Genomic DNA, 54790 nt, shown 5'->3' with positions numbered 1-54790 from the left:
CAAAATTTGGATTGTGGGATGGAAGTGTTTTGAGGCAGGTTGGCTGGGAATGGGCAGAGCAGACCTTATGATAGGTGAAAAGGGAGCTGCTGAAGGGTCTTAAGCAGGAAAAAGATATGATGAGAGTCGTTTTACAGGGATTATTTTGCAGATAACACGGAAAATGTATTTAAATTGAATGTGACTACTAAGGTATTGACAATAAGAAAATCAGGTGATGATGGCAGAAACAGAGAAAAGGCAAAAGATAGGACAGAAACTAAGAAAATAAAATAGATAGGATTTGTATTAAATATAGTAGTAGTGCCTCTAGTAAGAGTGCCCCACTTCCCGTAGGCCACCTCTTTCCCACTCCCAGCCTAAGCGCTGTGAGAGGAACACACTGTAACCAGGGGTGAGCCTGTGCCCCAGGCCAGGACGACCAGAGCCTGGCATCTCGCTTGCCAGCTTTGGCTGGAGGATGGGGTCATGTCTCAGAATTAGTGAGACCCCATTTCCCAGACTTTGGTTGGAAAGACAATACTCATAGAGTTGTTGAAATGATAAGATAAAAACCTGGAGTTTGGCCAGGGATTTAGCTCAGTGGTTCCAACCACCTGCCTCTCAAGCAAAAGGTCCGGAGTTCCATCCCCGGTACAAAAAAAAACCTGGAGTTTGGAATCAGCCCAAAACAGCAGGACAAAACCTGCTAGAAAATAGTCTCAACACAGAATAAGCTTGGGAGCTGGAAAGAGTGAAGCTATGTCAATTACACAGACTGGATCCCCCATGTATTGCTGTACCTAGAACTGGCTAGCCCTGGATTTTTTTGCTAATGGCTCATAAATTCCCTTTTTCCTTAAAAAAAATGGTAGTAGTACAGTATAATATAGGACTTAACCATGTAAGCCATGGATTAAGGCCACCTGGGTTTAAATCCCAACTTCCTAGCTGTATAACCTTCAGCAAGTTATACAGTTTTCCTCAATCATAAAATTTAAATGCTATGACTAAAAGCTACCTCTGGGACTACTGGGAGAATTGGATAAAATATTATATGTGCAAACAGTAAGTGTTCAATAACCGTTAGCTATTGTTACTATTTAGGGGTTGGTGGAGAACTGAAAATGACCCTTGTGTTATTCACTTATATAACTAGGTACCATCAGTCAAAATTGGAATAAAAGAGAGAGCAGCAAGTTTGGGAAGAAACACAATGAGTTCAGTTTAGGTAAATGAGGTCATTTGTAGGACATCCAGGTGGAGAGGTCCAAATGGCAGCTGGAAATACCTGCCTGGAGCTCAAGGGATTGCTCAGGGTTAGAGATAAAGACTTGGGAGTCATCAACATATAGTGTAGAAAGAAAACTGTGAAGACTAGAACTGAAGACTTAAATTGGTGAGGTTATGCAGTTTTGTTGGGAATGTGAATCCCTTTTGGGGAAACAAACTGGCATGTGTTTAAAAGAAAAACTCTGACTTCAAGAAAACTTGTAATACAGTACTAGCTGTCACTGGAAAGCAGAACTGGTAAACAGGAGTCTCGAACAGCAGGCAGAGTTGTTTTTCATTTATTACAGTATGTTTAAGTACTTTTGTATTTTTAAAAAATTTTAGCAGGGCATGGTGGCACATGCCTATAATCCCAGCACTTGTTAGGCTGAGGCAGGAAGATCACTGAGAGTTCAAGGCCAACTTGGGCTACATCATGAGTTCAAGGCCAGTCTGAACTACATAGTGAGAACCTTCTCAAAAAACCAAAACAAAATTTAAATGTTATTTACTGAAACTTTTGACTCAAAAAAGTTATTTCCAGGGCTGGGGATTTAGCTCAGTGGTTTCACTGCCTTCTGCGCAAGCACAAGGACCCGAGTTCAATCCCGAGTACAAAAAAAAAAAATTATTTCCAATAATTTATCCTGAGAAAATACTCAGCTAATCACATAAAGACACTAGTACAGGATCTTGTTTTTTAAAGTAATTACTCATTTCATGCAATATTTTCCTAGCCATTTTCTTCCAATTTGAGAATTTGGTTGTAGTTTTGTTTTTGTTTTCTGTTTTGAAACAGGATCTCATTATTTGCCAGGCTGGTCTTGAACTCTTGGGCTGAAGCGATCCTCCCACCCCAGCCTCCCTAGTAGCTGGGACTTCAGGCACATGCCACCATGCCAGGCTTGTGAATCTATTTGACAAGTCCTCTAAAGGGGTAGTGTAGGGCTGGGGGTGTAGCTCAGTGGTAAAGTGCTCACCAGCATGCATAAGATCCTGGGTTTGATCCCCAGCACTGCAATAATTAATTAATTGAGGTAGTAGATTTTCTTTTTGATTTTTTGTTTTGTTTTGTTTGGTACCAGGGATCGAACTCGGGACCTTGCACTTGCAAGGCAGGCGGTGGAACCACTGAGCTGAATCCCCGGCCCTGAGGTAGTAGATTTTCTATTTTCTATTTTAGAGGACGTTGTATCTCAGTCACTTCTACTATAAAACTCGGTCTCTTATATAAGTAGCCAAATTCAGGATTCTCCTATACAGTATATCCACTTAAAGTAATGGTCTGCGGGGCTGGGGATGTAGCTCAATGGTGCCACGCCTGCCTGGCAAGTACAAGATCCTTAGTTCAATCCCTTGTAACGAAAAAATAAATAAGTAGAATAAATAATGATCTGGACTAGAGGTGTAACTCAGTGGTTGTGCATGTGCTTAGCATGTGCTGGGTTCGATGTCCATCACCAAAAAAATAAAATAATGTTCTATGCTTGTTAATATGGAATGATACCCATGAAAAGGTGAAAAGGGTGGTTAAAAAATACTGTAGTATGATACCATTTCTATCAATGTATATAATATATACAACCCAGGGGCCTAGTGCAGGTAAGGCAAGCACTCTACCACTGAGTTACATCCCCAACCTATATAATAATTTTTAAAGTCTGGAAGATATACACCGAAAAATTAGAAGTGATTACCTCTGGGGGATTTCAGTTAGATTTTATGTTTTTATTTATAATTCTCCAGAGGATCTGATTGTGTGCATGTGTGTGATCAAGGATCAAACATAGGGTTATAGTCTTTTTTAATCAGAAAAAATAAAACTACTTCCATTTGGGAAAAATATAAAAGGGCAGGCACAGGAAGACACACTTGTGAAGGAGAACAGGAAGCAGTAGTTAGCAAGGTAGAAAGAGAACCAAAGCCAATAGTTATCTGGAAGCAAGGGATGAAAGTTTCCAGAAGGAGCAAGTAGGTGGTTAACAGTGTTTACTACAGTAGAAAGGTCAAGTAAGATAAGCCCTGAGAAATGTCTACAGGGTTTGACAATTACCTAAATGAGAGCAGCTTCAGTAGAGTACTGGGAGTAGAACCCAAATACAATGGATTGAGAATAGAATCAGAGGAGGAGAAGGGGAAACATTTATTTAAAAAATATTTTGGGGGCTGGGGATTTAGCTCAGTGGCACCATGCCTGCCTTGCAAGTGCAAGGTCCTGAGTTCAATCCCTGGTACCAAAAAAAAAAAAGAAATATTTTTGGGAAGTTTGCGTAAAATGAGAATGTAGTAGCTAGAGGGGAATACATTGTCGAAGAAAGATTTGTTTGTTAAGAATAGAAAAGATTGAAATGTATTTAGCAGCTGAAGGGAATAATCTCATAGAAAGTGAAAATTTGAATATATGGGCCAAGTAAAGAGATAAGGCTTAGAATCAAGTAGTCCTAGGAGAAGTCTGTAAGTTAAATTCACAATGAGGTTTAAATAGCTGGGGCTGGGGATTTAGCTCAGTGGTTCTAGCGCCTTCCTTGCAAGTGCAAGGTCCCAAGTTCAATCCCCGGTACCAAAAACAAAACAAAAAATAAATAAATAAATAGCTGATATATGGTCTTTAAGAGAAAGATTTGATAGGGTGGAAAGAGGAGAAGAGTAGAAGGTATTAGGCTAATTAGATCCTCTGCAGTAATAAGGTGATACTAGCTGTTAACAGCTGGCTCCCATACATTCACAGACACATACCCTTTTTGTTTATCATGGGAGGCATACAGTTCCCAGTTGCCAAGTGATGTTGGGCCAAGCACAGTTATCCTTTGGACCTCGTTTATCAAACACACACACACACACACACACACACACACACACACACGCGCGCGCGCGCGCCAGTCAAATCCTTTCGCAAACAGGTGACATCAGAATTTTGATGTCCATTGTTCTCTATTGAGTTTTCTTGACCATGTTAATTCTTTCTGGAAAGGAGTCAAGAATGGGAAAACTGAGTAATAGAGATTCATGATCCTTACATTGGAAGGAATCTCATTAGTTCATCATCCTGCCCACAGGCAATAATGTACCTTGATCAGACAGACACCTGTCCATCTTCCTGCCCTTAAATTTTTCCCTGAAGATTTCATAATGTCCAAGTTAGTGTTACACAATTATTCTGTTTTGTTTTGTTTTTTGGTACCGGGGATCAAACTCAGGACCTTGCGGTTGCGAGGCAGACAGCAGAACCACTGAGCTAAACCCCCGGCCCTACACAGCTACTCTGACAAGAACTTCTTTCTATATTCAGACTGTACCAAGAAAATGGCAAATCAAAGTGGAATCTGGGTGTTTGTGTTCTTTAAGATCAGGGGCCTGGGAGTTCGATCCCTGGTACCAAAAAAAAAAAAAAAAAAAAAAAAAAAGATCAGGGGCCTGGAACCGTGCCTGCCTTGCAAGTGTAAGATCTTGAGTTCTATCCCTGGTACCACCAAAAAAAAAAAAGATCAGAAGCCTGGAACTGCAGGGACAGAGTAAAAACAGAGAGTCTGCATATAAAAAGAGGTAATGCAGGGATGAAAACAAAACAAACAAAGTACTCTAATGTATATATAATCTGTACTACAATGGATCTAGATTCAGAGTTTAGCTGCTTTCTACAGAAACACCCCTCTTAACACACACACACACACACACACACACACACACACACACACACACACACACACACACACACACACACCCCTATCCATTAGTGACTGCTCTCCTTGAAATTCAATTAACCCTGATTTCACCTGGTGCCTCCCTGGGGATAGTCTCTACTTTCAACTAAATCCCTTCTGAAAACTGTCAGTTCCCTCCCTCTGTTGATGAAGTGCTCTTTAAATACTCAACTTGTCTACTCAAATTGGCCATTGTATTTATTTTACCAGAGTATCTCTGGATTGCCTTGGGGTGAGGACAATCTGAGAAAAAATGGTATGACCTAAGTGTGTGGCTATCTATGCATGTTTGTGGGGGTTGCTAAAGACCTAAGCCATCAGCTGACAAAGGTTTGCCCTCCAGCTTCCAGAGAGGTGTTTGTTAATTATATAATTAGTTATCTAGTGCCAGTAAGACCTGGAAATATAATAATGCTGCAATTGGCCTTCTTCCCTTAATAAAAAGCTAACACTTATTGAACACTTACTATGTGCCAGGCACTATTTTAAGTACTTCACATATTTTAACTCAGTCAATCCTCAAAACAATCCTATGACATAGTTACTATTTTTATATCTGCAGTGTACTGATGAGGCACAGACACATTAAGCAACGTGCCCCAAATTACACAGCTAATAAGTGACAAAGTCAGGATTTGAATCCAAATATAGTAGCCTGGTTTTTAAGCCCATGCTTTAATATGTCTCTCAAAGAACATCAACTCTGCCTGTCATCTACAGAGGGGAAGAGGGAAAAAATATCTGAAAAGAAAAACAGAAGAGAAACAAAGACCAAAAAGTGCTTGCAGTGGGAAAGGGTAGAATGACACTAACAACTGCTCAATAACATTCTGGCTACAGCCTACTCCTGCCTAGATATTGTTCTGTTTGGTCTTTAGCCTGAAACTTTTTGTGTTAAATTTCCATCTTCTTAATAACTATGAGAACTTCAAGCTTATTTAATTTCTGCCCATCCTTCAAAGCCCAGTGCAGTTTCCCCCTCCTCCATAAAGCCGCCATATCCATCAAGTCTATAGTAATCTGTACTTTAAATTTTTTACACTTATTTTCTGTAATGTTCATTTGGCTCTGACTCACATTCTTAGCCTCACATGCATATATGTCTCATTTTATCAACCATATTTGTAAACTCTTCAAGGAAAGGGGCTAACACATTTCTCTTGCATCTTCCATAATTCTGAGCATGAAATATAGCAAATAATAAGCACTCAATAAATATTTATTGGTTGACTGGCTGAAAAGGTCAGAGACTGCATCTAATCTTGGTTAACTCCCACATCATTTAGTGGAGAACTATGCATTTCATGTGTACCCAATAAAAATTAATATTACAAAATCATCCAAAAAGGCTTTATGGAGTTTCTACAGAGTGCAGACAATAGTGCTATGGGAATAGAAATGAAATAAAAGACAACTTCTAACTCAGAAGAGCTCAGCTTGATTCTTCAGGAAGTCTTCTCTTACTACTTCAATTCATACTATTTCCTTTCTCTGAATTTCTGCTGCATTTGAAGTCAGGACCAGTTATCACTCAATTGTTTTGTCTCCCTCAATTTGATTATGAACTTCTTGAAGGAAATAGATGGCACTGTGGTGGAAACATAATAGAATCTCAGTATTGGAATGGCCTTTGGAGTCTTCCCTATAGTCAAGCTTCCTATTCAATGCAAGAATCCCTTTTGCAACAGCCCTGATGTAGCTCTGACTTAACTCTGTTTCCAGTAACCAGAATTAAGTAAAATAGGAAACACAAGAGAAAGATTAAGTTCAGAGGCAAGATAATGAGTTGAATTTTTACTGCATTCAGTTTAATATGATTGTTAGACAACCAGGACAAACAGCTGAAATGCAAGCCTCAACCTGAAGGGGAAGGTTAGGTCTGCAGGTAGAGACTTGGCATGGAACTGAAATACTAAGATTAGGAGTACCAAGGATGGGCTAGATATACAGAGCACTTGCCTAGCATGAGGTGGAGCACTTGCCTAGCATGAGTGAGGTCCTGGATTTAATCCCCAGCACAAGAAAGGAAAGGAGAGGCCAAGTGTGGTGGCACATGCCTGTAATTCCAGCACTCAAGAGGCTAAGGCAGAAAGCCACAAGTTTGAGGCCATCCTGGACTACATAGTGAATTCAGGGTCAGCCTGAACTACAAAGCGAAACCCTGTCTCAAAAAAACAAACAAAAAATAAAGGAAAAGAAAGGAAAGACTGCCGAGGAGAAAGGAGACAAGGACCAAGTCTCTGAGAATTCCTCCACTTGGAAGATGAAAAGAGAAATCAATGAGGTGGAAAAACAGGAAGGCAAAAGAGAGGTTGGTCACTAGAGTCAATGGAGGACAAAGCACTGACGTTACAGAAGATGAGAATGAAAAACTTACTTTGTCTGGTGATGAAGATGCCAGATCTTTGACATTTTTTTGAGGTGCTGGAAATCAAACCCAGAGCCTCAAGTATGTTAGGCAAAAGCTCTACCACTGAGCTACACCCTACAGACTTTTGATGACCTAGGAGAGAACAGTCTCAGTGAAGTAGGGTCTATTTTTGCTCATTCTTATTAGCCCCAACACCTAGCACAGTGCCTAGCTCAATGTGTATTTGTTGAATGAATGAATGAATGAATGAGGTAAATTGCAGGTCCTGCTACAAACAAGAGGTTATGGGAAAAAAGAAAATAATTAGAACACTTAGTCTTTTTTCTTTAAAGCAAGAGGAGAATGTAAGTGATGGTAGAAATGTTAAGATGAGAAAGAGCAGTTGAGGGCTATGTTCCTTCCCCCAAATTATGAGGTTCATCTAAGATTCTCACAGAATGACAGCAAAAACTCTCAATAAATAACACCTATAAACTCTGGACAAAACACTTACCTGTGCTTGCACACACATACATGAGCACATGCGCACACACACACACATCCTACCAGAAGGCTCCAGAGAGTGAACAAATGCAAGCAGATTTCTAGAGGGCAGTTGGAACATGAAATAAGAGATCAGAATAGGGTGAGTTTCTTTTTTTATGGCTTTACAGCTTTAGCCTGAATGCAGGTTACAATCACTGGGCAAACCACTAAAATTCCATTAGGAAATCATCTTTCTAGCCTGATGAACCAGAGGACAGAGCTTGGGACAATTCCGGTCTCTGGAAAAAAAGGAGAAACCTGAGAGAGGAGAGATTCTGAGAAAAGGAGCCCTAAGTTATCTGTATAAATTCTTTTCAAGGTGCATCCTAAACCATAAATGGATAGGATAGATGCAAAGCAGTTCCAAAGACTAAAAGAAAGGCATTAAGATTTGAGCTGTTTCTGTTGCCTGCCTTGCAAGTGCAGGGTCCCGAGTTCAATCCCTGGTACAAAAAAAAAAAAAAAAGATTTGAGCTGTCATCCAGCACAGCCAAAGTTAAGTGCAGTTTGAAGCTAATCAAGTTGTCTGCCTGCAGAAACAAGTATATCTGCACTCTTCATGGAATATAACAGAATCCAGATTTCCACAACGTAGCATTCCAATGTCCAAGAATCCCTTTAAATTTAATCTATGAAGAATCAAGAGGGCCGGGGATTTAGCTCAGTCGTTCCACTGCCTGACCCACAAGCACAAGGACCTGAGTTTGATCCTTGCTACCAAAAAAAAAGAAAAAAGAAAATGTGACCCATTCTCAAGGGAAAAGAAAGCCAACCTTGAGATGATGATGATACTTAAATAAGAGAGAAAAAAATACCATAATAATAAATTTAAAGGAAAGAAATCTCAAGAAATAGAAAATATGGAAAAGAACTAAATGGAGATTGTAGAACTGAAAAATATAATATCTAAAATGAGAAATTAACTGGATGGACTTAATAGAATGAAATAACAAGGGAGTCAAGGAAATTGAAGATATACAGTGGTACCTCGGTCCATGAACTTAATTCTTTCCGTGATTCTGGTCACAAACCAAATTGGATGAGAACAGAATCAAATTTCCCCATAAGATCAACATTGAATCTACAAAGAATTTGGTTTGGTTCTCTTCCAATTCAGACAAGTGGTAATAAAAGTGTCAAATCTAAAGAGAGAAAGGATTGAAAAACTGAACAAACATCTCAGACCTTTAGTACAATATCAGAGGTTAAGCATTTGGTGCAGGGAGTGGGGTGCAACAGGAGTCTCGCTATGTTGCCCAAGCTTACCTGGAACTCATGATCCTTTTGTCTCAGCTCCCAAGTCAGAGGTCTAAAATCTATGTGATTGTAGTTCCAGAAGGACAATAAATGGTCAGAAACATTATTTGAAGAAACAATAGTTGAATAATGATCAAATCTGGCAAAAGCCTTTTGTTTTGTTTTGTTTGTTTGCTTGTTTTGAGATAGAGTCTCATTATAGGCTGGCCTGAAACTCGAAAGCCTCCCAAATGCTGGGATTACAGGTGTGCACTGCCATGCCTGGCAAGAGACATGCATCGACACATTCAAACTGCAAAGCTCAAACGGAATAAACATGAAGAAAACTGCACCTATTCTTAGCATAGTCCAACTGCTGAGAACCAAGAGAAAATTCTAAAAGCATCCAGAAAAGAACCACATTGGATATAAACCTTCAAAATACTATCAGCTTTAGGAATTATGGAAACTAGAAGACAGTGAGGAAAAGTCTTAAAATTGCTTGGAAGAAAACTATCATCAACCTGGAATTTTTTTTTCAGGGCTGGGGAAGGAATCCAGGGCCTTGCACATACCAAGCAAGTGCTTACCACTGAGCTATATCTCCAACCCATCAACCTGGAATTCTAGATTCAGTTAAAACTTTTATCCTTTCATCCTTTAAGAATGAAGGCAAAGGGCCAGGGATGTAGCTCAGCGGCACAGTGCCTGCCTGGCAAGCGTGAGGTCCTGAGTTCAATCCTACAAAAAAAAAAAGAAAGAAAGAAAAGAAAAAGGATGAAGGCAAAATAAAGACAACTTCAGATTTAAAAATCGGGGGGAGTCTCTCCCTGAACCTGGTAGTGTACCTGTACTCCCTGCTGCTCGGGAGGATGAAGCAGGAGGATTATTTGAACCTCAGAGTTTAAGGCCAGCCTGGGCAAAACAGCAAGACCAGTAAACACACACACACAATGCGTATAAGTCTTTATACTTGCTGTTCCCTCTGTCTGGAATACAAAGACTCTCTTCTAGTCTCTTTCCTATCTTCAGCTTCCTAACTCTTATGCATCCTTTTACATCTAATTTTCAATGCCTCTTCTTCCAGGAAGCTTTTCTGATCCCCCAAGTTCAAGTGAGATAACTTTATTCTATACACCTATAACCCACTTGCATTTTCCCCATCTTAACACTTACCATACTGTACATAAATGCTTGTCTGTGAACTCCACTAAATTATATGCTCCATGAGGGCAAGCACTTTGTTTTTCCTATTAGTGTATTTATAGTCCCTGGTATATAATAGGCACTTGATTATTAATTTACTGAGTAAAGAACAGAATATAATTCCAAAGTATTTTTTCCTTTCTATTACATCAGGTTTACATCATGGAGAGAGAAGTCTTTTTTTTTTTTTTTTTTTTTTTGTACCAGGGATCAAACTCGGGACTTCCCGCTTGCAAGGCAGGTGGCAGAACCACTGAGCTAAATCCCCGGCCCAAGAAGTCTTGACATTACTATAAGACTCACCACTATTATACTGTCTTAATTTTTTTTTCTTTTTTCTAGTACTAGGGATCAAACTCAGGACCTTTCATTTGCAAGGCAGGCGCATTGCCACTGAGCTAAATCCCCAGCCCCATACTGTCTTAAATTTTATGGGGAAGAGTACTACTCTGCCATAAAAAGATAAACTTGAATCATTTGTAGGAAAATGGATGCACCTTTAGACCATAATATTAAGTGAAATAAATCAGAAACACAAGCTTATATATCACATGGTTTCTCTTATATGAGAGAAATAAATAGTAAAAATAAAGAGTAAAACAAAAGATAGGTAATTAGAAAGTATGGAGATAGATCTTTCTCAAAGGGGAAGAGGATCGAGAGATGGAGGAAGTTAGCTCAGTGGCGCTGTGCCTGCTTCACAAGTGCAAGGTCCTAAGGTCCTGAGTTTGATCCCTGGTACCCCCTCACCAAAAAAAAAGAGATAGAGGGAGGGTGAGTAAGGGGAAGGAAAGGGCATGAAAAAAGGAATTGGTATGTGTTATGTACATGTAGCAACTCAACACAAGAAATGTAAACATTATGTGCTGCAGACATATACAAAACAAAAACAAACACAAAAAAACCCCAAAAGGATCAAGAGCTGGGTGGTCAGAGGAGGGAGGGAAGGGACAAGGGTAAAAAAAAAGGAATTAAGAGTGTTATGTGCACGTACCAACTCCACACAAAGCATGTAAACATTATGTACTACAAACACGTACCAATAAAATAAAATTTTTAAAAAATTTATGGGGAAATCTATCATTCATGGAACAAATTGCAGCTTTCATTGTACTATCATTTCCTCTGATTACTTAAGCAATTACTTTTTTGGGATGACTATATGTGCTTTACATAGACTTTTGTTATTTAATGCTTGTGCAAATACCATTTCAAGATAGATGACTAACAATACAGAAATGATTAAACTATGGTACATCCCACTGATAGACTATTACACAAGCACTAAAATTATATTTATGAACCTCTGTTATTATTTGAAAATATACTTATATGTTAAATGAGGAAAAGACCAAGAATACAAAAGTATATGTACAACTGATTGCAACAGTTTTTTGTAATTCATGCAGATAGGTCAGGCGTGGTGGCACACACCTGGAATCCCAGCACTTGGGAGGGTGAGGCAGGAGGTTCACTGTGAGTTCAAGGCCAGCCTGGAGTACATAGCAAAAAACCTGTCTCAAAAAAACAAAATAAAAAAATTAATTTTTTTAATACTGGTAAAGTATATCAAAATATTAACTCTGGTTTTCATTGGGTAGTAAGGAGTATTTTTAATTTTTTCTGTATTCACAAGTTTTCTTTAATAAACACGTATAACTCCTATAGTGGGATAAGGGACTTTATTTTTTTTAAGTTTAAAATGGAAAGACTCAGGGTAGATAGAAGGTCCCTGGTACACCACATTGTAATCACAAGAAAAACAGAACTGAGGGCCAGGGATTTAGCTCAGTGGTGCTGCCGCCTGCCTCGAAAGCGCGAGGTCCTGAGTTCAATCCCCAGTACCAAAGAAAGAAAGAAAAGCAGAACTGTGTCTAAGCCTCCTTTCTCTTTAATTTATATCTTAATGGCCTGATACCACTTACAGATTAGTACACTTTTTTTTCCTATACTGGGGATCCATCTCAGGACCTTGCGCTTTTGAGGCAGGCACAGTGCCACTGAGCTAAATCCCTGGAGGCCCCAACCACTTACAGATTAACGGAGGACATGATCTGTGTGTGTGTGTGTGTGTGTGTGTGTGGGTGTGGGTGTGGGTGTGGTACTGGGATCAAACTCAGGACCTCAAGCTTGGGAGGCAGGCATGGTGCCACTGAGCTAAATCCCCAGCCCTGCACATAATCTTCTTGAAAGATGCTATAAGACTGGCCCAAAGAAAAGAAGAAAGAGGATCAGGAGAAACTGCCAGAGACAGATGGAATAAGGGACTAAGCAGAGATCTGAGAAAGTAAACATAAAAGAACAGGAAATTCAAGGGTGTGGGAGGGAAAGAAAAGAAGCCAGGTATATACTTTAATATATCAGGGCCTTTATGGAAAAGAGAAGCTGGCAATGGATTTTTAGAACAGGCATACTTTATGCTAGTTTATTATTGTCTGTATTAAGAGTGTACATATTTGTGCCTTTGAGCCTCTCCTTATTCCTCCTTGGGGCATGCTATGTATTTTTTTACCCCACATATGTTGTCATATCTGCCTGATATGCCAGGAAAGATTGACTAGACACTAGATCTGGGCATTCTGGAGCCTGCTCTGGGAGCAAATTGTGTAACCAGGTGCCTATCTATGTGTGCTATAGATTTCACAGGCTATGTGGGACAGTGAGAAAACTTCTGGTGATAAAGGAGATCTGGATGAGGATTCATGGAGCCTACAGGCATTTATGGATAACAAGAAAGTATATCAGTTCTCTCTGAGTCTAAACCCCATTTATGACACACAACCTGAACTGAACTGAACTGAACAATTCTCTTTCAGCCAAGACCTTTTTTTTTTTTTTTTTTTTTTTCCGAGACAGGATCTCACTATGCAGTTTAGGCTGGGCTTGAACTCACTATGTAGCCCAGGCTGGCCTCAAACCCACAGCAATCATCCTGCCTCAGCTTACCAACTGCTGGGATTACAGGCATGTGCCACCATGTCTAACATAGAGACTTGTGCTATTCTCTTCTGTTGAATTTATGTACTACTCTGTTATATTCAAAGCTTTTAGTGGGATAGTGGTATGATTAATGGGGGATTTTAGTTCATTATATGTCAAATGAGGGTGTTGGGATGAATTTTTTTTTCTCCCAGTACCAGGGACTGAAATCAGAACCTTCACTTTTGAGGCTGGCATGGAGCCACTGAGCTAAATCCCCAGCCCCAGGATGAATTTCTACATGGTTTGAATATAGTTATTTCTCAGAAAGACAAGCTTTCTAGCAACCTTGTATTTTCAGTATGATAATGCATCTTTAAACTCATCTAAAGGAGTTATAGGTTGGACTTCTGGGAGGATGGTGGAGTGGTGAACAGCAGAGAAACAGTCTTTCTGAGATTTGGTGTCCAGATGCTGGAATATAGCAATGTGAGGAAGAGAAGGTGGGAAGTGGGTCCCCAGGACCCAGAAAGGATCTGAAGCAAGAATTGAAGACCATGGGGAGAGTAAAGAGAAAGACTTCCATGAAGAAGGAGGTGGCAAGAAACACTTTCTCCCTGAGCCCTAACTCATTGCCTGGGAAGGGCAGCTCAAACCTGCAGACTCACGGTGACTACTGGCAACCCCAGAGGCCTCCACGGAGAAACTCACCAGTGGAATGGAGCAGTGGATGCAGCAGACTGTAGTGACTGGTGAGTTATTGGGGTTCAGACATCCCCCAGGACAGGGTGATTGGCCGATAGCCATCTTGGAGAGGGGCCAACTGAGCTCCAAACTAGACCAGCTTTGGGCTGGCTCCATCAGGGTGAAGCAGAACCAAGGTCAAGTTGACAGGAGATCAAGGAGCCAAGTTGAAGACAGCAGGAGGCACATGGAGTGCTTTGGGCTGAACAAAATGGGTTCCAGCCTCACAGCCAGAAACCAGCCTGAGCTTCAGAACTAAAGGTACAGGCTGGTTGGGATCATCCACTGCCTCATTGTAAATCTACAGCTGGCTTGTTGGGATTAACCAGCATGGATCTGGACTCTGTCTGCCCACTCTGTCTACCAGTGACAGCAGAGACACTCCTTGAAATGGATTTTATTTTTTTTCTTCTTTTCTTGTTTTTGTTTTGTTTTAACCCATCTAAAGGCAAAAATAAGGAGACAACCTTAAAAGAATGGCATGTGAGAGGACAAAGACAAGATCTTAATATCATCCATTGACCTTCAAAGGGTAGATGCAATTGTCTTAGAGCTCCAATTATGTAACTTGTAACAGAAAATATTGTAGCTTTCACTGTCACATGCTAGTGTCTTGCACCATCCAATATAGTAACTACTAGCCACAAGTGACCAAGTTTAAATTAAATTAAATCTCCAGCTCCTCAGTTATACTGGCCACATATTAAATGTTCAGTGATCACGTGTGACTACTGGCTATCTTCTTGAACAGTACAAATATAGAACATTTCCATGCAAATATAGAACGTTCCACTGAACAGCACTGCAAATCTAGACTCTCAGGATGGTGATCTGGAGACTAGGCATCTCTGCATCTGCATGTAAAGGAACTTATTTTTTCTGACTTCAGGTTGTCACTGTGCACTGATATGCTCAGAGTAGCACTGGGGAAAGTAAAGCAGTTTAACAGACCTATTAGCCCTCCTGCTACAATTTTTAAAATAAGATAAGAATTCTTTAGAGAAGAGATAAATAAAATGTGGCAAATTCACTAAATGCAATACACAACTAGTGCAACTACAGCAATTAAAGAGAATGAACTAGGTGTATCAGTAAGGATAGACTTCAGGGCTGAGGGTGTAGCTCATTGGTGAAACATTCACCTAGTATGTGCAAGGCCGAATTCCCAGCATCACAAAAAACAATAAAAAGGAAACATTTCAAAAACATTTCTGTACAAAAAAGAGCAAGTTGCCAAATACAACCATTTATGCACAGAAAAACACAAAAAAATTGTTCTAGTTTGAATATGCTCACCATAGTTCATGTGTGGGAAATGTGATCCCCAGTCCAACAGTGTTAAGAAATGAGACCTTTGAGAGGGGATCAGGTCCTGTGGCTCTGCCTTCATGAATGGACGAAGGCTGTCATCACAGGTGGGTTTGATATGATGGGAGTAAAGGATGAGTTTGGGCCTCTATCCTCTCCCTTTTGAATGCTCTCTTGCCATGTGAGCCCTTCTGTCAAGTTATGATGCAATAAAAAGGCCTTCACTAGATGCAGCACCTCAATCTTGGACTTCCAACCCCAGAATTGTGAGCCAAATAAACTTCTATTACTTATAAATTGCCCAGTCTGTAGTATTCTATTATAGCAGCAGAAAATGGACTAAGACAATACTACATTTTTCCTATATAAAAGCATTTTTTAAAGGTCTAGAAAGTACATCTCAAACTCATGATGGTGGTTACTTCTGGGAGAAGGAAAGGTCTGTGGAATAAAGGTCCAAAGAGACTTCTAGATTTTTCTGTAATATTCTAAATTTTTAAATGAAAATATGCTCATATATTACTTGTTATAATTATTAAAATAGGACACAAATTGATATATGAATATAAATATGTAAAGACATGATGATGGCAAAAATAAGGGAGGAAAGCACAAAAAATCTTAATGACAGTTGTGTTGAGATGGTGGGATTAGTATACAGGGCCTTTGGTTTCTCCCAGGTGCTGGATCTCACTGTGGTGTGCCTAGCATTGAGCTGCAGGACAAAAACTTATTTTTTTGCCAGATGTAGTGGTGCATGCCTGTAATCCCAGCACTCAGGAGGCTGAGCCAGGAGGATCACCAGGAGTTCAAGGCCAGCCCGGTCTACATGTGAGAACCTGTATCCAAAAAAAAAAAGGCAGTTGGCTCTGATACATAATTCGTGCCAGAAATAACAGCTTGACATCATTTATATAAAAATTCTTAATTATCCTTGGTGATAGTCTCCAAAATTCAATCAGTCAATATAAAACCCTATTCTGTGGCAAATTCATGCTGGCAGACACAGTGGGACCCTATAGTTCCTAAAACCAGAGGTTCCATTAGAATATTTTGAGACTTCCCTTCTTATGCTCAGGCTACATGACTGGTTATGGGCTTTGAAAACTTTGAGATCAAAAATCTCTCCTCTGTGGTGTGGAACTCAGATCCAAAAGCCAGTTCCTAAGTAAAATCTGGTTTCACCTGCACCCTACCTACACGTGGTTTATGAAGTAATCCAGGCAAGGAACAATCAGGCTTCTCAGCTTTCAGGCCAGAATGGTAACCCTGTTGCCCAACCACCTGTTCATCTGGCTTCTAAACCATATGGATCCAGCCTCAGTCAACAACAGAGCATACCAATACTTCTGCCCTTCATCAGAGAATAAATGTACTGTAGTAGGCCTCTGTGGTCCTATCAAAAGCCTGGCTATGAGAAGAGATATTTATGGGATATATCGTAAGAGACATTCTATCCATCCACTCCTTTAGGTGGCATTTTAAGTTGTGTACTCAGATCAAGCTAGAGCACCAGAAGGTTACATGCCTGAACCATCTGAGCTCAGCCCCTGAGAAGTGTTTTAATGTTACACTCATGGCTTTTAGCCAGGATAGTTACAAGAAAGTTATATGGAAATCTCTTGTGTGTGTGTTATGAAACTGTTACTGAGGACATTTTCCCTTATGTTAATGCTACATGAGATATTTCTTATGGAATTTAGTGCCAGTAAAGGACCATTATGTAGCTGTTAAAAATCATAATTATGGCAAGGTCCCAAGTTCGATCCCCAGTACAAAAAAAAATCATAATTATGGGAGACAAAATATGAAAACATGGGGCCAGGGATTTAGCTCAGTGGTTCTGCCGCCTGCCTTGCAAGCACAAGGTCCCGAGTTCAATCCCTGGTACCAAAAAAAACCCAAAAAAAACAAAACAAAATATGAAAACGTGTTTATGATACATTTTTGGAAGAAAGCAAAACACAAAATGGTATATATACTCTAATTGCAACCATGTAAAATTATATGTGTCTGTGGACAAGGACTGAACACTGATAAAGATGAAAATGGTATGAGGGCAACAGGATTACAAATAATTTCTTAAAAGATTTTACTTGCTTTAATCCTTTTTTTCAATTGAGGGAAAGAAGAATTTAGTGGCAGGAAAATCTCTATCTCTCTTTTTGATTTAAATGTGTTTTATGTATGCAGTATATTGTTGGATCTTCCTTTTTGATCCATTTTGCCAGTCTGTTTCTTTTGATTGGTGAATTGGTAAATTGAGACATTAATGTAAACCCAGGGTCCTCAAACTTGCTAGCCAAGTGCTCTACCACTGAGCCATATCTCCCAGATCCCTTTTTTTTTTCTGTTTTTTTCTGGGGGGAGGGGGCTGTTTGAAAATGTCTCTGGCAAAAACTCTTCAGTAAAGAAGTATGAGGGCTGGGGATGTGACTCAGTGGTAGAGCGCTTGGCCAGCATACATGAGGCCCTGGGTTTGATCCTCAGCATTGGAAAAAGAAGTCTGGTAAATATCAAGCCACTAGGACTTCAAAAGTTAGAAATAAAGAGGTACACAGGGAAGATTAAACAGGAAGCTCAAAAGTTCCTCAAAACTCGAGGCATAGGGCCAGGGAATAAGCTCAGTGGTGCCTTGCCTGCCTCACAAGCACAAAGTCCTGAGTTTGATCCTGCGTATCAACAAAAAAACAAAAAAACAACAAAAAAAACCCTCGAGGCATGAAGTATTATGGAAGTTGTTTGCAGAGGGCCAAGACTGAATTTGTGGGGATGTGAGGTATAAGCTTAGCCTAAGGCCAAAGGGGCAATGTGGAGTATTATATCCAGCTTGGAAGTAGCATTTTAGAGCAAGAAACTGGAGATCATCTAATACAACATTTTCATTTTACAAATAAGGAAACCAAAACCAGAAAGGGAGAATTGACTTGTATAGGCTCAGGAATCAGATTGCCTAGGTTTGTAGCCCTGCCCTACCACTTTGTGACTCTGGATCCCTTTACCCTAAGTCTCATTTTCCTCTGTGAAGTGAAAATAGGAATAGCATTTAGGTTATACACTTGTTGGGTAGATTAAATCTGAGAATTTGTATAAAGTGCTTAGCATGACATCTAACACATAATAAAACCCAGTAAATGTTGCTTATTAGTCTGTGCAATTACAACAAAAAATTAACAAGAGCAAAAAAATTAGTGTAATTCATATCATTGTTCAACTAGTTAGTGACAGGTAGTGACAAGGATTCAGATGTTCTGACTCAATCTAGTGCTCTTTTCATTGCACCAGACTGACCTTCAGAGTTCAGAAAGGACTGAAAATTGCTTCAAACTTAGTAGTGATGCCCACTTAAATCTACAGGGAACTAAAATCTGAGTCTTTTGGTCTTTTGGTCTGCACTTTTGGGAAAGCAACTCACTAGTCTGGTGCCTGGAAAATAGCAGGCTTTAAGGAAATGTTCATAAAGTAAAAAAAAAAAAATTTTTTTTTCATGGTACTAGGGATTGAATCCAGGGCCTTCACACTGAGCTGCATCCCCAGCCCATATTTTGTTTGTTTGTTTGTGGGGGTTTTTTTGGTACCGATGATCGAACTCAGGACCTTGTTCTTTCAAGGCAGGCGGCGGTGAAACCACTGAGCTAAATCCCCAGCCCCCCAGCCCATTTTTAATTTTTTTTTTCAATTTTGAGATAAGGTTTCACTGAGTCACTAATTTGCCTAAGCTGGGTTCTAACTTATGATCATCTTACCTCAGCCTCCCAGAGCGCTGAGATTACGGATGCCACAGGCCCAGCAAGGGAAGATATTTTTAAAAATAACAGACAGTTAAGCAGGCTTCTAAAACAGGGACCAAGCCAGGCATGGTGGCACATGCCTGTAATCTCAGCACTCAGTTGGCTGAGGTAGGACAATCACCTCAAGTTCGAGGCCAGCCTGGGCTACACAGTGAGTTCAAGGACAGCCTAAGCTACATTGCAAGACCCTGTCTCAAAAAACACAAACAACAACAACAACAAAACTAAGAAAGGGACCAGAAATGTTTCACAGAAACACATGAGAAATGACTTAAGGAATGAGACAAGAGGATCACAAGTTCAGGGCCAACCTAGGCTACACAAGACTTGCCTCAAAAAAAAGAAGAAGAAAAAGAGAAGGGGGGAGGAGGAGGAGGAAGAGGAAGAGGAAGGAAAAGGAGAAAGAGAAAGAAAGGGAAGGAGAAGAAAGGGAAGAAAGGAAGGAGGGAGAATAAATGACTTTCAGGAAAAAGTGCAACCGAAATATGTATGTTCTATACACCTCTGTAAAGATCAGGGATGGGTAGAGGTCGTGCTTTCTGAGAGTCCCGGAAGTTTCTCATTGGTATTTATGTTCACCACTACATCTTTCCCTGTGGTTACTAGGAAAAATCTTATAAAACCTCTAGATGTGGGTTGTGTTTTTTCAGAGCTGGGCAGGGTAACAAAGAAGTGGAGAAGCCAGGTGTGGTGGTGCAGACCTATAGTCCCAGTGTCTGGGAGACTGAGGCAGGAGGATTGCCTTGAGTTCAAGGCCAGCCTGGGCTACATAGTGAATTCAAGGACAGCCTGAACTACATAGCGAGATCCAAAACAAACAAACAAATAAAAAATAAATAAAAGAAGTGGAGAAATGCCTATGTCAATTCAAATTAATAGAGCCAGGGCCGGGGATTTAGCTCAGTGGTGCCTCTGCCTGTCTCGAAAGAGCAAGGTCCCGAGTTCGATCCCCTGTACCCCCCCAAAAAAAAAAAGAAATAGGGCCGGGGATTTAGCTCAGTGGCACCTCGCCTGCCTCACAAGCGCAAGGTCCTGAGTTAGATCCCCAGTACAAAAATAAAAAATAGAGCCAGTTTGCGGGGGCAGCACCCAGGTAGAAGAGTGGGTAGTGGCAGTGAAAGAGGCAAGAGAGCCAAACCCCTGTGATCCTCAAGAGAAAAAAGTGGTGAATCAGGAGCCATTTGAGAACATAAACTCTGGGGTTTCAACTAGGAGAAAAGCCTGTGCCTCCTAAATCCTGCCATATCTGTTCATAGCATATGACAAGGGGGCCTCCTGTTAGCCCTCTTTCCCGGCCAGTGTCTCCTTCTATTTTCCAAGGCTACCTTGCTGACACTGTTACTTGACTGAGGTGTATTCTAACAGTCTCACAGTAATGAGGTGAGTTACCCTGAATTCATGAGCTTTAAAGTCATAGTGTTGGGCCAGGGATTTAGCTCAGTGGTTTCGCCACTGCTACGCAAGGACAAGGACCCAAGTTCGATCCCCGGTACCAAAAATAAATAAATAAAGTCATAGTGTTTTTGTCACCCAACTGATCCTCTTGTCCCCCCCTTCTAAAACATCTGATCCTATGGCATATGATCATTTTCATCTGTTCATGGTTTCAAGATATACTTTCATCTTGTGAAGGCTCAACAAACATTTGTTTGATGACAAAGTCTGTATCTAGTGGGGAAGACAATATACTCTCATGAAATGAAAAGCCATGTAACCACAAGCACAAAATTAAAGAATACAAATTGATTTCATAGAGGATCAGGAGGTGTCAAGTAGATAAGTGATCTGTCAGGCTGGGCTAGTTGGGGAAAGTTTCAAAGAGCACACAACTTTCAGAAATTTACGGAAATTGGAAACTTGAGGTGGTGCACATGAGTTTGTGGACACGTGGACTTTTTCAAACAAATGCACAAAGGGGAAACAATGCAAGATATAACTCAAGCCAGGACAGGTGCTTACCCCACCCTGCCATTTCCCCATCTCAGCAACTCTACATGAGATGCCATCACACCTATTTCAGTGAGAAGAAAGCTCCTTGTCATTTAGTGACCACAGGCTCTCTTCTCTACCAAATGAATTCACCACCCATACAGTCCTTACCAGATTCTCTAGACTGGACTGCAGGAGGAAGAGTATTCAGGAAATGCTTGCAGGTGTTGTGAGCAACTATGTCCCATCTCTCTAGTCTAGAGCTCAGGTAGGAATATATGGCCTTCTATATACGATCTAGGTGACAGGCAGAGGACAAATGCATGTTGGAGTAGAAGAACAAAGGACTATGGTTAATATCACTTTGAAAGGTCAATATGCTGACAGTGTTGAAAAACCCTGGTTGCATGAATATCCTTCACAGGGGGAGGGCCTCAACATCACAGAACATGTATCAAGGAACACTACAAAGGGTAAACAAATTAAATTACAGTCCCTGTCCCTAGAAGATTGTGGTCTAGCAGAAAACATGAAACATGTCAAGGGAGATAATGCACAATTTATTTAAAAGTTGTTAAATGTCCAAGTGTAATATCATTTAATTCCTGATCCCATTCATTCATTCAACTAACATTCATTTCTACTAGTGACCCAGAGCTGAAGTCACAGAGATACATAAAACTTTCTGTCCTCCAGGAGCTCAGTTTATTGGGAGAGATAGACAAGTAAACAAACACAGTTTGGGCCATATACCATGACCCTGCCCAAGGTGCTTGGGAATGCCGAAAACAAAGACCTTGGGTGCACTTAAGAGCAGACAGGGAAAGCTGTATAGGAGTTTTCTAAAATAAGAGGCTTAAAAAATAACAATAAAATAAGAGGCTTGAGGAGGGGATAACAAGTGATGAAATCCCAGGATGTAGACAGAAAGGTGTAAAGGGGGTTGGTTATTTCCAGAAAATAATGGAGAACTCCAGCTGCTTGGAATTTAGCCTGCCTAGCAAAAGATGAGGCAGGGAAGGTGTGAAGTGACCTGAATCTAAAGAGTCCTGCCAAGGAGTTTGAACTTTACCACGCAGGCAATGGGGAAAATCAGAGAAAGTCTTAAGCAGGGAAATTAAGTGATCACATATAAGTCACAGGATGTCAGGTCTTCTGTCTCCTAATTATTCTCCTGTTTTCTTCAGCAAGCCACTTACCTCTGAGTATTATTAGTGTCTTTATCTATAAAATAGGGATAGATAATAGTGGGCCTGGGATTTAGCTCAGTGGCGCTGCGCCTGCCTTGCAAGCGCAAGGTCCTGAGTTCAATCCCCAGTACCGCAAAAAAAAAAAAGAAAATAATGGGATAATAGTGGTACCTACCTCACAGAGTTGATATGAAGAGTAAATGAGCAAACCAATTAGCACAGTGACTGGCACATAATAAGCACTCCATAATTTTAGCTGGAATTACCAGGCATGTTTCTTAGAATGGTTAAGTGTTGGCAGCACGGAACACAAACTGTAGTGGAGAAAGACTGATGGAAAGAGATCGAATTAAGACATTGCAATTTAAATCCTAAATAAGATCTCCAGCTAGGATTTGGATGGAGCAACTTAGGGAGATGAAAAGGTCTAGCTTGGGAGATTGGTTTGCCAAATTCAGAGATCAAGGGTAGCCGGAGGGTAGGGGTGTGGGTGCAGGAAAAGATAAGGTCAGTTTAGGACCTGTTAAATAAAAAGCAAAGCCGTTTAAAATGGGAACCAGAAGAATATCAATATTTAAGAAGGAGAGTCCAGGAGAAGCGGCGGAGGAAACTAGTGAGAAAGATTTCACCGTCAGCGTCAACTGTTTGTAGTGTATAGTGGGGGACAGAGACGGATGAAGGAGCCCACCACCATTGGCTGTTTATGTTATACAAGCCTCCCACCGAACTCTCCAAAGTGCATACATCTTATTTTTTAGTCAGTTCCTTGCTTCTTGCTTCACAGTTTTCTGCTTCATGGGGACAAAGTGTTTTTCCTCTTGGTCGCTCTTAACTCAAGGAGGAAAAAGGTCTAGCATCTCCCAATACGATAACGTGGGCGACCTCGAATTAGGGAGCAGGTAGAAGGGAGAGGGGGAGGAAAATTATTTTTACGAAAAGGAAGAGTCCGCGACGACCTCTAATAATTAAAGTTCCACCTCCCCATATCCTGCCACGCTGTTCTCCCGCCGCTGGTCTCGGGCTCCTGGTCGCAAAGTAGGACGGGAGATGTAGTCCTTAAAACTGCCCAGGGTGGCACGACTGAAGAACTCGGTTTCCCAACTGGCTCTCCAGGCGCGTGCGCAGATGGCTGTCCCTGCGAGTGGTAAACAGAGACGTCAGGCTGGGGCTGCTGCTTGGAGCAAAACAAAAGGGAAACCCGGGGGGCGGGGGGTGGGGGGTTTGATAGGGGAATTGGTGCAGGAATAAGGGAGGCTGGGGTACGCGAGAACCCTCACCCTAGTAAGAGTGGCAAGAAGGGAAGAGGCGGGGAAGGGGGAGTCTAGGGGAGGGGCAAGTGACGCTGGGGAGCGGGATTTGGGGGAGGGCAGTGATCCGGGAGGAGGAAATTTGGGAGGAGTGTCCGGGGGGCAGCAACTTAAAAGGGGGAGGGACCTGCGGCTAAGAAGACGTTCGATGGTGGAGCGCAATGTATGAGGGGATCCTGTGCCTCAGGTTTAAAAGAGCAGGAAGCTAAGTGAGAGCTTGGAGAAAAAGTGTCTTCGCTAGGCAGCGGTTACAGGTGGTGTCTCGAAAAAGAGCTCTCAGGCTGCAGACTGTAGTTGGCGAGGGGATCAGAGAACTGCGTGGAAGGGACAGTTTGGGGTCTAGCGTCCTGAGGCGAGGGAGGAAGTTCATGACTTTCTGGGGACTGGCAGGAATGTGCCTCCTGGCCCTCGGTGCTTCCCCCCTTGGGGGAAGCATGGTGAGGGACTCTGGCAGGCTCCACTGAACGCTGAGCCACGGAGGTCCAACTCCACGTATGGATCCAGGGAATAAGAATTCAGCCACAGAGGCTGCCGCGATTGTAGACCTCGATCCCGACTTCGAACCCCACAGCCGTCCCCGTTCCTGCACCTGGCCCCTTCCTAGACCAGAGCTTGCTACTGAGCCGTCGGAGCCGCCCGAGGTGGAGCCAGGTCTGGGACAGAAGGTACACCCGGAGGGGCGCTCCGAGCCGATCCTGTTGCCCTCCCAGCTCCCAGAGCCGGCAGGGGGCCCCCAGCCGGGGATCCTGGGGGCTGTAACAGGTCCTCGGAAGGGAGGCTCCCGCCGGAATGCCTGGGGAAATCAGTCCTATGCAGAACTCATCAGCCAGGCCATTGAAAGCGCCCCGGAGAAGCGACTGACACTCTCTCAGATCTATGAGTGGATGGTTCGCACTGTGCCCTACTTCAAGGACAAGGGTGACAGCAACAGCTCAGCGGGATGGAAGGTAATTATGACCCCCTTACCTACATCCCAACACCACCTATTCCTGGGCTCCTCAGCCCCCTTACTCTTACTCTGGGACCCTTTTTAAACCTCCCCCCCCCCATACCTTTGGGAAGCCTAGAGATCCAACTTCAGTTTTAAGGTAGACAAACATTTCCTTGGTATATTGTATATGCCACATTCAGCTTGATGCTAGAGCGTCACAGATGAATTAAAACACTGTCCTTGCCATGGAGAAAATCAGATTCTCTGCTCCCTGTTCAACACTCCCAGCACTTTGGCTTGGGCAGCCCCAAACACTTATCCCACAGAGAAGTCTTTATCCTATGTACAGCAGGAACTGTGTGGATTCCCCACATGAACCCAGCCTCCCCCACCCCATCTCCTACCCCAACACCTTTTCTCCCATTCCTGTGGGATTACTTGAATTCCCTGCTTGCTTCCCAATATCTCAGCGTAAAGGTACTATTCTAGGATTGCTCTACCCAGAGGAGGGAGAGTGGGTGGCAAAGGATAAAAAGAGTGGTATTCATGTGGAAAAGTAGTTGATCTTGTGCACTAAGTAGAAAAAGGACTGAACTGCTATCTGACTCAGTTTACCCTATAATGCCAAGAAATTCTCCTTTGTAAGGGGCTCTCCAGGCTTTTAGGGGAAAGACATGATTTACTGTAGAGGACTATTACTCATGAGAAAAGATGTAGGACTCTGACTTTAGAGCACAAGGTTGGGAGTTTCCTTGGCCTTTCACAAAGAAACTGGGGAAAGAACTCCTAAGATACTCTTTTTAAAAAACTTACCCTGGGGCTGGAGATTTAGCTCAGTGGTTTCACTGCCTGCTGTGCAAGCGCAAGGACCCAAGTTCGATCCCCGGTACCAAAAAAAAAAAACTTACCAGGGATGTAGCTCAGCAGCACAGTGCCTGCCTGGCAGTCTCGAGGCCCTGAGTTCGATTCCCAGTACCAAAAAGTAACAAAATCGGGCACCTCAATCTATATTAATGTGTTGGGCCTCTGTAGTTGCTGAGGTCAGCATACAACAAAGTACGGAGACTACAGTCTTCCCTTAGGTATCAGAGATTAAGGGATCACATCTGTAGTATGTATAAGGGCTGGGCAGAACAGAAGACAGGACAGCTGAGTGAGACCCTTTGCACTATTTCTGGGTAGACTGCCGCACCACAGTCTCAGCTCATAAAGAGCTCCCCTCCTTGGACCCAGCCTACACAGCTGTTTTTCTTTTCCCTTAGGTTCATTTTCCAGGGTAGAAGAAATAACCATGAGCTGTTAGTTATACTGTGGGAGTACAGTCCCTCCTTTATAGCTTACAAAATAGTTCTTAAATTTTTCATTTTATTAATCTTCACAGCAATTCTAAGATTCCACAGTTTTGCATATTAGGAAAGGAAAGTACAGAAAGGTTAGGGAATTTGCCTACTATCAGCAGAATGAAGACTTGAACTCAGGTCTAACTGTTAAGTCCTGTTTCTCTAAGAAGCTCATGGCTTGCTTTCATAGGAATGATTGCAAAACCAAATCAGGCTGAGTCTGGGGCTTCCTAGGCCCCCACCAGCCTCCTGGGGAAGCTTCAAGCCTGCGGTTCGCTTCCCTGTTGATGTGCCAAGGTTACTCCCACCCCACCAGGGGGCGGCACTCACTTAGAACAAGAGAGCTTAGGTTAGGTGGCTTGGGGAGCAATTAGCAGTCACCCCCCTCCAAGCATGTAAGAGTTATAGACTTCTAGGGAACTCACCTCTCCCACTTGCTACTTCCAAGGCCTAAAGAAGAAAAGATGAACAAATGGACTTCATAGGTACTAGTAGGGAAAGTAGGTAAAGGAATGGGCCTTCTCTGTAGACCCAGAATTAAAGAATGAGAAGGGATGAAATCACAGTGCCAGGAGTCACTCTAGTCCTTAGTTACATGAAGAGCGCAGGCTCAATGGACAAGTGCAAGTCCTTGAAGGAGCTAGAAGCATTAGTGCAGCCAGAGAAGTTGGAGTGCCATGACCACAAGGTCCCAGGGAGATAAGTTCTTTGGCTAAAAGAGCTATGGAATAAGAAGCTGCTTAAGAGCGCTCCCCAAGCAAAAGGTCTCCTTATCTGAAAGCACCAGAGACACAGGAGTGGCTCCCTACTGCTGTCCTAGCCGTAGCCTCCTACTTTGCTCCAAGCACATCTTAGCTCCTCCTGAGTTTCTAAACTGAAGAGCTTCATGTGGGAGGTCAAATGCCCTTAAGGTAGAGAGATTATTCACAAATTCCTGAGGAGAAGTGGGGGAAAGGAGCTGGGAAGGGGGTAGGGAAAGAAGGAGGGGGACCAAAATTGTGGTGTAACTAGCCTTCTGCAACCAGTAAAAATGAGCTACACCCAGAGCTCAAGAAGCTGACCATCTCAATCTTGCTCCCTGGCCTCAGGGAGGAGGGTGGAGTGTCCCTAGCAGAATGATAACAGTGAGGGAAGAAAGGAAAGCCCATATAGCTTCCAATATCTAAGGCACTCAAGAGCTGACAGAAGCTGGCATGGAATTAAGCCTGTAATCCCAACACTCTTGGAGACTGAGGCAGGAGGATCCCATTTTCAAGACCAGCCTGGGCAATTTAATGACAGTAGGGGGACACTGATAGAGCCTCAGGGGAAGCCTCACTGCCCTCACCCAGGGGCCACTCACCAATTGGCCAAGAAATATTGATTGTGTGCTGTGAATTTGTTACACTGTGGGCTCGGTACTCTGAGGGTGCACTATTGGACGCTGTGGAACTAGAGAGCATTGTCTATGCCCTTGGCACTTACACTTGATGAGTCTAATTGCATGAAACCATAAACCTTGCAATATACGTAGATTAGTTAACAATTGTGTGGGACAGACTTAAAATTACTGTACAAGAAATCTGGCTGTCAAAGTCAAGCAACCACTTTTTTAAAAGAGCTGGAATTTAAACTTGGTCTTGAAGAACTAGGATAATTTAGAGAGGAGATCCTTCCTAGGAAAAAGAGAGAGGGATAGATTGTTCCTCGTAACTGTGGTGAAGGGTGTGTGTCGCCGATAGGCAGAAATAAAGCTGAGATTCAAAAAAGAATCTTCCAATCATATAGAGTTGGTGGCCCAAATGCTTAGTAATGAAAGGAGCACCAGGTTCGCTGAAGTTCCAGCCCCTCAGCCTCTTCAGAGAACTGGCCTAGGACGGGTGTGTGACCACTGTCCTGTAATCTCCACCCAGCCTGCTGTCAAGAAAAGGGGTGGAAAAAAATAAATAAAAATTTTAAAAGGGGGAGGTGGAAGTCAGGCGTGGTGGCGCATGCCTGTAACCCCAGCATTTGGGAGGCTGAGGCAGGAGGATCGCCCACCATGAGTTCAAGGCCAGCCTGGGCTACATAGCAAGACCCTGTCTCAAAAGAAAAGGGGTGGAGTTGTAGAATGCTTTTTCCCATCTGAACTTAAGTTCTTGCTGGGTCACTAGCCCCAGATACTCCCCAGAAATGGGGAATGAGCTTTCCCCTGGTGGGTACTCTGCCCTCTGTAGTAGGTTGTTACTTTATCTTAGGTACCCCTGTGCAGAGAAGTCAGGGGCAGAGTCTGAACCACTTGTCCTAGAGGGGGGAACTGTGTATGATCTCCTTCCCTTCCCTCCCCCTCCTCAGCTCCTTCCTCCTCTCCCCTCTGCAGGTTTCCCCCTTGATTTGACTTTGAGTCTCCAGGTACACCCCTGCTGTGTCCCAACCTCCCCTTAGGTAGCTAATCTGATGGCCACCTACCTCCCCTCCACATACCTCATGCCCCTTTCCTGTTCACTCTGCCTCCTCCAGAACTCCATCCGCCACAACCTGTCCTTGCACAGCAAGTTCATCAAAGTTCACAACGAGGCCACTGGCAAGAGCTCTTGGTGGATGTTGAACCCTGAGGGAGGCAAGAGCGGCAAGGCACCCCGCCGCCGGGCTGCATCCATGGATAGCAGCAGCAAGCTGCTCCGGGGCCGCAGCAAGGCCCCCAAGAAGAAACCATCTGTGCTGCCAGCTCCACCTGAAGGTGCCACTCCCACGAGCCCTATCAGCCACTTTGCCAAGTGGTCAGGCAGCCCTTGCTCTAGAAGCCGTGAAGAAGCCGATATGTGGACCACTTTCCGTCCACGAAGCAGTTCAAATGCTAGCACTGTCAGCACCCGGCTGTCCCCCATGAGACCAGAATCTGAAGTGCTGGCAGAGGAGGAAATGCCAGCCTCGGTCAGCAGCTATGCAGGGGGCGTCCCCACCCTAAATGAAGATCTAGAGCTGCTAGATGGGCTCAATCTCACATCTCCCCACTCGCTGCTATCCCGGAGCAGTCTCTCGGGCTTCTCTTTGCAGCATGCTGGAGTTACTGGCCCCTTACACACCTACAGCACCTCCCTCTTCAGCCCGGCAGAGGGGCCCCTGTCACCAGAAGGGTGCTTCTCAAGCTCCCAGTCTCTAGAGGCCCTGCTTACCTCTGATAAGCCACCACCCCCTGCAGATGTCCTCATGACCCAGGTAGATCCTATTCTGTCCCAGGCTCCCACACTTCTGTTGCTGGGTGGGATACCTTCCTCCAGTAAGCTGTCCACAGGAGTGGGCCTGTGTCCCAAGCCCCTAGAGGCTCCAGGCCCCAGCAGTCTGGTTCCCAGCCTACCTATAATGGTACCACCTCCAGTCATGGCAGGTGCTCCCATCCCCAAGGCCCTGGGAGCTCCTGTGCTCACACCTTCTACTGAAGCAGCAGGCCAAGACAGAATGCCTCAGGATCTAGATCTTGATATGTACATGGAGAACCTGGAGTGTGACATGGATAACATCATCAGTGACCTCATGGATGGGGGTGAGGGACTGGACTTCAACTTTGAGCCAGGTATGGCACCCTAAAATCACCATAGCATCTCAAAACCTATGTCTGGTCCTGGATGTCTAGCTATTCCTGTGATCTAGACCAGGGAGAGATTTAGAAAAATGATGTCCAGCTATTCCTGTGATCTAGACCAGGGAGAGATTTAGAAAAGGGGGTAGCCAGAGCTTTGGGGGAACTGGAGGAAAGATGTCATATTATGGTGACATAGTTTCCAAATGGGACCTCCAGGCCCCTTAGCAGTGCCTCACCCCCACAAGGCAGCAGAAAAGGGGTGTGTGTGTAGGGAGAGGGTGTCTCTGTTTTTCTGGGCATGAATCTGGATGGTGGGAAGTTGGCCTGCCCCCAGATAAATCTCTTACTTTGTCGTCTATTTCTTCTTCCTACAGATCCCTGAGTCGTGGCTGGAAGCTTTGTCCCCTGCTTTAGAGATGGACCCTGGGCATCCATATCCACTCTTTTCCCTTGAGCCCTCCCCAGGAATTTAGGACACCCCCCCCCTTCAGAGCTAGGGTGGGGTCTAGTCACACAAACGGGTATTGAGGAAATTGTAAAGATAAAGCTGCCCCATATGGGGTCGATGTGGGGGAGGGTGATGGGGGGGGAAGAGGGTTTATTCTCACTGTGCCAATTAGGAAGTAAGGCCCTTTCTCAGGAGCCATCCTCAGCTTCCCCATCCCATCCCTGGGCTTTGAAGCAGGGGCCAGCATTGCTGTTTGAAATGTGAAGTCACCAGTGGCCTTACCCCTGCCTTTGGGAGCAGGATTTTTTGTAGAGAGTCTTATCTGAGCTGGACCAGGCTAAATTGAGCCTGGGATTTTTATGCAGTGGCCCCTTAGGCCAGTGGGCGGGGGATAGGGAACCTTAAAAGGCCAAAGGTCTGGGCACTGGAGTGGCTCACCAGGCCAGTCACCTTTGGAAGACTGCAGATAACAGAAAGGCTTTTTATAAATTTTTAAAGAAATATAAACACAAATATAGAGGTTTTTTTTTTAATAGTGGCAAGGTGCTAGTGGTGGCGAGAATGCTTTTTTCTTTCTGAAGGCTTTGTCATAGTGACATGATACAAACACTACAGACATTACTAGGGGAGACATGGGGAAATTAGAGGCGAGGAGGGGAGCAGTAGCAAACAAGAGCTTCCATTTGGGCCAGGTCTAGAAAAAGGTCTATATAACTAGGTTCGAGTTGCCCTAAGGAAAAATTTAAGCCAAGTACCCTCTTTCGGTCAATTTATGCCAGTGGTGACGAACCTATGGCACGTGTGCCATGGCAGACTGTATCATTGAAAGCTCTAAAAGGTTCCCCATCACTGACTTATACCTAGGACAGTGTGGTGTTGGGGTGTGGCCACCCACTTGTTTTATCCAATGTGGGTTCTTACTACTGGAGGAGAGTGTTTTGAAGGCCTGTAATTAGCTTGGGGCGTGGCAGGAGGGGCAGAAGAGGAGAAAAGGAGGAAAGGATTTAGAATGGTAAAGTTAGGTACAGAGACTTCCCTGTGCAAGGGCCCTGACAGCTGTCCCTGCCCTTCTTTTCCTTCCCTGACTGCAGGGGTTATGGGGGGGGGGGCAGCTGGGAAGCTTTACTGAGGGTCTGGGAAATGAGCAGAGATGGGGGAATGTGGATCAGGTTTACTAGCACCTGCTAGGGAGGCCATCTGGGGTTCTTTCTCCACCCCAGCCCCCAGAGCAGCCCCTCCCCCAGTGACCTTTACATTGTCCCCTCCCCCACCCCTGCTGTGGGTTCCCATCATTTCCTGTGTCAGCGCTTGGCTTACCCAGATTGTATCATGTGCTAGATTTGAGTGGAGAAGTGTGTCAAATCAATAAATGAATAAATTCAATAAATGCCTATATAACAGCTCAGGTTTCTGCTGCCTTGCTGCTCCCCTCTGATAAGGGAAAAGGCGCAGGGCAGTTAAATCAAGGTTGAGTGGGTGGGAAGGACTGCCCAGAGGCCGAGGCAGAGCTGTAGGAGTGGGGGAATTTCAACCTGGGAGGTAGTGGAGGGTGTGGGGGAGGGGCACCTAACCCCAGCCAGAGAGGGAGGTAGGCCTCCTCAGGCAAGCGGGCTGGTTTGAGAAGACCCCACCCCTTCTCCACCCCTCAAAGACTCAAATTAGACTTTACAGTCTCCTCTCTAGTCCAGCCTCCCCAGTGCCTGGGGCCTACTTAAACCTTTGTGGGGGGGGGGGGTCTTTCTCTGAAAAGGAACTTCACAAGCTATGTGCCCACCTGTAATCCCAGCTACTCGGGAGGCTGAGGCAGGAGGATCACAAATTCCAGCCCAACCTGGGCAATTTAGCAAGACCCTGTCTCAAAATAAAAAGGGCTGGGCATCCAGCTCAGTGGTAGAGTACCCATGAACTCAATCCCCAGTACCCAAAGAAAAAAAGAAAGAAGGAACATGTTAAATTCTAGGAATTTCATACCCAGAATACTTTTCTCACTTGGTCAGTTTATTGAGTTATCGATGTCTGTTCCTCTGACCCTGAAATACTACTCTGGTCTTATAGTGCAGGCCCTTTTGAGAAGGGGGAGGGGGCTTGTGTTCCTCCAGATTTGGACTAGAAAGGCAAAACAAGTAGATAAACAAAGAGGCCCTGCTGGGAAGGTAATGGACAAAAGGAGACATGGATTCAGAAAGGAAATTCAATTCCTTAAGCAGAAGGGAGGAATATTCAGTTTGCTGGTGGGAAGAGGACCAGCCACATTTGAGGACTCTTACTGGGAGGTTCACAGTGGATTGAATTGCAGGGACCCGCTTGGCTTCTAGGATTTTAAGCATCTTCACTCGGTTCCTCTCTTAAGATCTCACACTGTGTGCAAAGCACATCTAGGAACCAGAAAAAGGCACCTGCACTTCCTAGGGCTTGAAACCTTACCCATACTGACCCTCCCATCATTCAGATGATCAGTTGGAGTAACCTGGCCTAAGATGTTACAATAGTGTGGTAATAGGGAAAGATACACAGAGAAGATGGCCGAGAAATGGGGTTGGGGGGCGGGTTTTGACACATGCACACCCTACCAGGATTTAACTAAACATCCCTCCTAAAGTGTACCTGCACCCTGTTCCCCTTTTCCTAGACTACTGTGACCCACCTACCATGGTATACTAGTCCCACCATATATTTTCCATCATATAGCTATGTAGCACACTCCACATTCTTCCCTCTGCCATCATACTCCTTACCAACCAGTTCGGGTTCTGGATTCTTCAGGAGAGGCACAATAGCTATGTAGGAATTCTCAATTCTGGTTTCTGTGAGCATAGCAGTAGTGTGCTATCCTCAGCCCCTGCCCTGTCACCTAGTCTGCACTCTCCTGAAGTCCAAGATTTCAGGAGTCTAACACTAAATACTCCCTTGAGTTGGTTTGCCTCATTTCTTCCCCTTAGGTATGGACATAAGGGGTAGCTGTGGACTCCAAGATGGGGGAGATGTATGAACCTAACTGACATAGAAGCGGTGCCCTGTCTTAGCCTTCCTAGAAATGGTCACTTTGGATCTGGAGAAAGGTGTCCTATTTTAAGAACAAAGCTCATTAACCATCTTCAGGGCCTTGCTGTATCTCTAGGGAACACTCTCAAATCTCTACCTGGTACCCCATGCTCCATCTTACAAACGTAGTAAGTGTTAAGAGTTGTAAGGAATTTGCTGGCATATTCTCCAGGGGTCTTCATCATGAAAAACATCTTCATTGTCCCCGATTCATCACACAAATCGATGATGTCTTGAGGAAGGCCACAAGATAATTGGGGCAGCTGAGGACAGACAATGAGAGCAAAAGGGACCAGGGATCTTCCAGACTGGGTTGGAGGAAGCTGTAGGGATATGAGGAACTCTCTTCTTGTCAGGAGAAGACTTTAACAGCTAACATGATTCTAGAGCTTCTGACCTTGGCCATTAAACCCCTCCCCAAACTCCTCACCTTGTTTATGCAAGTCCACTTTAGAGCAGATATAATGCATCAACAGGAGGACAGAGCAATTGGTATTAACTAGAAACTGCTGATTATCTGAGAAGAAATAGGATGGGGTATGCAGGACCTTCTATAGTTACACCATCTCCGTGATCTCCATTGCCCTCAACCCTCCCCATGCCCATTCCCAGACCTCCAGCTTTGTGCTGCCCCTCACCTCCATGTTTGATGATGATAAACATGCTCTCAAGATCATCTCACTCTCCAGAGAGCACCTTGTTGAGTTTTCTGAAAGGAGAGTGTTCTAGCTGGCCTGGTGGGGAGGGCAGATGGGCCCATAGGGTTAAGAAACTGGAGGGGCAGATGGACCTCACAGGCTGAGGAGGCCCAGACTGGGCAGATAGGAGAAAGCTATTGGCAGTTGTGGATAACCAGCATCTCTAGAGGTGGGGCCTGAGGTGAGGGATTGTGAGGTCAGAAGTGGTAAGTGTAGCAGAAGGTGGAGTAAGGCTAAAGAGAGAACTTGGGTGGGGTCTGTAAAAGATTTGTTGGAAATGGCACCTAGGGAAGGGAAACACATGGTAAATGCAAAACTAAACTGGCCCTAGAATGACTGAAGAAAAGTAAGTTTCCAGGACAGTACTCCTTTCTAGTTAATTTGAGTACTATCACTTCTACAACATGACTTTACTTCTTTTTCCTGCCCTCACACCCTGACTCCCACCCTCATTACACCCCATATTTCCCCTGTTCCCCGCCCCCATGACAGACATTCTTGATAATTATCAACAGAAACTTTATTTCTTATTGATTCCGGGAATAATTAAAGGATAGGTGGTACCAGGGAGGGAAAGAGGGACAAAGGGAGAAAGAATCCTATAAAAAGGAAGGGGGATATGAGAAACATGAGACTGGGGGATATGAGAAACATGGACAGGGCAAAGGGGCAGTTCTCAAGTAGGGGATACTGAATTAAGGGGCAGTTACATGGGGCACCAAATCCAAAATGAGCCACAGGAGATGGAATGAGCATTGGCCCAGATCGGAAGGGTGGATGAGAAGGAGTTAGTAACACTTACAGCTATAGGATGCTGGGCTTCTGTCAGGGAATTGGGACTCGGGTTTTGGGGGTTTCGGGCTTAAGGGTGTAATGTGGGGGAGCCCGGTCGGGCTGGCTGCAGGAGGAGCCCCCAGGCCCCTCCCCTGGGCCTCTCCTTTTGGGGGCACCTCACTGACATGGCAGAGCCGTTCACTGTAGTCTGGTTGCAGACTCTCAGCCAGTCCCTTAGACACACCACTCCAGGCCTAAAGACAGATATCTCCAGGTCAAAGGTCAATTAGGGGCAGGAAGCAAACGACACAAGCTCTGTGCCAGAGGAGCTCTCAAGATGTCTGCAACCACTGTGATTACAGAAGGGACACCCAGATTCCTGAGCCCTCAATACCACTGTTTTCATCTGTCTCACACAATCTATAATCCATTCTTCTGTGTCTGTCTCCCTCATTCATTCCCCCATTTGGTTGGCCACATCCTGACAGTGCAGGTCCCCTCCCCCTCTACTCTGACCCCCCCCCCCACCAACATCTATCTTGTTGGTCAGCAGTTGGCAGTTGACAGACGGCAACATGTTTATGATAGCGTTCTCACCGAAAAGTTCCCATGGTATTCAGTGACCAGATCCTCTAGGTGCTTGAGGGTGGGAATTCGAGGCATTGTCCTGAGAAAGAGGGAATACAAGCACATAAGTCAAAGCTCTTCTGTTACCCCTCTTCCAGTCTTCTGAAATGAAGGGATTCTGTGGTTTTTGTGCCTGTAGCTTCCTCCCATCACCATACCTTCTTTTTTTTTTCACCATACCTTCTTGATACCCTCATTCCTCATTCCATACCCTCATTCCTTAGTGTCCTGCCCTCTAGCCCTGGAGAACCTGAAATAACCCTCCTTCACTCTTCCCAACCACCCTACTTCATTTTTTGGAGCCTTCTGAAATCTCACCGTTCCAGCCAGCAATACACAAAGAAGAGGCTAATAATCAGTCCCATGGAGCCAACAGGGATAACCACAGCTTTGGTTATAAATAACCACGGACTCTCTATAGAAAAAAAGGAAAGGAAAATGAACCTTACTTTGTGGTGCCCCTATGACGAGGGTACTAGGTATCATGCAAAACACACTCCCTGTACTTAATCTTCACTACAGTTCCTGAGAGGAACAATCATTATCTACATTTTACAGATGAGGAAACAGAATCAAAGAGTGGTCAGTCTGATTCGAAGGCCATCATCACTGTGCAGGCTCTCTGGAATGCTGGAGAGAAATCATACATGTTCCATATCTCCCTTGAGCACCCTTTGGCCTTCTCAATCCAGGTTCCCTACTTGACAACATACCAACCCATCCCTACAGAGAAAACCCCTGCATCCTAGGAGTTGATGTTGAACAGTGAGGGGAGGTGAGGCAGCATGTTTAGGGTTAGGAATAGAGAGGAAGAGCAAAAGACAGTGGTGTTAGAAAGGTTGGGGTGCTGGGCTTATGGATTGGGATCATGTATTTGGTCCATTTTACCCTTTGAAGTATTGCTTCCCCAGTGGACTGGGTGGCTCCATTCACTCCAACGCTGAGCACTTCCACAGAGTGGGTTAAAGCGGCTCTGAACCCGGAATGTGTACAGTTTCTGCCCATCCACACTAGGAAGGGAGAAGCGCTGTTTGTGATCCACTTGTTGTTCCTTGAGAAGAAAGAGGGTGAGAAAAAGGTGAGTATATATAAATGAAGGGAGAATTAAAATACACTCTTGCCTGTACCTCAGTGTTACCTGGCTCTTCCAAGTTCTGCTTCTTCCCAGTTCCAAAGAAACCTGTTTCTGGTTTCTCCCCTCCTCTGTTTTTTTACAAAATTTATTTATTTCTATTAGTACATGTTTGTAGTACATAACGATCACATTCATCCAGAGGGATTTGTACACGTATACAGCACATCTTAATTCTTTTTTTTTTTTGGTCGCCCTCCCCTCCCCTCCCTCTGACCTTTCCCTCCTCTTTTAACAACTCACGCCATGGTTCCCTCTTCACTGACTTAAATCTAATGCCTCCGCTCCAGATCCCCTTAATGCCTTGCATTTGTTTACTCCTCTGTCTGGTCCCAGGAAGAGTATGGACAGGGAATCCTCCATGAGAATTCAATGATGATGGGCCGGGGATTTAGCTCAGTGGTGCTGCCGCCTGCCTCACAAGCACAAGTCCCAAGTTTGATCCCCGCTACCAAAAAAAAAAAAAAAGAATTCACTGATGATGACAGTGATAGAGAAAAGGAGTTGGAAGAAGGTAGAGGGTGGAGGAGCATAGGAGCTGGGAGGCAAAGAACAGGAGCTTGGTATAAGGTCTTTCTATCTGGATGACTGAATGCTTTATCTCCACATGCTTGGACTTAGTTGCTGCATTCATGTCCCCAGTCACTCACAGTCCATCTGCTATCCCAGTCGCTCCGATACTGCACCAAATGCTGCAAACAGCGGTCCAAGGAGTATCTGTTGCTCCAGCTCAGTTCTAGCTGGGATTCACTCAGGTTGCGAAGTGTTAGATTCTCCGGAGCCCAAGGGATCACTGGAGATATGTGTGCATGTGTGGTCATTACCCTGGCTTAGACAAGTCTGGATCTTAAAAGTAGTTCCCCTCACCCCTCATCCCTTCTCCATCCTGATCCCCTACCTCGTCCTTTCTGTGTACCACAACGAGGAAAGAACACCACTCCACTGACTCTAATGCCCCACAATAGCCCTGACCTCTTGACCACTGCTTTCCAGATTACCCAGGTTCTGCAGTTTTAGCTTCTGTTCCATCTGCCTCCTGGGTTCTCGTGGGTCTTGCAGCTGGATAACAAATGTTTCATAGAGATGGATCTCATTTTCTTGAAACCAACAGCCAGAAGTAATCTCTTTTGAGAAAAGATAATGACCACACTCCTGGACTTTATAATTATCAGAGTTCTTGTACCTAGAGAAAGGTTGGAAGGAAGAGGAATAGTGGGGCAAATTTGGGTACTGCATATGTCCACAGCCTAACCTATCTGACCTGAACTGACCTATAACTTATATCCCATGAGAAAATAGAAGGGTGCCTGGGAGGCTGGCTACCCATTTTCTCGGTCCCCTTGTAGTCTCTCTCATCCACCCCACCTCTTCTTCCTTTCCTGTGCAATCCCCTCTTCCCTTCTCATACCCATATCGCAGAGTCAGGTTGGTAGGCCGGGGCTCAGAGCTGCCATTCCAAGTGCAATTCATGTACTCGCCATTGAATACAAAGCACTGAACCTCTGGGAGGGGCAGGATGGAACTGTTGAGAGACCTGGGGGTCTCAGAGGTCAAGAAGGAATCTAGGTTGGGGAGAAAACAAAGTGGGAGCAGAAAAGAGAAGAAATGATAGAAAAAAATAGCGTGAGGCAGGCAACCTTTCCCCTTGTCCTCCCCACTCTAATTTTCAATTCTCCCTGCATTGTTGTGAAGGCCACTGGCAGGTTCCAGATTTCTGTATGGTCCCTTCCCATAGCCTTCTCACCAACCCCCTCCAGTCCCAGATTCCCCACCAGCTGTCGTGTCTTCATTCCCACTGGGCTTGAGGACCGTCGAGTTCAGCCCCATGCCCAGCAAAGGTAGCTGCAGAAGTAAGAGGGATCTCAGTGGTAATGATGGCTTCAACATGGCGCTTGTTCTTTGTTCCCTGGGTGTAGTCTGTGTGGGGAACCTGGGCCCCTCACCCTCTACCCCTCCCCACCCACACATTTCCTTCTGTCATAGCTTCCGGTGGAAAGAACCTTACAAGCCAGGGCTTTACAGAGGGTGTGGCAAATGTGTTCGGAGACACAGACTAAATCCTTTGAGAGATTAGGTGCTGCTGTAAGGTGGAGTTAGGTAGAGACTAAAGAGGGTATATAATAGTGTCACAGACTCAGACCACCTAGATCCTAGGAGAGATCTGCTCCCTCCCCTAGCACCATTCCCAACCACCTTCTCTAAGTCGTTATCTTTTACTGGTTTTTCTTTTGTTTCTTTTTGGTACTGGAGATTGAATTCAGGACCTTGCGCTTGGGAGGCAGGCAGCGGCACCGCTGAGCTAAATCCCCAGCCCTAAGTCATTATCTTTTACTTTTTAAATGTAATTTTATATTTATTTATTGGTTTTTCTGGGACAAGGTCTCGCTATGTAGTTCAGGCTGATCTTAAACTCACTATATAGCCCAGGTTGGCCTCGAACTCATAGCAATTCTCCTGCCTCAGCCTCTCGAGTGCTGGGATTACAGGCATGTGCCACCATGCCCAGTTGTCTAAGTCATCTTTTATAGTGGAGGCTCCGACACCATCCCAATCCTATACTATGATCCTTTCTTGGCTAATTCACCCTTAAATCTCTGTCAAAGCTGTACTATCCCGGGAAGATGGAAAATACTGTTGTGGCTCCTACGAGCATGTGTACAGCTGTCTTCCTCTGACCTAATCAAAATCAGAATAACCACTGTTAGCTGCTGCTTGAGCTGGGTCTCTATAGAGATGGGTGAAGAGATCTGACTTAGAAATGGAAAAACAATAATACTAGCTTCAAACTCCTCATCCCCCCAAATCTGCTTTTCTTCTTGTCTTCCCTATCTGTTAATAATATCATTGCCCTCTCAGCCACCCAGACTTGAAACCTCAGTATCCTCTTCAATATCCCCTCAATCCAACCCACCCTGCTTCTGTGGTGTTGCTCCCAGTAGTTTCCTCCTTTCCATTCCCACAGCTGTTGTGCTAAATCAGCTTTTCGTTACCTCAAGTCATGATTATTACTGGAACCCACTAACCAGTCTTCTTTTCTAAAGGTCTTTTGCTCTCTAATTAATTGGGTTTTTGGTATCAGGAATCGAACTCAGGACCTCATGCTTGCCAGGCAGGTGCTGCGCCACTGCGCTACATCCCCAGCCCTCTAATTCACTCTTCTTTCTGTGGCCAGACTTACCTTCTCCCAAACACAGAGCTGATTGGAGAAGCTATTTACAGAAATTACTTATCCCCCGTCCCTAATATTTTGAGGTGTTTTGTTTGGTTTGGTTTTTGAGATAAGGTCTCACTAACTTGCCAGGACTGGCCTTAAATTCATGATCCTCCTGCTTTGGCCTCTGAAGTGCTGGGATTGATTACAGGCATGCACCACCACACCTAGCTACAGAAATTGTTTATCTAGATAACATTTATTAATTCTTTAATAATGTGCTAGGCATAGTGCTTATATTTTGAGAATATACAGACAAATAAGACACCCATATCATTCTAGAAGTTCATAGATAAGTAGGGAAGACATAAACAAATAATACAATATAATGTATGTAATAAATTCTATGGCATAGATGTGAAGACAGTCCAAAGTTTGTGAACACAGGAGAAGTAACTAAATTTACCAAGCTGCAGAGGGGCGTAGTTCAGGGAAGCTTTGCTGAAGAGCTGCTTTTTGAGCAGAATCTTAAAGATGAGCCAGGCATGATGACACATGCCTGTATCCCAGTACTCAAGGGGGCTGAGGCAGGAGGATCACCATTAGTTTGAGGACAGCCTGGGATACACAATGAGTTCAAGGCCAGCCTTGAACTACACAGCAAGATCCTGTCTCAAAAAACTAAAAAAAAGAATGAAGAATGAGTATAATTTTACAAGACAGATAAGGAGGTAGTACATCAGGCAGGGGAAAAGAGCATTTGACTGGGGTCTTAGGAAACTGGATTTTATAGTCTAGGGTGTGTTGGTTGGTTAGAGCTGCCATAACAAATTATCCTAAACTTTAAAACAATAGAAATTTATTACAGTTCTGGAGGCCAGAAGTCTGAAATCAAGGTGATATATATCTCTATGCCCGGGGCCTTGCATGTGCTAGGCAAGAGCTCTACCACTGAACTACATCCCCAGCCCCAATCAAGTTGTTTTGAGAGTTTGTTTCATGCTTCTCTTTCCCAGCTTCTGGTAGCTGTTCGAAGTCCTTGGCAATGTTTGGTTTGTAGACACATCACTTCAACTTCTGCCTCTATTTTCATATGATCTCTTCTCTGTGCCTCCTTTACTCTTCTCTTGTATTTTTTTTTTCAGTGCTAGGGATCAAATCCAGGGCCTTGTACAAGTGAAGCCCGTTTTTATTTATTTAGGGAGACAAGGCCTCACTAAATTGCTCAGGCTATCCTTGAACTTTAGAACCTCCTGCCTCAGCCTCCTAAGTAGTTGGGATTATAGGCATATGCTACCACATCTGGTGGATTCTTAATTAATTATGGCTGCTAAAACCCTTTTGCCAAAGAAAGTAACATTCACAGGTTCTGAGTGGATTTACCATTTTGGGGCCACCATTCAACGTACTACAAAGAGGGTATTATCCAGCTCTAAAGTCTTCAAAAGCTACTCATGGCCTTCAGCATAAAGTTCAACACCCAAACTGGCAAGGATATGGAGCAAAAGAAAATTATTCATTGTTGGTGAGAATGGAAGACTCTGGATTCATCCCAACACCCAAAACCACCAAACAAATACAGCAACAAAAAAACACTTTCTATTTTTTGACTTTCTGGTGAGTAGGTTCATTAGCAATAACTGAGCCTTGGATAAACTTCATTTGCTATAGGAGGTTCATCAATTGTAATAAATGTAACCAGTCTTGGGCTGAATGTTACTAATGTTATGCATGTGTGTGGGGGGGGAGGATGTAGAAACTCTTTGTACCTTGTGCTCCGTGTTGCCGTGAGCCCAAATTTGCTCTAAATAATTTTTTTTTTTTAAAAAGTCCTTCATGGGCCAGGTGCAGTGATGCACTCCTGTAATCCCAGGTACTCAGAAGGCTGCTGTACAAGGACTGAAAGTTCGAGGCCAGACCGGTGTGGTGGTGCACACCTGTAATCCCAGCACTTGGGAGGCTAAGGGAGGAGGATCCCTGCAAGTTGGAGGCCAGCCTGGGCTGGGCAATTCAATAAGACCCTGTTTTGAGATAAAAAGTTTAAAAAGGGTGGGGGATGTAATTTAGTTGTAGAAAGCCCTGGGCCATTCCCAGTATCAAAAAATAAAGAAAGGAAGGAAGAAAAAGAAAGAAAGAGAAAGTCCTTCAGACTCAGCTGAATTATTTCCACTACCAATGTTTTGTTCCCCAATCAGAATTTTTCACCCATTGTGGTGATTCAATTTTTGTTTTATTTTTTGTTGAACTGGAGATTGAACCCAGATTTTTTGCACTGAGCTATATTCCCAGCACCACTGCCCCATTTTTAAAAATTTTTTTGAGACAGTCTCATTAAGTCACTAAATTGTCCAGGCTTGGTTTGAATTTGCATCCTCCTGCCTTAGTCTCCTAAAGTGCTGTGATTACAGATGTCTGCCACCATTCCAGGCTGTTATTTATTTTTGTTTTTGTTAGACTGTTATTATTACTACTCTGTGTGTGTGATGCTGGGGATAGAACCCAGGATCTCCCAAGGCAAGCATTCTACCACTGCGCTACATCCCCAGCTCTTGTTACTTTTATTATTTTTGCCTACCTTTGTTACTTTTTTTGGATTTTTGAGACAGGGTCTTGCTACATAGTCCTCTGGCCCCAAACTCGTGGGGATCCTCCTGCTTTAGCCAGCCAAAATGCTGGGATTACAGGCATGTGCCACCATGCCAGGCCATCGGCCATTGTTACTTTTCTTATGGCACGCTGGCTCTGAATCAAGAATATTGGCTCTGAAATTAAGAAAGAGTCCTTAGCCAGGTGTGGCAGTACATGCCTATAATTCCAGCACTCAGGAGTCTGAGGCAGGGCAATCGTGTTGAGTTTGAGGCCAGCCTGGGCTATACAGTGAGTTCAAGGCCAGCCAGAAATACATAGTGAGATTCTGACTTTAAAAAAAATCCTAGTCCCAGCTCTGTTACTCAGTAGTTGTATAATAGCAGGCAAGCGAATTTTCACTCTTTGGAAATCAATTTATCAATCCTTAAATCATGGTCCCCTCTGCGGATTAAAGGAGATAATCTCTGAAAATCATGCAACACAGTAGGTGCCTCTTTCACCAGAGCAAAGGTTCACACATTTGTTCGTGGACACTTCAAGGATATATGGATGCACTTCAAGGCATCTAAGAATCTCCCAGGAAATTCAAAGTTTTGTATGTACTGTTTTTCTGAGATAGTTTTTTTTTGGGGGGAGGGAGTGGGGTTTTTTTGCTTGTTTGGTTTTTTGAAACAAGGTCTTGCTGTGTATGTAGTCCAGGCTGGTCTTGAACTCACTATGCAGCTCAGGGAGGCCTTGAACTCGTGGTGATCCTCCTGCCTCAGCCTCCTGAGTGCAGGGGTTACAGGCCTTCAGTCACCATGTCCAGCTCCTTCCTCTGTATTTTAAAGGGTTAGTAAACTAAAAAAAAAAAGATTAGGAATCTTCATGGAGACTATAATGGCCTTGAGGGATTAGAGCTAGTGTTTCAGATTTTAACAGGTGCTCTTTTTTTTTTTTTTCCAGTACCAAGGATCAAACTCAGGACCTTGCACTTTCGAGGCAGGCACAGCACCACTGAGCTAAATCCCCAGCCCAACAGGTGCTTTCTTGGGCATACAGTTCCTAATCTTCACAACAGTCCTTTGAGGGAAATATTAGCATACCCTTATCCAGAGGTATTACTATACCCATTATTTGTGTGTGTTTGGTACTGGGAATAGAACTCAGGACCTTGCGCTTGCCAGGCAGGCTCGGTGCCACTGAGCTACATCCCCGGCCTCAGCATACCCACTATTGAGAAACTAAGTGTAGGGCCGGGGATGTAGCTCAGTGGTTTCGCTGTCTGCTGCACAAACTCAAGGACCCGAGTTCGATTCCCAGTACCCAAAAACCCAAAAAAACAAGAAACTAAGTGTAAAAGGTAGAGTTTCTGGCTGGGCGTGGTGGAGCACGCCTGTAATCCCAACACACAGGAGGCTGAGGCGGGGAGTTTGAGGCCAGCCTGGGCGACATAGCGAGTTCAAGGTCAACTTGAACTACATAGGGAGACCCTGCCTCAAAATTAATTAATTAAATTAAATAAGTTAAAAGTTCCTAAACAATGCAAATATTGAACCTATTCTAGGCCAAGAACGGACCTAGACAATAGGAACCCAGTCCCAGCCAAAGTTCTCCACCTTGGCTGCCTTCCCTTTGCAAGTCTGCACCTCCAAGAGATAGGTCTCTCAAATGGGAAGGGAATCAAGAGATGGAGTGGGTGGACGGAAAGGGGATGAAAAAGGAATTAAGAGTGTTATGTACCTGTAGTAGCTCCACATAAAGAATGTAAACATTAAGTACTGCAAACATGTACTAATTAAAAAAAAAAGTCTGCATCTCCGCCACCACACGTAGCTCACGAAGGGCTCACGAAGGCTTCGCTGGTTTTTGCTAAGGTGGAAACTGACTTTCCACCTTTAGGACTGAAAAGCCCTTGGGGTGCGTAGCTCCGCCCCACGCCGGGTCGGGCCACGCCCCCTCTGCTGTGGGCGTTATGGGAGGGTTCCCGGCGTCCCTCGGCTACGTTCGGTAGTTTCCGGCAATAATCGAGAGTTTCTAACGTGCCCCCTCGTTGTCTCTCGGCCGCCGTCCTCCCAACCAGCACCCCCCTTTCGGCTCCCTCCCTCCTCCTTCTTCCCTCCTCCCTCCTCCCTCCTCCCGCCCCCCACCCAGCCCCAGCTTGGCCCTGCTGGCGCCTCTGGCGCTAAGGGCTGGCCAAGATGGCGGCCTTCGGGATCTTGAGCTACGAACACCGGCCCCTGAAGCGGCCGCGGCTGGGGCCTCCCGATGTGTACCCTCAAGATCCCAAACAGAAGGAGGTGCGTTAAAAAATCCGGACTTCCAAGGGGCCAGGGCAAGTGATTTGCATTGACAATTTGGGGAAGGGGGGCGGGGCGATTAGGTGGGAGCAAAAGTCCCAAAAGGGGGAAGAGTAAAGTGGGCCGGTGTAGGAGAGCAGGGGATGGTGGGAGGGTTCCAAGACATAAATAGCGAATGGTGGTGGGGCCGAGCCAGAGGCGCCCCCTCTACGCGCACACACCTCAGAAAGTTGTCTCAGGCAGCTTCATGAGGAGGAGTGATGTTGAGGGAGCTCTGGTTGGTTGGGAATCTTAGTGACTTGTGGGGGCGAGGGTGGGGTCCAAAGGAATATAAGGCCCTAGCTTTAAATAATAATGCCTTCTACTCAGAGTCCTCCACCTCCCTTTCTCCGTGTTCACTTCTCTTCTGCCCTCCTCTTCCACAACCTCCTCCCAAGGGAAAAAAAAAGCTAAAATGCCATTTTCCTGCCTCAGGATGAACTGACGGCCTTGAATGTAAAACAAGGTTTCAATAACCAGCCTGCTGTCTCTGGGGATGAACATGGCAGTGCCAAGAACGTCAACTTCAATCCTGCCAAGGTGAGACAGTCCTGCCAGGCTGAAGGAAAAGGCTAGAAAAATCTGAGAAGGAGCAATGGCCCTAGGTTGGGAAGACTTAAAGGAACAACCTAAGTGGCTTCAGTGTGCCTTCATAATCCAACCCTGTCACGTTGTCATTTTCCCATCATAGGCAGGACCACCTGTCTGCCCCTTCTTCCCACCCTGAGGTATAGTTTTCTTTCCTCAGATCAGTTCCAACTTCAGCAGCATTATTGCAGAGAAGTTGCGTTGTAACACGCTCCCTGATACTGGTCGCAGGAGGCCCCAAGTGAACCAGAAGGACCACTTCTGGCTAGTGACTACACGATCCCAGATTGCCATTAGCACCTGGTTCACTGACCTGGCTGGCACCAAACCACTGACACAACTAGCCAAAAAGGTGAGGTACTCTTTCCTGTTCTTAAAACCATGGGGGGAGTGTTGGTACCAAGTAACCCCCTATTCTCAGATTAAGCTACATAAATATCAGTTCATGGGGTAACAGAGACCTCGCTATTTGTGATGTCCATCCAGGTCCCCATTTTCAGTAAGAAGGAAGAAGTGTTTGGGTACTTAGCCAAATACACAGTACCTGTGATGCGGGCTGCCTGGCTCATTAAGATGACTTGTGCCTACTATGCAGCAATGTCTGAGAACAAGGTTAAGAAGAGACAGGTCGTTGACCCCTTCATGGGTGAGTAATTTCTAACACTGGATGTACCACTGATGACTTCAAGGAGTGATAGCCCCTTGGCATCATCCCCCCCTCCCCCCAGGGATTGAACTCAGGACCTTGTGCTTGTAAGGCAGGTGCAGTGCCACTGAGCTAAATCCCCATTTCCTTTCTAATCTATATTCTTTGTTTCTGCTTGTGTCTTGGACTCAGTAAACATCAAGTAATTTATTTTGATTTTGTGTTTTCTGGTACTGAGGATCAAACTCAGGGCCTCGTCAATGCCAGGCCAGCACTCAACCACTGTGCTGTACCCCCAGCCCTGACATCAAGTAATGTGATTACCTACTGTGTTCAGATACTGAGCTATAAAAATGACCTGTATATAATCCCTGCCCTTACTTAGGATGCTTATAGTCTAATGGGGTTGAAAAGCACATGTTCTGATAACATAATTAAATATAGAACATGGTGGATATCAAAGAAGAGACAGAGCCAGGCATGCTTGTATATGCCTGTAAGCCTAGCATTCAGGGAGGCTGAAGCAGGAAGATCACAAATTCAAGCCCAGCCTGGATAACTGAGTAACTTAACAAGTCTCTGTGTCAAAATTTAAAAATTTTTTATTTGGGTACTGGGGATGGAACTCAGGACCTTGTGCTTGCAAGGCAGGCGCGGTGCCACTGAGCTAAGTCCCCAGCCCCCAAATTTAAAAATTTTTAGACAGCCGAGTGTGGTGGTGCATACCTGTAATCCCAGCACTCAGGAGGCTGAGGCAGGAGGAAGTTTAAGGCCACCCTGGGCTACATAGTGAGCTTGAGACCAGCTTGAACTACATAACAAGACCCTGTCTCACCCCTCCAAAAAAAAATAAATAAAAATTTTTTAAAAGAACTGAAGATGTAGCTCAGTGTGAAGGTCCTGGTTTCAATCCCCAGAAAAGTTCTAGAATGTAACTTAGTGTGAAGGCCTTGGGTTCAAATACCAGTACCACCACCACCAGTACCCCCCAAAAAAGAAGCTGGGGACTATGATGCATGGCTGTAATCCCAGGTACTCGGGAGGCTGAGGCAGGAGGATTACAAGTTTGAGGCCAGCTTGGGAAACTTAGGAAGACCCTGTCTCAAAAATTTTTTAAATGTTCTGGGGACATAGCTCAGTGTTCCCTGGGTTCAGTCCCCAATACCACAAAAAAGGAAAATGAAAAAAGAGACAGAAGGTTTTTTGAGACTTCAGTGTGCAGAAAGATTTCTTTCTCTTGGGGATACCTGGGAAGACTTTGAGAAGGTGGCATTTGCTTAGAGGCTAAGGATGAATAAAATTTACAACTGTGGTGATAGGAGGTAGAGATAGGGATAGAAGGTATTCTAAGCAGAAAGATAGTTTCAAATAACCCCCATTCTATCTTTTCTCTAGAATGGACTCAGATCATCACCAAGTACTTATGGGAGCAACTACAGAAAATGGCTGAATACTACCGGCCAGGGCCTGCAGGAAGTGGAGGCTGTAGTTCCACGATAGGACCCTTGCCCCATGATGTAGAAGTGGCAATCAGGCAATGGGACTATAATGAGAAGCTGGCCATGTTCATGTTTCAGGTAGGGAGGAGGCCATGTTATATGTGGAGCATTGGATTGAGCCTGATCTTGCACTCTGCTGGTATAGAATGGATCTGCCTGCCGCCTTGCCCCAGTTTTCATTTCATTTGCCTTATCTGCCTCATCTCTAATAGTCGCTGGGCTGAACTAATCCTCTTCCCACTCCTGGTACCTATAGGATGGGATGCTGGACAGACATGAGTTCCTGACCTGGGTACTTGAATGTTTTGAGAAAATCCGCCCTGGAGAGGATGAATTGCTTAAACTGCTACTGCCCCTACTGCTTCGAGTAAGGCCTAGGATCTGGGGGGGTCTAGGGTGGATTTGAGGAAGCCTAAGATGTTAGAGCAGTGTCCCTTGAAGAGAACCATGAGCTCTGATGGTCCTGTTTTCACAGTACTCTGGGGAATTTGTTCAGTCTGCATACCTGTCCCGCCGCCTTGCTTACTTCTGTACCCGGAGACTGGCCCTGCAGCTGGATGGTGTCAGCAGCCACTCATCTCATGTTATATCTACTCAGTCAACAAGCACGCTGCCCAACACCCCTGCCCCTCAGCCCTCAACTAGCAACACACCCTCAACACCCTTTAGTGACCTCCTTATGTGCCCTCAGCACCGACCTCTGGTGTTTGGCCTCAGCTGTATCTTACAGGTAGGTACTAAGTGGACTCAAAAAAGTATTAAGAGTCTAAGAAGACTGAGTGCCCACCCTGGAAAATGGGTTGGTTCCAAATTGAAAGTGGGAGTGGGCATTGAGTACTCACTTGGAGATTGGGGTGTTAGTTCCCTTTTAGGGGTTCTGGTCAGCCTCTCCCAGGGCTAAATAGAAGGCCCAAAGCCTTTTAGGAAAGTAGGTGCAGGGAGGGAGATCAGGAATGGATTGCTGGCTGACTCAGAAACTTAAACCAGGCATGGTGGCTAAGACCTGTAATCCCAGCACTCAGGAGGCTGAGGCAGGAGGATCACTCGAGGCCAGCCTGGGCTACATAGAGAGTTCAAGGCCATCTTGAACTACATAGTGAAACCTTGTCTCAAAAAACAAACTTGGTTCAAATGGGAAGGCGAACAAGGAAGGAGGGAGGGAGAAAGGAAGGGACAAGAGAAAAGGTGAAAATGGAAAAAATGGAAACAAAGGGGCTTGAGGGGATTTGGGGGGGTAAAGGGATAAAACAGGGCTGGGGATTTAGCTCAGTGGTTCTGCCGCCTGCCTCGAAAGTGCAAGGTCCTGAGTTCAGTCCCCCGTAACAAAGAAAAACTGATACTGCCAGGCGTGATGGCACAGGCCTGTGATCCTAGCACTGGGGAGGCAGAGGCAGGAGGATTGCCATGAGTTTGAGGGAAGCCTGTGGTACATAGTGAGTTCAAGGCCAGCCTGAACTACACAGTGAGACCCTGTCTCAGAAAAAAGGGATAAAACAAAATTTATTAATAAAAAAAGCGAAAAAAAAAAACCCAGAAACTTAGAGTAACCTTGGATCTGAAACCTAAGGATTGGGTCTTATGGGATTTCTGAGAGGCAGCCATAGTAACTGAGTTTGACTTAGCTGTTTCTGTCTGCCAGACCATCCTCCTGTGTTGCCCTAGTGCCTTGGTTTGGCACTACTCACTGACTGATAGCAGAATCAAGACGGGCTCGCCACTTGACCACCTGCCTATTGCCCCTTCCAACCTGCCCATGCCAGAGGGCAATAGTGCCTTTACTCAGCAAGTAAGTCTGACCAGTAGCCTCGTACTCCCAGGAAGGGATATGGGGCTAAATTTCTCTTCCAGAAATAGTGATTTGGAGTCTGGTAGTGCTCTTTTAGTCTTTTGCATGCCTTGGGTACATCCTTAAAGCTTTCCTTTTTGATATTGCAGGTTCGTGCAAAGTTACGAGAGATTGAGCAGCAGATCAAGGAACGAGGACAGGCAGTTGAGGTTCGCTGGTCTTTTGATAAGTGCCAGGAAGCCACTGCAGGTGGGTATCAGAGGGCAGATAATAGGGAGTATATTTGGGGGAAGAATGGGGTGGTAAAGACATAGAGATCTGAGAGTCATAATGCATCAGAGCTCTGGATAAGTCCCCTTTACTGCTTGTCCTCCTCAGGTTTCACCATTGGACGGGTGCTCCATACTTTGGAAGTGCTGGACAGCCATAGTTTTGAACGCTCTGACTTCAGCAACTCTCTTGACTCCCTTTGTAACCGAATCTTTGGACTGGGACCTAGCAAAGATGGACATGAGGTGAGCAAGACAGGCACTAGAAGGAACAAAAAACATTGCAGGAGGAATTGTCTGTATGAGGGGAAAGTGTGGTGAGGCATTGAAACCAGGGGACGTATGGAGAGATATCTTCCTGGGCCCAGGATGTCTTAAGATGGGGCCCAATCATCAAGAGATTGGAACTCACTTCTTTGTTTTCAACCCTACCTTACTCATCCCTGTGTTCCTTTGGTCTCCAGATCTCCTCAGATGATGATGCTGTGGTATCATTACTATGCGAATGGGCTGTCAGCTGCAAACGTTCTGGTCGGCATCGTGCTATGGTGGTAGCCAAACTTCTGGAGAAGAGACAGGCAGAGATTGAGGCCGAGGTTAGGGAACAGAGATAAGAGAATGAGATTGGTCAAATGGGAAGGAATCTGACTGGGAGTGGAGACCCCAGAGAGATTGGGGTTCAGAGTTGATGGTGTGTATGCCAGGCATGGTGGCATATACCAGTAATCCCAGCCCTCGAGAAGCTAAGGCAGGAGGATCACTTGGAGTTCGAGGCTAGCCTGGGCTATATAGTGAATTCAGAGCCTGCACGAAGGACATAGTAAGACTGTCTCCAAAAAATGACAATAAGAAAAGTTGATGGTGTGAGAACAGAATAAAGAAGTGACAGAAAATCTACAGGGAATGTTAAGAACAGGAGGCAGAAGTAGGAAGGTACATACTGATAACCTGCTTAAAGAAGAGATCAAGGCTGCAATTGGCAGGTGGCAAAGAAAATGAAGGACAGAAGGGGAGGAGAGGTGAAAAGTATGGGGTGGAGATGGCATAGGAGGGAGTTCCAGGGTCACACGTCAGAGTGTAGAAACTGGGAAAAGTCAGCCAGGTGTGGTGGTGCACACCTGTAATCCCAGCACTCAGGAGTCTGAGGCCGGAGGTTCGCTGGGAGTTCGAGGCCAGCCTGGGCTGCATAGTGATTTCAAGGCCAGCCTGAACTACATAGCAAGACCTTGTCTCAAAAAAACCCAAAAAACAGGGAAAAGTCAATCCTCAGCTTGTTCTCTCATCTTGCAGCGTTGTGGAGAGTCCGAAGCAGCAGATGAGAAGGGTTCCGTTGCCTCTGGTTCTCTTTCTGCTCCTAGTGCTCCCATTTTCCAGGATGTCCTCCTGCAGTTTCTGGATACACAGGCTCCTATGCTGAGTATGAACCCCTGCTACCCTTTAGTTTCTCTGCCAAGTCTCAGTTACCTGCCACTGTCATCAGAAAACAATTAAGGGCCTTAAGGTCTATATTTCAGTCTTGGGCTCTATGCAGAATGACTTTTAGACATAATTCTACTCCCTGATCATCTTACACTTTAAGAGAATAGAGAAATACAGACAAGAATAAAAACAAGAACATATGATTAAACCATTTTCATTTTATAAAGAGCTGCAGAGATGCTCTATTCCTTGCTAAGATGATATGTGGAGCAGCAGGTGGGATAACCAACTATACTCTTGTCCTTCAACAGTCTGGAATTTTTTGTGCTCATTCCTATTATTGCCTCAGGAGTGTACCACTGAGATACTGTAGAGCAATGGTGGTGAGCCAATGACATGCATGCCACAGCGAGCTGTTTGTTATCATTGAAAGCTGTAAAAGGTTCACCATCACTGCTCTAGAGCATCATGCCTAAGGTGTGTCCCTCTTTCTGTCCCCTTTTGTGCTTTGTGAACTCATATGTCTCCTCATTTCCTCCTAGCGGATCCCCGAAGTGAGAGCGAGCGAGTAGAATTCTTTAACTTGGTACTACTGTTCTGTGAACTGATTCGACATGATGTTTTCTCCCACAACATGTATACTTGCACTCTCATCTCCCGAGGAGACCTTGCGTTTGGAGCCCCTGGTCCCCGGCCTCCCTCTCCTTTTGATGATCCTGCTGATGACGCAGAGCGCAAGGAGGCTGAAGGCAGTAGCAGTAGCAAGCTGGAGGTGAATGGGCTTCTCATTGCCCTTGATTGTTTCTTGACATTGCCATCTTCACAGCTCCCAGAGGTCTCTGAGAGTTTGTTTTGCCCAAGAAGGGTATTATTAACCTTTTTTTTTTTTTTTTTTTTTTTGGTTTACAAAGCACTCTCATATCAGCTTTTTTTGTTTGTTTGTTTTGATTTTTTTTTTTTTTTTGGTACGGGGGATTGAACTCAGGTCCCTGCGCTTTTGCTTTTGCTTTTGCTTGCAGCGAAACCACTGAGTTAAATCCCCGGCTGTTTGTTTTGATTTTTGAGATAAGGTCTCACTCTGCAGTTCAGGGTGACCTTGAGCTCACTGTATAGCTCAGGCTGGCCTCAAACTCATGGCCTCCAGTGCTGGGATTACAGGCATGCACCACTGTGCCTGATGGTATCAGCCTTTCTTCTTTTTTTTAGTGCTGGGGATTGAACCCAGGGCCTTGGGCATGCTAGGCAGGTGCTCTACTGCCAAGCTCTACCCCATCCCCTTTACATCAGTTTTTTCATTTCATCTTCTCCAACAGCCTTGTGAGCTATTCTTATTTCCCATTTAAAGCTTATAGAAACTAAAGCCCATACTGGCTAAGTGATTAGACAAGGTTTGAGTCCAGAACCTGTGGTTCCGCTAGTTGGATCTCTTCTCTCCAGTTTTTCTATCAACTTTTTTTTTCTTTTCTGGTACCAGGGATTGAACTCAGGACCTTGCGCTTGCAAGGCAGGTGCAGTGCCACTGAGCTAAATCCCCGGCCCTTCTATGAGCTTTTCTATTCAGTGGGGAGCAGCTGCATAGGACTAAAGCTGCTTTGCTTATGTTCTATGCCCTCAGGATCCAGGGCTCTCAGAATCTATGGACATTGACCCTAGTTCCAGTGTGCTCTTTGAGGACATGGAGAAGCCTGATTTCTCAGTAAGTGAGATCCTGTGTAGGGAAGAATCCAGCTCCTTAGATCTTCTCATTATGTCTCTTTTTGGAGTTTCTTTGTACTTCCTCAGCCTCTTTTCTTCTAAATCCTGCTCTTTTTGCCTTTCTTAGTTGTTCTCCCCTACCATGCCCTGTGAGGGGAAGGGCAGCCCATCCCCTGAGAAACCAGATGTCGAGAAGGAGGGGAAGCTCCCACCTAAGGAGAAGATCGAAGGGACCCTTGGTATTCTTTATGACCAGCCACGACATGTGCAGTATGCTACACACTTCCCCATTCCCCAGGTACTGTTCCCCAATACCTGTGACTATCTGTTCTGAGCTCGGATTTCTGTCTAAGGCATTGCTGAGCAGTTGAAGCTGTTCTTGAGGGTGTGGGTGTGCTGGGAAGGAGCTTGAGCACAGGGGCACCGAGGGTGCAAGCATGCTGCAGGAAGAGGACAGGTCTGTGCTGGGTCTGATGGTACTGCTGGGATGCAGGAGGAGTCATGCAGCCATGAGTGCAACCAGCGGTTGGTCGTACTGTTTGGGGTGGGAAAGCAGCGCGATGACGCCCGTCATGCCATCAAGAAAATCACCAAGGATATTCTGAAGGTTCTGAACCGAAAGGGAACAGCAGAAACTGGTGGGTTTGAGGCTCCTTAAATAGATCTCCCTCAGAGAATGCCCTAGTCAGTCTTCCCATCCCCAGTGTAGGGAACTCCCCAGTCATATCCCAATGTCCTGTCTCTTAGAGTCTCCTGAGAGCTCTAGTCCTTTTGAAACTTCCCCCCTCATTCCCCTCCTCTGCAGACCAGCTTGCTCCTATTGTGCCTCTGAATCCTGGAGACCTGACATTCTTAGGTACCTCACAGTAAGCCCCATACTCCCCTTCCTCCCTCACCCTTCCCTCCCTCAACCTAGCACCTCCCTGTACATACTCCTTTAAAGTCCACATAGTCTGTGGTCCTCTAAACCTTCTTCACTGTTCCCTTCCCTTCATCCCCCCAGCCCTTCCCTTCTTCCCGTTTCCTTCCCTCCCTCCCTCCCTTCCCGTTTCCTCTCCCTCCCATAGCCTTTTCTCCATACCCCACCCGCCCACCCTCAGTCAACTAGTTATCTTTCTGTTCTGAATCATCTCTTTCAACTGTCCCCTCAGGTGGGGAGGATGGGCAGAAGCGGCGCCGCAACCGGCCTGAAGCCTTCCCCACTGCGGAAGATATCTTTGCTAAGTTCCAGCACCTTTCACATTATGACCAACACCAGGTCACGGCTCAGGTGTGGGCCTATGCCCAGCCCCCCTTCCCACATTCTGGCCTCCTGTCCTGTTTTTCTTATCTTTTTTTCCCCTAGGCAGGCCAAGCCTGCTGGTCTCATCCCCTTCCACCATTGTTGGTTTCCTGCTTCCCTGGTTCTTCTTAACTCCCTCCACTCCTGTCTCACTCCCACTGCCCTTATCAGGTCTCCCGGAATGTTCTGGAGCAGATCACAAGCTTTGCCCTTGGCATGTCGTACCACTTGCCTCTGGTGCAGCATGTGCAGTTCATCTTCGACCTCATGGAATATTCACTCAGCATCAGTGGCCTCATCGACTTTGCCATTCAGGTGGGGAAGTTAGGGGAGATAAGAGTAAAGGAAGGAATTCTGTGCTACGTAAGGTCATGAGGACAGGAGTAGAGATTCCAGCCATTTTCCCAGGCTGTTTGGAGGGGGTAGAAAGACTAGCACAGAGGGAGTGGTACATGAGCTAAGACTAGGAATAGAGGCTTAAGTGTTCCCTGGGGTGGCCCAAGAGACAGATAAGAACATTGGGTACAGAACATCCTCCCACAGTGGAGTTCATAGAACTGTCCTGGAGACTGGTTAGAGGTGTCATTAATAGAACAAAAGACATTGGCATGTAGAAATAGGGCCCTTGTGTGTTAAGGCAGCTCTAGTAGGAAGGGGCTCAGGCCTGGCCTTGCCAGGTTCCTCCCAGAAAAGGGGGTTATGTATGACATGAAGGGCATCTTCTCTTCTCTCACCCCCATTCACTGCGCTAGCTGCTGAATGAACTGAGTGTGGTTGAGGCTGAGCTGCTTCTCAAGTCCTCGGATCTGGTAGGCAGCTATACTACCAGCCTGTGCCTGTGCATCGTGGCCGTCCTACGCCACTATCATGCCTGCCTCATCCTCAACCAGGACCAGATGGCACAGGTCTTTGAGGGGTAAGCAGAGCTTCAGAAGACCTGAAACATACAGGGCTCTGGCAAATGCTGGTGAAGTTGCTTGGGAGGAACATGTGGGTTCACCCTGGGAAGTGCCTGCTGTGCAGTTGAGAAAGGAATGATGTTACCAATCTGCTTCAGAGGGCCTCTGTGCCCTCAGCCCTGTACACCACCTGTTGATCCTCCCAACCCTGCCTCTTATGACAGGCTGTGTGGTGTAGTGAAGCATGGGATGAACCGGTCAGATGGCTCCTCTGCAGAACGCTGTATCCTTGCATATCTCTATGATCTGTACACCTCCTGTAGCCATTTAAAGAGCAAATTTGGGGAGCTCTTCAGGTAAGAGAGGTGGGAGGTAAGGGGTAGAGAGTGGGACCTAGTCCCATCTCCTTCCCATTACCATCCACCTCAGGAGCAGAGCACAGCCCATTACCCTGTTGTCTACTCAGGGTCAGTTATAGGCCATGTACTCCCATGTGCCATTGCATTACTGACAGCAGCCCTTCTGCCGCCCAAGACCCTTCCCTGTTCCTCAGTTTCACATGGCTCCTTTGATTCCCAGTTTGCTGTGGCACATCTCCCTTTTTCTTATCCCAAAGTCGCTTGCCCCTTGCCTTTTTT

At 45.0% G+C, this 54790-nt stretch overlaps 4 protein-coding genes across 4 annotated transcripts; 2 read left to right on the top strand and 2 right to left on the bottom strand.

Annotated features, from left to right (window-relative positions):
* The first annotated feature begins 23292 nt into the window (after positions 1-23292).
* Foxo4 (forkhead box O4) lies at positions 23293-31138 on the top strand. The gene is made up of 3 exons (XM_004872630.4): positions 23293-24425; positions 28228-29281; positions 29665-31138. The coding sequence occupies exons 1-3, from the start codon at positions 23973-23975 to the stop codon at positions 29670-29672; spliced, it is 1515 nt and encodes a 504-aa protein (XP_004872687.1). The 5' UTR covers positions 23293-23972; the 3' UTR covers positions 29673-31138.
* A 461-nt stretch (positions 31139-31599) lies between these two features.
* CUNHXorf65 (chromosome unknown CXorf65 homolog) lies at positions 31600-33558 on the bottom strand. The gene is given in 7 exon segments (XM_021250547.2): positions 31600-31837; positions 31839-32083; positions 32085-32113; positions 32474-32542; positions 32878-33012; positions 33211-33297; positions 33419-33558. Coding segments are annotated over 7 exon segments (651 nt in total). The 5' UTR covers positions 33444-33558; the 3' UTR covers positions 31600-31776.
* Positions 33559-33973: 415 nt separating this feature from the next.
* Positions 33974-37944, bottom strand: Il2rg (interleukin 2 receptor subunit gamma). The gene is given in 9 exon segments (XM_004921215.4): positions 33974-34407; positions 34410-34506; positions 34850-34919; positions 35198-35294; positions 35768-35930; positions 36662-36804; positions 37010-37194; positions 37420-37573; positions 37784-37944. Coding segments are annotated over 9 exon segments (1128 nt in total). The 5' UTR covers positions 37899-37944; the 3' UTR covers positions 33974-34303.
* Positions 37945-43710: 5766 nt separating this feature from the next.
* Med12 (mediator complex subunit 12) lies at positions 43711-54784 on the top strand. Its single transcript, XM_087209873.1, has 21 exons — positions 43711-44030; positions 44505-44609; positions 44818-45009; positions 45144-45303; positions 46699-46880; positions 47059-47169; positions 47278-47532; positions 48442-48588; positions 48738-48837; positions 48967-49103; positions 49322-49453; positions 50148-50274; positions 50819-51048; positions 51892-51972; positions 52099-52269; positions 52465-52609; positions 52777-52827; positions 53123-53241; positions 53425-53568; positions 54006-54169; positions 54377-54784. The coding sequence occupies exons 1-21, from the start codon at positions 43932-43934 to the stop codon at positions 54510-54512; spliced, it is 2988 nt and encodes a 995-aa protein (XP_087065999.1). The 5' UTR covers positions 43711-43931; the 3' UTR covers positions 54513-54784.
* Positions 54785-54790: the final 6 nt, after the last annotated feature.

The sequence above is a fragment of the Heterocephalus glaber genome, unplaced genomic scaffold (genome assembly GCF_053883595.1).
Source record: "Heterocephalus glaber isolate CG9 unplaced genomic scaffold, H.glaber_assembly_v1.0 deba00001068, whole genome shotgun sequence".
NCBI classification, from domain to species: domain Eukaryota; kingdom Metazoa; phylum Chordata; class Mammalia; order Rodentia; family Bathyergidae; genus Heterocephalus; species Heterocephalus glaber.
The sequence above is the reverse complement of the archived record's forward strand: the minus strand, read 5'-3'. Positions and strand labels throughout refer to the sequence as shown.

Bases quoted from the DNA above. Each gene is read 5' to 3' on its own strand.
- Med12 (XM_087209873.1), top strand. From the start codon at position 43,932: ATGGCGGCCTTCGGGATCTTGAGCTACGAACACCGGCCCCTGAAGCGG. The intron at 47,170-47,277 runs GTAAGGCCTAGG...CTGTTTTCACAG, and splicing joins TACTGCCCCTACTGCTTCGA to TACTCTGGGGAATTTGTTCA. The intron at 49,104-49,321 runs GTGAGCAAGACA...TTTGGTCTCCAG, and splicing joins CTAGCAAAGATGGACATGAG to ATCTCCTCAGATGATGATGC.
- Foxo4 (XM_004872630.4), top strand. From the start codon at position 23,973: ATGGATCCAGGGAATAAGAATTCAGCCACAGAGGCTGCCGCGATTGTA. The intron at 24,426-28,227 runs GTAATTATGACC...TGCCTCCTCCAG, and splicing joins ACAGCTCAGCGGGATGGAAG to AACTCCATCCGCCACAACCT.